The sequence below is a fragment of the Pecten maximus genome, chromosome 19 (assembly GCF_902652985.1).
Source record: "Pecten maximus chromosome 19, xPecMax1.1, whole genome shotgun sequence".
In the NCBI taxonomy this organism is placed as follows: Eukaryota; Metazoa; Mollusca; class Bivalvia; order Pectinida; family Pectinidae; genus Pecten; species Pecten maximus.
Window position 1 is genome coordinate 21,515,333 of NC_047033.1, and position 72,089 is coordinate 21,587,421.

The following is a 72,089-nucleotide window of genomic DNA, read 5'->3' on the forward strand; positions in this document are numbered from 1 at the left end:
ATATTTAAACATCCTTCCCACAGAATCATCAACAAACACATAGACAGACCATAACATTACCCTGAAATGTGGCATTTCTATAAGGCTATTTATCCTGTAATAAGGGGGGTGGTACACAAACTTTTACTATGGACCTGACAGTGAAATAAAATTTGTTACCATGTTTAGTAATATAATGTGTTCCTACAGTGTGGGGTACAATATGGTAGTAATATAATGTGTTCCTACAGTGTGGGGTACAATATGGTAGTAATATAATCTGTTCCTACAGTGTGGGGTACAATATGTTTAGCAATATAATCTGTTCCTACAGTGTGGGGTACAATATGTTTAGCAATATAATCTGTTCCTACAGTGTGGGGTACAATACGGTAGTAATATAATCTTTTCCTACAGTGTGGGGTACAATACGGTAGTAATATAATCTGTTCCTACAGTGAGGGGTACAATATGGTAGTAATATAATCTGTTCCGACAGTGTGGGGTACAATACGGTAGTAATATAATCTGTTCCTACAGTGTGGGGTACAATACGGTAGTAATATAATCTGTTCCTACAGTGAGGGGTACAATATGGTAGTAATACAGACCTGCCAACCTTTCAAATTCAAAAATAGTAATTTGGCCCATGTTTGAGCAAAAAAAGAGTAATTCTTAACAATTCTTGCCAAATCTATTGCATCAAAAAGAGTAATTTGCTACTATTTCAAGAGAAAAAAGAGTAACGACCACCACAAAATAGTAAAGATTACTATAAAATAGTAGTAGTTGGCAGGTCTGGTAATATAATCTGTTCCTACAGTGTGGGGTACAATATGTTTAGCAATATAATCTGTTCCTACAGTGTGGGGTACAATACGGTAGTAATATAATCTGTTCCGACAGTGTCGGGTACGTACAATACGGTAGTAATATAATCTGTTCCGACAGTGTGGGGTACAATATGGTAGTAATATAATCTGTTCCGACAGTGTGGGGTACAATACGGTAGTAATATAATCTGTTCCTACAGTGTGGGGTACAATACGGTAGTAATATAATCTGTTCCTACAGTGTGGGGTACAATATGTTTAGCAATATAATCTGTTCCTACAGTGTGGGGTACAATACGGTAGTAATATAATCTGTTCCTACAGTGTGGGGTACAATACGGTAGTAATATAATCTGTTCCTACAGTGTGGGGTACAATATGGTAGTAATATAATGTGTTCCTACAGTGTGGGGTACAATATGGTAGTAATATAATCTGTTCCTACAGTGTGGGGTACAATACGGTAGTAATATAATCTGTTCCTACAGTGAGGGGTACAATATGGTAGTAATATAATCTGTTCCAACAGTGTGGGGTACATTACGGTAGTAATATAATGTGTTCCTACAGTGTGGGGTACAATATGGTAGTAATATAATCTGTTCCTACAGTGTGGGGTACAATACGGTAGTAATATAATCTGTTCCTACAGTGAGGGGTACAATATGGTAGTAATATAATCTGTTCCAACAGTGTGGGGTACATTACGGTAGTAATATAATCTGTTCCTACAGTGTGGGGTACAATATGGTAGTAATATAATCTGTTCCTACAGTGTGGGGTACAATATGGTAGTAATATAATCTGTTCCTACAGTGTGGGGTACAATACGGTAGTAATATAATCTGTTCCGACAGTGAGGGGTACAATACGGTAGTAATATAATCTGTTCCGACAGTGAGGGGTACAATATGGTTGTAATATAATCTGTTCCTACAGTGAGGGGTACAATATGGTAGTAATATAATCTGTTCCTACAGTGTGGGGTACAATACGGTAGTAATATAATCTGTTCCTACAGTGTGGGGTACAATATGGTAGTAATATAATCTGTTCCTACAGTGTGGGGTACAATACGGTAGTAATATAATCTGTTCCTACAGTCTGGGGTACAATACTGTAGTAATATAATCTGTTCCTACAGTCTGGGGTACAATATGGTAGTAATATAATGTGATATTCCCAAACAAATGAAACTTAAGAACCAGTAATACAAGACTTCAATAAGTGTTACAGTATATCACTGTACAATGTACATCATACTACACACATACATCTGAATGAGGACCTATCACACTTACCTAAGTAGCAAGCCATGTGTTGGAATCGATTTCCCTTATGTCTTAAAAATAAATCAGAAAATCAGTCTGAACTTTAATTCTACAATGATGTTTTTTTCTGTAGCACACTACATGGCATTAGAAAGCATAGTTAGCATACTGTTATTAAGTACAGCTCAAATAATAATTTATAAAAAAAAATGTTAAAAGTTAAGATCCTCAAAGAATTCATGGTAGGAGCTAGGAAAATGATTTTACAGACATTTAAGTAGTATGTTGCTACCATCATAGAAAGAAAATTGCCAATAAAATCCTTAAACAATATTAACATGGAAATATCTTACTAAGCCACAACCTTACTTTGTCTCAGGTGACCTAATAAAAGATGCAAATTGTAGCTTAATTCTAAAGATTACATTACCCCGGTATATTGTGTACCATGTCAAGAAAACTCAAATGTGTGACCAATTGGGTACTCCAGTTGCCTCCCACACTAAGACCCCCTGCTCCCTACCATATCAGGGCCGAATGATTTATATCATCAGTTGACATTACTTGTGTAGCAAATGTTATAAAATAAAGTTTTTATATTCTTAACTCAAAGGACTGGACCAAAGAGGTTTATCTTTTATCTTTGTCTTAGTCATAAAAAACGACCGCAGATAGATAATCAGAAATATTTGGAATACAACTGTAAATAATGTGTGTAATGTAAGGGTTGTCTTTTATGAGTTCAATATTTTTTTGAAGTTTTTAGCAAAAAGTATGAGGCAAAAAAAAATAGATATTTGCACAGCAGTCCTGAACAATCATTTTAATTATATTGAATTAAATCTGTTTCACATTAAACTATGAATAACCTGGAACTTAACCTGGAATTTAATGACAATTAACCTGGAACTTAATGACAATTAACCTGGAATTTAATGACAATTAACCTGGAACTTAATGACAATTAACCTGGAACTTAATGACAAATTATCGGAATTTAATGACAATTAACCTGGAACTTAATGAGAGGAAGATGTGTCATCCGGATTCCATGTCTACATATTAAATAAAACCTCTGAATTAAGTTATGAATGTCGGTCTAATGGGAAGTAAAATGGTCCCTAATGTAAGAACAATCTCAGAACCAGTCACTAATTACTCAACATTCTTTTAAAATACATGTATATTATCTAATGTAGTTTTACAAATGCTGGAAAGTTCATATTTTAAGACAGATAATTTGTTTTCATCTCAAACACGAGCTTTATCAAGTTTTCATTTAAGTGGGCTGATTTTGTAAGAAGCAAAATTGAAAAAAAAAAACATAAATATTGCAGGAAATGGAAAAATGAGGTTGTTGTTGTTTTATCAAAATAATAAAATGTAGGCAAATATTTTTTTTATGAAATTCTGCGACAATTGTCAGCTTTTACCAATCTAATGCCCTCAATTTAACTTCACAACACAATGATCTCTCTCACATCTATTTCTGATAAATTCTAATTTCACAATAACTCATGAAAAAAGTGCCTTTTTTATATATTGGGATATGCCTCTTGCCCCTATACAAATTTCTTAATAGATTTTTTTAGCTTTTGGATTTGATTTTAAAAATTGCCACTAGATTATCAAATTAATATGTTTACTTATTTCAACTGGCAGGCAACTTTTTTTCATTTTTACTTGTATTTTTCTGAATTTACCAGAAGTATATGGGAAAAATTTCCCAAACATTTAATTTTTGCCCTTTTCTCTCATAAGGAAGTGGGCAAGAAGAACGATGTAGCAAAAGTTTCTCTATTCCAACTGTTAACATCTCAAATATTGCTGGGGACAAATTCTAATGTTTTTTCAGTGAATAAAAGTTTCCTGGTATAAGTATTTTAATGTGTGTACATCCAAGTAGTGTTAGAATAGATATTTTTGTCAGGCAGATTGAGGATTACATCTTCATTTTAACACAAATACAACATGTACACTAAGTACTTTAAAATGTTAACAGAAAATACCATATCCTGAATTCGATAATTTGTGACAAGCTCTGTAACAAGAGTAAAATAAACCAATCAAATTTGTTCATCGTTGTCAAGAGAATGTGATTTGTAAAAGTCCTTCAGGATCCGGAGCACTTCATCCAGTGCAGCACAGTAGTTTTCGAGGTCGGCCATTAGAGACTGGATGAAGAGCGACCCCTCACCTGTATGTCCTGGTGCACTGAGCTGTGTGATGAAGACTGACTTGTATGGTAGAGCCTTCACTGCCACCTTTAACAGTACAGAGAAAGTCGTTGTTATATTTTGAAAATTTTGATACAGACAATTTACTAGTCCCTCACTGCACTTCAGCTTTTCCATTCACTATCTCATACACTACTGGAACTTCATAATTTGGGCAAGTGTTGTGTGTCAAAAGCAGGTCACTCTGACCTACATTTTGACCTTTTACCTACATCCGATGGGGGACTGTAATTTCTTTATATAATATGAACAATAAATAGAATGGATTTTGCATGTTTTTAAATGCATAAAAAGTGATATATGTTTTCAAAATAGTCTTATGCAGATTTGTAGCTGTTGTGGTGATTTTATTTTAAGGAACATGTTTAAGCTACTACTTAAAACTTTTCTTTCAAACTAAGCGAGAGCCACTTAAAGTTTATCACTAGCATGCATGACCAAGATGGACAGTTTGCAACAAAACTTTCGGCAAGAAGAGAAAGTGTGAGTAGACTAAATCTGTTGTTGCAACTGTCGGCAAGAAGAGAAAGTGTGAGTAGACTAAATCTGATCTTTTCAAAATATTACAAACATTTGTAATCATTATGATTTGGATCATAATGAATACTAGGTTGAATGAATTTTCAGTCAAACATGGATATTAAATGAATTACCATTGGCTCACCTGTTATCTACTGATCCTATAAATAAGTAAAAGTGTACCAGAGACCAGATATAAAATCTCAGTGTCTCGCAGTTATTTGAAAAGGTGTTTTAAATATTTAGGCTATTTTTTTTTTAAATTAACTGTTTTAAACATAAATCATGGTCAAGGTCATTCCTTTGAACAAACTTTCTATCCTTCACCCAATTAGAGCCTAATATGAAATGTTAGGCAGGTTTACACAGCAGATATGGGGCCTGCCTGTCATCCCAGCACAGTCAATTTAACACACTGCTGGGCTTCACTTGGAAGCTTTTGGAGATTTATGTTCCTCCTTGCTGACCAGGACAGGTCATGCAAAGGCTTAATAAACATTATCACAGGACATCTCATGTCTGCTTGTCAACTACACACTTGTGCAAATATATACTCAAAGCACCTGCCAGTTTTTATGTTCCCTGTCTCTCAGCTAAACAAATCTTATCAAAGCAACTTCCCAGTCTGACTGTAAAGGGCACAGATAAGACTTGCATGTAGATGTTATCTTGGGGAAACCTAATTACCTTTATCACCCAGTCTTGACCAGTCCAGCATCAGCTATGACCTCCATGACCTGACAGCTATCTATGAAGGGAGTTTTCACTCCAGCACCTATAGCTAATTTACATATTCTAATTAAATAGCCCCTAATTACTAACAAGGTAAGGATGTCAAGTGATTCAATCAGAGGACCATGCTAAATCACATGGCTAACAACAATTTCTCCTCAGAAATTCTATCCAAATTGTCATTGTTGTTATAACTGCCAGAACAAACAGTCATACCATCCACCTCCCCACCGCCACCTTTATCTAATTGGTTACCTGTGACTTTATCAGTTCCACCACTTGGGCCTATGGCAGTAAACTGACACCATGTAATAACATAAAAACATGGACTTTTAATGATGCCAGACTACTGCTAATCTATACACCACAATTCGGTCAATAAATTCTATCTGGCCCAGAATAAGACACAAAGTCAAACTCCAGGCCTAAGTGATGTAACTCCCAATTCTTGCCGAATCCTGGACATTTGAGCGACCAGGCTATGGTACCCAAGAGCTTCAGGTCAGCCATACCTCCAAGTCATGTTCTCAACAGGTTGTTGGCCATAGCTTTTCAACACCATACTCTTCACCACTACAGGGTATGTTTTGGATCCGACTATAATTAGCCTTTGTACGATAACTTGTAAATCCTGCAATTGAGCTTGAAATTTTCGTCGTCATCTTAAATTCGCCTTATCATCAAAGGGCGAAAAAGGCGAAAATTAAACCGGGGCGAAAATTACCAGGTATACAATAACATAATAACATGGACTATTAATGATGCCAGACTACGTACTGATATACACCCCAAATTGGTCAATCCAACCCCAAAACCTAGGGAAAGCTTGACTGCATACATCAATTCTATCTGGCCCAGAATAAGACACTAATTAAGTCAAATTCCAGGCCTAAGTGATGTAACTCCCAATTCTTGCCGACTCCTAGACATTTGAGCGACCAGGCTATGGTACCCATGAGCTTCAGGTCAGCCATACCTCCAAATCATGTTCTCAACAGGTTTTTGGCCATAGCTTTTCAGCACCATGCTTTTCAGCACTACAGGTTTCAAATAGCCCACGGCTATACCCAATCTGGTCCAAGGGAGGTAACTGCTAATTAGGTGACAGGCACCTCTTATTTGCAAACTTTTTAATAAATACTGTAAAACTATTTTACATTGTTTGTTATCTGTTGTGTAAAGCATGCTATAAGCCAAATATCAGGTTTTCAGGAATTTTGGTTATTGAAAATAAGCCACAGAAATATTCAACTCCATTTGACCAGTGTGATCTTGAATGAAGGTCAAGATCATTCATTTGAACAAACTTGGTAGCCCTTCACCAAAGCATGCTACAGACCCAATATCAGGTCCCTGGGTCTCTTGGTCATTGAGAAGAAGCTGTTAAAAGATTTTAGCCAATTTGACCCATGTGACCTTGAATGTGGGTAAAGGTCATTCATTTGAACAAACTCAAATCCCTGGGTCTCTTGGTTATTGAGAAGAAATTGTTAAAGATTTTAGTCTAATTAACCCCTGTGACCTTGAATGAAGGTCAACTCCATTCATTTGAACAAACTTGGTAACCCTTCATCCCAGCATGCTACATGCCTAATATTAGGTCTCAAGGCCCCTTTATTATTGAAAAGAAGTTGTTTAAATGGAAAAGTTGACGCTGGATGAACAACAGGATGACGGATGCCACACCACTGCATAAGAAGTATATTTTCTACTAAAACATATACTTTATATAAAAGTATATTTTCATGTCACTCCATCCGGGATGTTTTGCCTATCGATAGAGAGTGTATACACGCTGCATCAGATATGTGAAATTAAACGATAGAAATAGTTTATACTTACAGCAAAAACGCCCCGCACTACCCATCCATGGAATGGTTTGAGTGTCCGGCTGTAGGCATTGTTGACTGCTAGACAAAGGTCTGGCTGTCCATCAACCATCTCCCGAAATATCTCCCTGATGAACTCCAGGCCCCTGAAAGTAGTATGACCATACACTTTTGTCATGGCAACGATGAGGATGCAGATTTGTCAATATATGAAAACCTATCAGCTTCCAAAAATTAAACCAAATATTCAATAATAGACAACAATCATTTAACATTATATAATATGTCTATACCTGTGTCCTCTGTCCATCTACATCCATTATATAGTACATCATAGTTTAAACTGAACTCACACAAAAATACCTGTGGCCATGGAAGATTTTTGAAAAATTTCATTAAAACTGGTTGATGGGTTTCTGAGAAAAAGTCGAGGATGTAATTTTTTCTAACTGAAAACCTAAAAAGGTTTGAAGACTAAAATTATACTGGACAGATGGACAGATGGACAAACACTGCACCATGGCATAAGGTCATTTGTCCTTTCTGAGTATGTCTTCATAATATAATATAAAGAATAGGGTAAGGGCAATAACATAATACAAAGAATAGGTAAGGTCAATAATATAATACACATAATTGGGTAAGGTCAATAATATAATACACATAATTGGGTAAGGTCAATAATATAATACACATAATTGGGTAAGGGCAATAATATAATACACATAATTGGGTAAGGTCAATAATATAATACACAGAATTGGGTAAGGTCAATAATATAATACACAGAATTGGGTAAGGGCAATAATATAATGCACATAATTGGGTAAGGGCAATAATATAATACACATAATTGGGTAAGGTCAATAATATAATACACAGAATTGGGTAAGGTCAATAATATAATACACAGAATTGGGTAAGGGCAATAATATAATGCACATAATAGGGTAAGGGCAATAACATAATACACAGAATTGGGTAAGGTCAATAATATAATACACAGAATTGGGTAAGGTCAATAATATAATACACAGAATTGGGTAAGGGCAATAATATAATACACATAATTGGGTAAGGTCAATAATATAATACACAGAATTGGGTAAGGTCAATAATATAATACACATAATTGGGTAAGGGCAATAATATAATACACATAATTGGGTAAGGTCAATAATATAATACACAGAATTGGGTAAGGTCAATAATATAATACACAGAATTGGGTAAGGGCAATAATATAATGCACATAATTGGGTAAGGGCAATAATATAATACACAGAATTGGGTAAGGTCAATAATATAATACACAGAATTGGGTAAGGGCAATAATATAATACACAGAATTGGGTAAGGTCAATAATATAATACACAGAATTGGGTAAGGTCAATAATATAATACACAGAATTGGGTAAGGGCAATAATATAATACACAGAATTGGGTAAGGTCAATAATATAATACACAGAATTGGGTAAGGTCAATAATATAATACACAGAATTGGGTAAGGGCAATAATATAATACACAGAATTGGGTAAGGGTAATAATATAATACACAGAATTGGGTAAGGTCAATAATATAATACACAGAATTGGGTAAGGGCAATAATATAATGCACATAATTGGGTAAGGGCAATAATATAATACACAGAATTGGGTAAGGTCAATAATATAATACACAGAATTGGGTAAGGTCAATAATATAATACACAGAATTGGGTAAGGGCAATAATATAATACACAGAATTGGGTAAGGTCAATAATATAATACACAGAATTGGGTAAGGTCAATAATATAATACACAGAATTGGGTAAGGGCAATAATATAATACACAGAATTGGGTAAGGGCAATAATATAATACACAGAATTGGGTAAGGTCAATAATATAATACACAGAATTGGGTAAGGGCAATAATATAATACACAGAATTGGGTAAGGTCAATAATATAATACACAGAATTGGGTAAGGGCAATAATATAATACAAAGAATAGGGTAAGGGCAATAATATAATACACAGAATTGGGTAAGGGCAATAATATAATACACAGAATTGGGTAAGGGCAATAATATAATACACAGAATTGGGTAAGGGCAATAATATAATACACAGAATTGGGTAAGGGCAATAATATAATACACATAATTGGGTAAGGGCAATAATATAATACAAAGAATTGGGTAAGGGCAATAATATAATACACAGAATTGGGTAAGGGCAATAATATAATGCACAGAATTGGGTAAGGGCAATAATATAATACACAGAATTGGGTAAGGGCAATAATATAATACACAGAATTGGGTAAGGGCAATAATATAATACACAGAATTGGGTAAGGGCAATAATATAATACACAGAATTGGGTAAAGGCAATAATGTAATACAAAGAATTGGGTAAGGGCAATAATGTTATACACAGAATTGGGTAAGGGCAATAATGTTATACACAGAATTGGGTAAGGGCAATAATGTAATACAAAGAATTGGGTAAGGGCAATAATGTTATACACAGAATTGGGTAAGGGCAATAATATAATACACAGAATTGGGTAAGGGCAATAATATAATACACAGAATTGGGTAAGGGCAATAATATAATACACAGAATTGGGTAAGGGCAATAATACAATACACAGAATTGGGTAAGGGCAATAATATAATACAAAGAATTGGGTAAGGGCAATAATATAATACCCTAAAGAATGACCTTCTTCTATCTAGTAGAACATCTTGAACATAATGTTGGTGAGAAAGTTAAAAACTTGCTATTATTCTAACAATTATCCTAATTGCAGCAGTTCCCACAATTCAGAAGGTGTCAAGTAAGCTATGTTTCAATTAATTACGACTCAATATTTAAGTCTCTGATAGGAGGTAGTCTGACATGTGTGTCACAAATGAAACATGTGTTGTTTTGGAGCCTTACCAAATGCCATAATTATCAGGAAATAAAGAAAGAATAATGATCACATTGAATCAAAAATACTAAAATCATTTTACCCATTTATAAAGGTGCCATTTTTCAGGCTATCGTTGTTGGCCTTACATCTGAAGCATAATATTGTATAATTCAAACAGGTTCATCACTATTTATTTAATTTTGTTAGAACTGACAAAAGGTTTTCTGTATTTAACCTCACATATACCAAATCAAGGATGGAATGTGAAGTGAATGAAAAGAGTGAGTAGCAGAGGTCGAGGCCTATCCTGTTTGTACCGATACAAAAACCCTGTGATTAGTGTCTTGTCAAGCTACCTTTTCATCCACAGCAGTGCTACAGTGGCTGAGCTGGACAGGTGGTGTTGTTGAGACTGTATCTCAAATAACACCATACGTTGTAGTGTACAGAACTCGCTTGGATTTGTAGAATACTTTTGTTGCATTTTCTGAAATGAGAATTTATTCAATATTAAGGCAAAGTACAAGTAAGTTTAATAATATAAGACTGTTTCCTTCGTGGGTATAAGAATATTTGGATACCTGAGGTTTGCCATTTTACCACATTTTGTAATCCTAAGGGCACAATATCCATACCATTCATATCCACATATGACAGGAGAATTTGTCTTCACCTTTGGCTTTTCCATTACTCCTATATCCTGAATTAAGATATTCCACCATTTTGAAAATTCTCAATTATTTTGGCTTAATTGTTTTTCCAGAAAACTGTGACTGCATGGAAATGAATTCTCCATACCCGATAAAGGCAACCAAGGTTTGTGGAAAAAGTTTGATAATTTTTCTCCTGTTTGAGTTCTTTTTATGTAAACCTGAGAATGACGTGTAAGTTTTGACGGGAAGAGATGACCATGACATATCACATCATTATTCTTCATTGTGACATCATAATCAATTGACAAGGCTTTATTATGTGGCTTGTCATAACATGAGTTTATTCCATGGGATAAACCAGTATAATTATACAACTATATAGGCACAGAGAAAAATAGTTTTCCTGTTATGAGGCTTTATATTGCAGCATTTGGCTGCATTTCACTAGAATGCAACAGATAGGGGTTATTACTGGATAATTACGGTACCTATGTGATGTAAATGGAGTAGCTTTAATGTTGTTTTCATTAATCATGACTACTAATATATCTAACATATCATTTGGAGTATTTCAGTAATAAATAATCCAACAGGAAAACTCCAGAAATATAGAAATTATATGCATGGTTTGTGCTGGAGGAAATGTATCTTACATTGTACTGATTGGATTGACTTCTATAGGTGATTCCTGCTTTACAAACCCTATAGTGTCCTCCTGTTGGGAAGATATCTTACTGTAACCGCCCTCAGAAACTCTTACTGTAACGGCCCTCAGAAACTCTTACTGTAACGGCCCTCAGAAACTCTTACTGTAACGGCCCTCAGAAACTATGTAATTATATACTCATCAAACATATAAGATGTAGATATAAGGAAATTACAGAAAGAAACTCATACACATGTCTAATTATAAGCAAATTTACCAGTTGATAATTGTTTTGACAATAAATTTCATACTTACACGTATATTTCCCTGAAAATCCATCTTCACCGGAGCAAATGTTGTAGCATTGAACTTGTCTGGAAAAAAACCCCAAAAAAAACACTTATTGAAAGCAGAATGTTTTTAAATTATTGGCAACTGAAAATTATTATGTTGTTAGATTTCTTATTAGGATTCTTATATAATTATAAGGCCAGCTATAGGACTGTGCAGACTTGTCCTTAATATATTAATAATATACACAGGCTGGATGCTGAGTAAGATTCATCACGTGAACATGTCATAATACAGACTTAGCAATAAGGACCAGAAAGAAAAGTTGAAATTCTATTATCAATTAAATAAACCTAAATACAGACTTATTGTCTGTTATTAATGAACTAAATGGCCACCGTTACATATGGTGTATAACTACCCCTGCAGTTGTAAATGAAGAAGTTGATATTGTAATAGTGTTTGTGGTGTTATATACTACACCTATATATACCAATTTTTATCAAAATCGATCAATGTAAATGGGAGACCATTACGGAAGTCGCCCAAATGCCCCTGTAGGTGTACCATTTGGCATCCCTCAAAACCCCTTTAAAGTATATAGTATTACCAATTTTTATTGAAATCAGGCAATATCTAAAAAGGGTCAGTTGCACAGCCCATCACCATGATGAACCCTTGTGTCAAGTTATATAAAATTCCTTCCAATAGTTTCCGAGAAATGTGTCGGAAACTTTAACAGCTGAAGAAGAAGAGGAATAATAAATAGGAAATGGAGCAAACACTTCATTTGGGAGACATAATTATATCTATCATAGACTTATTATCACAGTATTTATCTGCAATATGTTCATACCTACAAATAAGCCCCCTTCATCATTTTTGCAAAATGATGAATTTTAAAATAGTAGACAAGTATAAGCTAAAAGTAGTTCACTGTGAAGGCCTCCACAAACTTTTAAACTAGGGCATGGGGAGTTATTTGTGGATAAACACGGTAAAGCATAGTAGATGACATCCCCTCCCTGGTACAATGTAATAAACCTACCAAATATAGGCACAAGTGATCGACAGCTCCTCAGGAAGGGTTCAACAGGAATTCCTCCATCATCTTCAAACTTTATATCCATAAAGCTGTGAAATTGAAATTAAAAAAAAAGAAGAAAAATAAGATACCAGATATGACAAAATGACACTTATATAATTCATTTATGTAAGATTTCTAGAACAAAACCTGTCAGTCATGTCCAGTCCCTCAGTGAATGTCGGTCAAAGGTTAAAATGTAGGCCAGAGTGACCTACTTTTGATACAGTTTGATGAAGTTTCAGTGACCAATAGTGTATGAGATCGAGTCCCAAGACAGCCTTAAGGGAAGGACAGACAGTAATCCTATAGGTTCTCTGGAGGGGGTGTTGATAATTTAATGTATATAGTTGACCTTGAGCTATGTACATACTATCCGTTTTTACTCGGACTCCCTTAAATGGTATTGGGGAGTCAAGGTGTTTATTGCCCTGTGAGGGATATTATTCCACTCCTGAATAAGGGCCAGCGTGATTGGGGATATATCTGTATGGTGGCTAGTCAAGAACTGGAATGTTTTTTTGAGCTAGAAAGTCACAACAAACTCTAGCAACATGGGGCCTTGTGTTGTCCTGCTGCAACGAAAGGTTCATCCATGGATAAGAGGAAGACTGTGTTGTCTCCTGAGCCCGATATCTTACTGCTGTAAGATTACTATTGATACCCACGAGAGGTGTTTTCACGCCTTGAGATATTCCAGCCTATACCCTAACCCCCCGCCCCCGAATCTGTCACCACACCGTCGATGGACACATTGTCGTCCATCTGACCTGTAAAGTATAAAGCGTGACTCGTCAGTGAACTACACGGGTCTCCAATGGGCCAAATGAAACTGATTAAGTGTGTAAATGGCAGACCAACATAGGGACGTCGTGGCCTTAACTGAAACTCCAGTAACCAATTTCTAACCTTTATTGGACACAATAGCCGACCAAGAGTACAGACAACTTGTCATGCCGTTTCCAACTGAAATTGGTTATATATGGAGGTGCGAGAAACGTGCGGGCATTCGCTCCTGGCACAATCACCCGGTGACTCGGAGACGCCCAACTAATTGTCTCATGTACAATATACACCATATTACTGGGCTACATGACACTAGGATGCCCCTGCATTATCAGAGCAATGACCCTACCCATATCGATTTTACCCAAACGCAGCATTTTACATTGTATGTAGGACATGTAGCACAGGTTACCTATATAGCTATGTTCTATATTCTACATAACAAGCTAATTAAGGTGACCTCTAGTTTAAGAAATGTGCAATTTCCTGAATTTTGACAAGGAGAATTAAAGAGGTAGGTAATAATATGGTACATGAGTATCAAAATACCAATCATTGCAATATATCCTTTGTTATATATTATATTGTGATATGCTTTGAAGAAAGTGCACACGGAAACAAATCTTAATGGGTGATGACTATTAATCTTCAGGAATGCCAGTATATCATATTAATTAAAAGATTTATCTAAAACTTCTGAAGATTTTTCTCTTATTCAATAAAATTCTCTTAAAAATATGCAAAGTTGCAATATCAAAATTGAAAGTAATTTCACTATTTTCTAGGCTATAACTGCACATTTCGAGACTCTCGGTACTGATGTACATTTATTGTCCAATGTTATTCTCAAATGTGACATCAAACAATAGACTGTTTATTAAATTTTAAAAAACTAGAACATGAAAAATCTGGCTTTAGATATATATATACTATTTTTCAGACTCACCTTGGATTCATGATGGAAAAAAATGTAGGAATTTTTGCATCTATGGCATCTTTGAATTCTTCTTCACTGTTTATACTTGTAGAGGATATTGACTTCCCACTGGAGTTCTCCAGGGATGATACACCATTTTCCATTTTTTTAAAACCATAATCCAAGCTGGAATCCACATTAGTTTTTGACACTCTGGAATGCGGACTAACAGAAGTTAACAATTTACTGAGCGAATCAGTTTCCATTGTAACAGGAAGTCTCCCACTTAAATTTCTATCATTATCTATCTGGTCACGGTTTGCATCTATTGAGTGGTCGGACAAAGACTGGTCTGAGTAAGAGTTTTCTGAAGCTGTTCGTCTGCGATTCGAGTTTTTTTGAAAAGATGGCAAACTGTCCCTTGGAAGTGGTGAAGTTTTAACAAATCTTGATTCTGCTGATAACGGTCTGCAATTTAAAACATTTTACAAAATTATAACTTCTTCATTTGCTGCAAATCATTTTCATGTGAAATCAATTTCTTTCCTTAAGAAATTGGAAAGGAATATAAAATGAGAGAATTTTCCCATTTCTGCATCACTAACCAGTAAATCATTCACTGATAAATTATACTTAATGTAATAGAACAAGTTTGTTTTGTGGAATGTTGAACTGACATTCAGAATTCTGTTTTGATTATTAATTCGTTTTTTACATTATTCTTATCTGTTATTTACTTACCTTCCAGAAGTAGACAGCCTCTCCCCCTATAAATAAAATACAGAAAAGTGAGCTCAAAGACTCCAGTTTATGTTATTACATGTATAATATACAAAAAAGTGAGCTCCAGGACTCCAGTTTATGTTTACTTCTTACATGTATAATATATACAAAAACGTGAGCTCCAGTTTATGTTATTACATGTACCACACATAAAAGTGAGCTCCAGTTTATGTTATTACATGTACCACACACAAAAGTGAGCTCCAGACTCCAGTTTATGTTATTACATGTACCACACACAAAAGTGAGCTACAGTTTATGTTATTACATGTACCACACACAAAAGTGAGCTCCAGTTTATGTTATTACATGTACCACACACAAAAGTGAGCTCCAGTTTATGTTATTACATGTACCACACACAAAAGTGAGCTCCAGACTCCAGTTTATGTTATTACATGTACCACACACAAAAGTGAGCTCCAGTTTATGTTATTACATGTACCACATACAAAAGTGAGCTCCAAGACTCCAGTTTATGTTATTACATGTACCACATACAAAAGTGAGCTCCAAGACTCCAGTTTATGTTATTACATGTACCACATACAAAAGTGAGCTACAGTTTATGTTATTACATGTACCACAAAGAAAAGTGAGCTACAGTTTATGTTATTATATTTACCACACACAAAAGTGAGCTACAGTTTATGTTATTACATGTACCACACACAAAAGTGAGCTACAGTTTATGTTATTACATGTACCACATACAAAAGTGAGCTACAGTTTATGTTATTACATGTACCACAAAGAAAAGTGAGCTACAGTTTATGTTATTATATTTACCACACAGAAAAGTGAGCTACAGTTTATGTTATTATATTTACCACACAGAAAAGTGAGCTACAGTTTATGTTATTATATTTACCACACACAAAAGTGAGCTACAGTTTATGTTATTACATGTACCACATACAAAAGTGAGCTACAGTTTATGTTATTACATGTACCACAAAGAAAAGTGAGCTACAGTTTATGTTATTATATTTACCACACACAAAAGTGAGCTACAGTTTATGTTATTATATTTACCACACACAAAAGTGAGCTACAGTTTATGTTATTACATGTACCACACACAAAAGTGAGCTACAGTTTATGTTATTATATTTACCACACACAAAAGTGATCTCCAAGACTCCAGTTTTATGATAAACATCGACATTTAATTATAATCATAACACATTGATGTGTGTGTTTTTTTTCAATTTTCCATTTTAAATATCTTATACAGAGGGCACAAATATAGTCATCTCACAAAATCAGGAATATTTGAATTTTAGAGAGATCTATCTACAAATTACATTAACATCTGGTGTGACTACATAATATACATGATCAACAAGTTAGTCAATCAGAACATTCCCTCAAAAACTTGTTTTTAAACTCACCTTTTTAAGAGGTTTCTGAGGTAGCACAAGTTGGACATCTCGTACTGGTTTTGGCGAAGTTTCGTAAGCAATGCTGGCATTCGCAATTTTCATGCAATCATCCAAAGTTTGAATGAAAGTATCACAGGTAGCACCAAGGAGTGATGTGGCCTCGTCCAGCTGCTGTAAAGTCAGAGAGGTTCAGAATGGATCAAATTATCAAAACTACAAACAAATGATCATGATAACAGATTGAAAAATCAGAGAGGTCCAGATTGGATTTAACTATCAAAATGCCCCAGCTTGTATGCAGCAATGCGTACCATGCAGAAAGGTCAAAGATGACCTTGACTAATGACCACCAGAATGTGACCAGCTGTAGAACTTTACATATGGTACTGTCATATGAACCAAATCTGTTCAGGTGTTCTCAAGATACGGATATAAAACATTGATTTAGAATGGGAAAGAATGGCTATATGGGAACAGATCAGATGTATGATAGGACATGATGGAAAGGGACAGAATGGGACAGGACGGATGGAATGGGTCAAAATGATATCAGGATGGAATGGGACAGGACAGACGGGACAAACCTTGACATTAGGCTGACTTTCATGGACAGCAATCTTCACGGAGTGGACCTGCTGCATCAGCAGATCACAGTAAAGTCGTAATTCTGACTTCTTTGTCCGGACAATGTCTGGAGATATTTCACCTATAAAGGAAAAACAAAATGCCTTTAAGGTGTATCTACTTGACAATATCACCTTAAAGTGTACCCTGATTGATTTCTGTTATGATACTAATTCTTAGATAAAGTTGTAAAATGAAGTACTGTACAGAAATTATGTGAAAATATTGTATTGTTTTCTAGATAGTGGCCTATCTAGCTGTGAGGTCACAAGCTTAAGTGTGTATTGCAATTGTCCGCCATATTGTGTATAAACAGACATAGTAGGAGACCAAATATCAATGTGTAATACGGTGGGATATCACTGTACTGAAATATCTAATATTGATCCATATGTTATATTGAAGAGCTTGGTTGTTGGATGAATATCTTCATACAAAATAATGGATTGATGATTGAGAAATTACTCGACAATTTTGAGAATGTCAGGCTGTGTATTGTGACGACATTTGCGAGTAAGACAACATGTAGATTATGGATGAAATATCTTTTATATATACACTTCTCACAAATCTCATCATAAAAAACTATATGTCCCCATGATCTAGACTCTGAAGTTTCAGACCAAACATCACAAAGATAATCTAGATCTTCTCGAGAAATGTATGTATAACTTAGTAATAGACCTCAGTAACCTGACCAGTCCCCCAATGGCACTATACAGTGCGACAGTCCAACACAGTTTTCATTCTCAATTCTCATTACAAAAATCGATAGATTTCTTCCTTTCTGTTCCTGTTTTTTTTTTGGGGTGTATCAAGACTTTTTTAGTCCGACAAGCAAGGTGTAATAAAAATCTGAGCAGATGTAAGTCACATTGTTATCCAAAATCTTAGAATCTTTTAAATAATTGATATTTTGTAGCCATATTTCAAAAATAAAATAAAAATCACTTCCTATGTGTATCTGACATGATTTTTCAAAAATGTAATGACTCAAATGATAGAGTTTAGATATCATACTGTCATGTATCGTGATCATAAATCATTTCTCTGCACAATTGATCAGAAAAATGACTGGAGGAATAAAATCAGGGTTTTCACTGGGTATCTTATAAATAGAGTATTCTATAGATTAAACATGGGTAGCTCTGTTTAGTGTGAATGTGTACTTCCTAAAAATAAGCCTTTTCTTTAATACTGTGCTTCAAAAGGCAATGGAGACAGTTTTAAAACTGACAGGTATCAAATTAAAGGTGTACACACCCATTTCCTCAGATGGTCTGCCATTGGTCAAAGATGCCTTGCATGTTCCCATAGCGACCAGCCATCTTTGACGTTCATGTGGAGATGAGGCTTTGATGTAAAAATGCTGTTCGTGTGGAATGATCAGGTCCAGTCTAGTATGATCGGTACTGTGTACTGTAACCATGGAAACAAGAAACAGAATGGTTGGTGGAGAGGAAAAGTAAAAAGAATGATTAAAATATACCGTTGTTACTGCTGAAACAGGCAATAAGTGTACCACATAATTTTGAGAAGAAGATTACGATGATTCACATAATTTTACTGAAACAGGAGACAAGGTTAAAATGTGGAGAACAGATGAAGGGACACACCATAGAATCCAGGAATAAGGTTAGTGAGGAGAACAGGTAAAGATGTAGATTAGTGAGAACAGGAAAAGATGTTGATTATTGTGAAAGACAGGTAAAGATGTAGATTAGTGAGAAGAACAGGTAAAGATGTAGAAAAGGTAGAGATGTAGGTTAGTGTGGAGGACATGTAAAGATGTAGATTATTGTTGAGAACATGTAAAGATGTAGATTAGTGTGGAGGACAGGTAAAGATGTAGATTAGTGCTGAAGACAGGTAAAGATGTAGATTAGTGAGAAGGACAGGTTATAAGATCAGGATTCATATTTCATATAACCATGATCCGGATTGGAAACATTGTTAATAACGTTAACCTTAATGGAGAACATATTAAGTGGAATGATGATTCACATTTCATATAACCATGGATTGGAAACATTGTTAATAACTGTATCGATCCGAGAACAGGTAAAGTGGAATGATGATTCACATTTTATTGCAACCTTGGAAATAGAACATAAGGTATAAGTATAAAGAGGAATAATTCACATTTCACTGTTACTAAAATCGTTCTAAGGAAACAAGTTTAATGTTAAGAACATGCAGATAAAGCAAATGATTCGCATTTCAATGTAACTATGAAAATAAGATTGGTTCACCTATACTTTTAACTATGGTATCAGGAAAAAGACATGTTTGGAGAAAGACAAAATACTGGACTGTATATATATATATATAGCCACCTGGCAAAATCCTAAATGACATTATAATATGTACCTGATATATCACAGACGGCCATCTGTAAGGATCCCTTACACCCATTGATAACGTCCTCCTGGGACTTATAGTAAGACAGTACACCGTTGTCCAACACAAACCACCTTGGCTGCCAGCCTACAATTTAGAACATACATTGTAGACAAATATCATATTCATTATATTTATGATCACGGTTATCATTCTTTCTTGTTCCTATGAGATGAACAGAACACAAAAGGCTTCCAATTGACCCTTGAGAGAGTTTTTGACTCCTAAAAAAAGATTTGATTCTTGGGGCAGGAAGGACATACATATTTGATGTATATATAAATATACGTTTTGACCCTTCAGATTTCTGAGAAATAGATTTGAGTTCTGAATTTGCTGTAAATGTCAGGTCAACAGCCATCTCACTGTGTCAGCTAGTGTCTCAATTTTACATCAAAATGATCATACATGTATAGATATTTTGTATTACGGGTACTAATTAAATATAAATATCATGGAAAACAGGTATTTCATAGAACCAATCTGTATGGTATTGCTGTGTACTCTATCTGTGTTTGAAATTTAAGCTGATGGTGTAGACAAATGCATAGGTAATTTATAATATAACCAGAGATCTCTTCTGCATGATCTCATTATCAATTATGTCACACATACAGTTGTGATTGGTCCCTGATATGTAAAATGTTAAAACATCACACATAATGACCGTCCCACATGTACAAGTATATAATCATTGGTGTAAAGTATCATTAAACAGTTAAAACTTTTACTGAAGTGGCTGTTATATATATAGGCCTTAAAAAATAATACATGTGTTTCCACTAACATGCCAGAAAAAATAAAGTCGGTACTAAAAGGCACAAGGGTTGGACCTATGTCACGAAAACAAAACTGTCAGATAAAAGACTTAGCCTATCCAGAGTATGGCCTGTCCCACGACTTCATGTACTTGACAAGAGATTGAACTCACCGGAACATGGAAACCGACCTATTTTTTGCCAGAGTTTATTTTCTCCACTAAATACCATACTTAAACATGATACGCACTCTCTGATTGTTGGTCAATAACCTCTAAGTAGAATATGAAAAAATGGCGGCCAAGAAGGCCATCTCCTGTAAACTGTGACCTTAACCTCAGATTATTTGCATGATAATAACTGTGAACGTCCCACTTTAAGGTACAGGTTAATCGTTATTATATTTTTGACGGAGCTGTGAAGCCCTTTTTACTACTAGCCATGCGAATTAAACTGTACCCATTAGAGTGGTGGCAGATTATTGTACGAACCAGTAAATCTTTACCTAGCATTTGTCAGGTAAAGCTTTACATTCTAGGCATCCTAATACACAATTGTGGTCTTTCAACACTATGTATTTGGTATCGACGGATAGATAAATGTTTCATCTTTGAAACGAGCCATGCATTATTAAAATATGATGGTATTTAATGGAGAAAATGAACTCTGGCAGAAAATATTTTGGTTTCCACGTTGCAGTGAGTTCATTCTATTGTCAAGGATATATGTAGTTGTGGAACAGGTCATACTGTGGAGAGGCTAAAAGGAAGGGAAATCTTTTTTTGTTTTTACAATAGTTTCATTAAGGTTATTGACAAGGAACCTTGACTTTAATAGTCCTTCCATGAAAAATGGTAAAACAAACTTCATGATTGTCAAAAAAATACAGGTTCGTTAGGGTGAGCGGAAACACAGGTATCTTTTTAGGCCTTATGTTGTGGTTGTAAAACCCACATGTTAGGCTCTACTCTGTACTGTCACAATACCAGTGACGAGATCCTGTTGACACATACATTATTGACCAGGACGTACAGTACATGGACGACATGTTGACATAGATATTGATGTCATATCGATTAAAATTAATAAGTTGATTAATATTCTAAACACACAGATACATATGATCAATGACAGTTTTCTCACCACTCATGTAATTTGTCCACTTCCAAAGCAGACCCTCCATTATGGCCACGCGATTGTGTCTCCTTGCGGGCACGTGAATTCACAAATTTTGTCGGGTGGCGTGATGCTGTGACAGTTCAAACGACCAGATTACGAGATGGTTGTCCGCCCCTTCATGTCAGCACATAAACATGACTCCCTGTCGTCCATTTTGGACAGTCGTCTTGTCTAAGTTTGTCGGGTACAACTTATTCCACTTGATCACACCTCATATTGATCTTTGCATATATATAAAGTAAACAGCTGGTTTCTCATCCACATCGCCAACTCACACATTTCCAAGTAAACCTTCACCTTGGCGTCAACTTCCTTGTAAACACGACCTTCCGGACTGTCATAGTCATTGAAATGCTTGACATATACACCCTTTTACTTAAGCGTAATTCCAACACAGATTGATTGCATTGCGGGACTGTCTCGGAATGATTTATCTTGTCCACCCTCGGGGTTTGTTTGCTAGCCTAATTATGCCGACGCTTCACAACGTTATGTGATTATATCGAAGCATAAATGTAATTTAAGTTCACGTTTGCTTAAAAACGCATGCATTGTCTAAAATCCATGACTTAAAAGTTTAACGTAATAATAACTAAAGGGAGAAAACTCGTTATTATTTCTTTGACCAAAATGTAAAATACTTGCACCTCTCAATTCGATTATCTGTTCAACATGACTATTACAGACGAAGAAGAAATGATATGTTTTCTCAAATTAACAGTGACAGTAGGCCTAATCAATCAGATGAGATCGGAAAATGTGATTATTTCTACAATTATTTCTTAATTTGCATCCAATAAATGGATTCTAGGCCTATTAGGCTAGACTTTCTATTTCCAACAGAGTAATAATAAGGTACTTTTGTTATATTAGAGATAGACTTTTTAAATACTGAGTATGAGTTATTTTGCCTAGTCTCTAAATCTAGTTTGTTCTGTTAATAGGACGTTAAACAAAAACAAACCAAATCTAATTTGTTCCAAAGTCAAATTCACATGTAGTCTAGTAGAAGCGAAAAACGAAATGTTGGTCAAATGAATTCGGAAATTGGTAAAGAGTAGTTATTGTCGTTACGGGGGTTGTAATGAGAGTTTTCATTTACCGTAAAGGAGGCAGTGGGATGGATTACTAACTAGGTGTTAGTTGATTTCTGATTTTATAGAAAAGTTGCAGTTTCTTCTAGAACGACGCGATTAGCAAGTGGTTCTCACCAGAGACTTGTATATCAGATATACAAGTCTCTGTTCTAACTTAAAGAAGATAACGAAAGTTTGCTAGCAAAAGATGGTAACCCAGTAATTATTCTTGCTATTTCTAAGTTAAGTTTTTGTATTTTGTCTGCATCACCGACACATGCAGCCCCTTTCCCAAACCTCATTCAAGTATTCAAATAATGGCAGAATATAATACTTGTAATTTTAATTAAAGTCTGGCTGTTAGAGATATATTTGAGTTTACGGAGGATACTTGCCTGTTTTGATACCTTTTTACAAATGTTGTCAATATGAGTGGACCATCAGCAATTTGCATCTAAAGTAACTATGGCAAGCCGTTTGGGTTTTTACCTATTGAAATGGAGATATCTCTATTTAATTAAAGATATCTCTATTTAATTAGAGATATCTGTAATTTAAATAAAGATATCTCTATTTAAATAAAGATATGTCTAATTTAAATACAGATATCTCTATTTCTACTGAAAATAGAGATATCTTCTTTTAAATTACAGATATCTCTATTTCAAATTCAGATATCTCTATTTGAATTACATATATCTTTAATTCAAATACAGATATCTCTAATTCAATTAAAGATGTCTCTATTTAAATTAAAGATATCTCTATTTGAATTAAGGATATCTTTAATTTTTATAATAATAATGATATCTTTATTTTGAATACAGATATATCTGTATTTAATGGGTAAAAACCCAAACGGCTTGTCATAAAGTAACTCCTAGGTATTTATGGTTATCAACAAATTCTATGTCTACATTATTAAATCTTATATCTACAACATGTTGGTGTTCATTATTTAAAATTATGAAGACTTCCGTTTTCAGAGGGTTGAATTTCACCAGCCGTTTGTTTCTGTCCAATTTTGAAAGTTAACTAAGTCGTTATTTATCATAGTTTTAATTTCCAAAGGCGATCGACCAGAATATAATAAGGAGGTATCATCAGCAAATTAAGGAAAGACTTTCAAGGTTATCTGATATGTCATTAATATAGAGGATAGAATGTAGAGGACCAACTATACTGATCCTTGCGGAACGCCAGCATCAGTATTTCTGACGGAAGATAAACTAATTCCTACAAAAACTTGTTGTTTCCGGTTACTGAGTATTTTTTAAAACCATTTTAAAAGTTTTACATTTATTCCATAATTTGCTTAAATTCAGTCCCTTCTGCCACACACGATCGAACGCTTTGGACTTATCACTAGACACGCCAGTTGCTTTATATATATATATATATATATATATATATTAATTTTCACATAAATTGTGATAAATTTATACATAAAGTATGATACATTTCTATCATCTAATGAACGGTTAAGTGACCAGGTTGGAAACCAGGCTGATATTTATATATAAGTGAGTTTTCAAGTGAATAATTATTTAAAAAACGCTCAAAAACTTTACCAGTAGTACTGCGTAATGACATGAAGAAACATGCTTATCCCCCTTTTTAATTGATGGTCAGGAAAGACACTGGTATCCAACGAGTATCTAAATATTAATGACAAAGGATAAGCTACAGAGACTAGTATTTCTTGTCATACTGTGACTAATTCCATCATGACCTACAGATTTGTATGTAGATAAAGATGTAAGTACACATGTCGATTACGTTGAGTTGATATTGTATAAACTCCTGGCTCGTCGATGTTTGTATCGTCAATGGTAGAAATGGAAACAAAGTAATCGTTAAGTATATTGGCTTTATCCACGTCTGTCATTACAACATCTCGTATTTACAAGGGGTGGTACAGTGTTTACAAGGGGTGGTACAGTGTTTACAAGGGGTGGTACAGTATTTACAAGGGGTGGTACAGTATTTACAAGGGGTGGTCCAGTATTTACAAGGGGTGGTACAGTATTTACAAGGGATTGTACAGTATTTACATTGGATGGTACAGTATTTACAAGGGGTGGTACAGTGTTTACATTGGATGGTACAGTATTTACATTGGATGGTACAGTATTTACAAGGGGTGGTACAGTGTTTACAAGGGGTGGTACAGTATTCACAAGGGGTGGTACAGTATTTACAAGGGGAGGTACAGTGTTTACAAGGGGTGGCACAGTGTTTACAAGGGGTGGTACAGTATTTACAAGGGGTGGTACAGTGTTTACAAGGGGTGGTACAGTATTTACAAGGGGTGGTACAGTATTTACAAGGGGTGGTACACTATTTACAAGGGGTGGTACAGTGTTTACAAGGGGTGGTACAGTATTTACAAGGGGTGGTACAGTATTTACAAGGGGTGGTCCAGTATTTACAAGGGGTGGTACAGTATTTACAAGGGATTGTACAGTATTTACATTGGATGGTACAGTATTTACAAGGGATGGTACAGTGTTTACATTGGATGGTACAGTATTTACATTGGATGGTACAGTATTTACAAGGGGTGGTTCAGTGTTTACAAGGGGTGGTACAGTATTCACAAGGGGTGGTACAGTATTTACAAGGGGTGGTACAGTGTTTACAAGGGGTGGTACAGTGTTTACAAGGGGTTGTACAGTATTTACAAGGGGTGGTACATTATTTACAAGGGGTGGTACAGTGTTTACAAGGGGTGGTACAGTATTTACAAGTGATGGTACAGTGTTTACAAGGGGTGGTACAGTATTTACAAGGGGTGGTACAGTGTTTACAAGTGGTGGTACAGTATTTACAAGGGGTGTTACAGTATTTACATTGGGTGGTACAGTATTTAAAAGGGGTGGTACAGTGTTTACAAGGGGTGGTACAGTATTTACAAGGGGTGGTACAGTATTTACATTGGGTGGTACAGTATTTACAAGGGGTGGTACAGTATTTACAAGGGGTGGTACACTGTTTACAAGGGGTGGTACAGTGTTTACAAGGGGTGGTACAGTATTTACAAGGGGTGGTACAGTATTTACATTGGGTGGTACAGTAGTTACAAGGGGTGGTACAGTATTTACATTGGGTGGTACAGTAGTTACAACGGGTGGTACAGTGTTCACAAGGGGTGGTACAGTGTTTACAAGGGGTGGTACAGTATTTACATTGGGTGGTACAGTATTTAAAAGGGGTGGTCCAGTATTTACAAGGGGTGGTACAGTGTTTACAAGGGGTGGTACAGTGTTTACAAGGGATGGTACAGTGTTTACAAGGGATGGTAAGTATTTACAAAGGGTGGTACAGCATTTACAAGGGGTGGTACAGTATTTACATTGGGTGGTACAGTATTTACAAGGGGTGGTACAGTGTTTACAAGTGGTGGTGCAGTGTTTACAAGGGGTGGTACAGTATTTACAAGGGGTGGTACAGTATTTACAAGGGGTGGTAAAGTATTTACAAGGGGTGGTACAGTATTTACAAGGGGTGGTACAGTGTTTACAAGGGGTGGTACAGTATTTACAAGGAGTGGCACAGTATTTACAAGGGGTGGTACAGTATTTACAAGGGGTGGCACAGTATTTACAAGGGGTGGTACAGTATTTACAAGGGGTGGTACAGTATTTACAAGGGGTGGTACAGTGTTTACAAGGTTGGTACAGTGTTTACAAGGGGTGGTACAGTGTTTACAATGGGTGGTACAGTGTTTACAATGGGTGGTACAGTATTTACAAGGGGTGGTACAGTATTAACATTGGGTGGTACAGTGTTTACAAGGGGTGGTACAGTATTCACAAGGGGTGGTACAGTATTTACATTGGGTGGTACAGTGTTTACAAGGGGTGGTACAGTATTTACAAGGGGTGGTACAGTATTTAGAAGGGGTGGTACAGTATTTACAAGGGGTGGTACAGTGTTTACAAGGGGTGGTACAGTATTTACAAGGGATGGTACAGTATTTACAAGGGGTGGTACAGTATTTACAAGGGATGGTATAGGGTTTACAAGGGGTGGTACAGTATTTACAAGGGGTGGTACAGTATTTACAAGGGGTGATACAGTGTTTACAAGGTTGGTACAGTGTTTACAAGGGGTGGTACAGTGTTTACAATGGGTGGTACAGTATTTACAAGGGGTGGTACAGTATTAACATTGGGTGGTACAGTGTTTACAAGGGGTGGTACAGTATTTACAAGGGGTGGTACAGTATTTACATTGGGTGGTACAGTGTTTACAAGGGGTGGTACAGTATTTACAAGGGGTGGTACAGTATTTACAAGGGGTGGTACAGTATTTACAAGGGGTGGTACAGTGTTTACAAGGGGTGGTACACTGTTTACAAGGGATGGTACAGTATTTACAAGGGGTGGTACAGTATTTACAAGGGGTGGTACAGTATTTACAAGGGGTGGTACAGTGTTTACAAGGGGTGGTACAGTATTTACAAGGGGTGGTACAGTATTTACAAGGGGTGGAACAGTATTTACAAGGGGTGGTACAGTATTTACAAGGGATGGTACAGTGTTTACAAGGGGTGGTACAGTATTTACAAGGGGTGGTACAGTGCTTACAAGGGGTGGTACAGTATTTACATTGGGTGGTACAGTATTTACAAGGGGTGGTACAGTGTTTACATTGGGTGGTACAGTATTTACAAGGGGTGGTACAGTGTTTACAAGGGGTGGTACAGTGTTTACAAGGGGTGGTACAGTGTTTACAAGGGGTGGTACAGTGTTTACAAGGGGTGGTACAGTATTTACAAGGGGTGGTACAGTGTTTACAAGGGGTGGTACAGTGTTTACAAGGGGTGGTACATTATTTACAAGGGGTGGTACAGAATTTACAAGGGGTGGTACAGTGTTTACAAGGGGTGGTACAGTATTTACAAGGGGTGGTACAGTATTTACAAGGGGTGGTACAGTATTTACAAGGGGTGGTACAGTGTTTACATTGGGTGGTACAGTATTTACAAGGGGTGGTACAGTATTTACAAGGGGTGGTACAGTATTTACAAGGGGTGGTACAGTGTTTACAAGGGGTTGTACAGTGTTTACATTGGGTGGTACAGTATTTACAAGGGGTGGTACAGTATTTACAAGGGGTGGTACAGTGTTTACAAGGGGTGGTACAGTATTTACAAGGGGTGGTACAGTGTTTACAAGGTTGGTACAGTATTTACAAGGGGTGGTACAGTATTTACAAGGGGTGGTACAGTGTTTACAAGGTTGGTACAGTGTTTACAAGGGGTGGTACAGTGTTTACAATGGGTGGTACAGTGTTTACAATGGGTGGTACAGTATTTACAAGGGGTGGTACAGTATTAACATTGGGTGGTACAGTGTTTACAAGGGGTGGTACAGTATTCACAAGGGGTGGTACAGTATTTACATTGGGTGGTACAGTGTTTACAAGGGGTGGTACAGTATTTACAAGGGGTGGTACAGTATTTAGAAGGGGTGGTACAGTATTTACAAGGGGTGGTACAGTGTTTACAAGGGGTGGTACAGTATTTACAAGGGGTGGTACAGTATTTACAAGGGGTGGTACAGTATTTACAAGGGATGGTATAGGGTTTACAAGGGGTGGTACAGTGTTTACAAGGGGTGGTACAGTATTTACAAGGGGTGGTACAGTGTTTACAAGGTTGGTACAGTGTTTACAAGGGGTGGTACAGTGTTTACAATGGGTGGTACAGTATTTACAAGGGGTGGTACAGTATTAACATTGGGTGGTACAGTGTTTACAAGGGGTGGTACAGTATTTACAAGGGGTGGTACAGTATTTACATTGGGTGGTACAGTGTTTACAAGGGGTGGTACAGTATTTACAAGGGGTGGTACAGTATTTACAAGGGGTGGTACAGTATTTACAAGGGGTGGTACAGTGTTTACAAGGGGTTGTACAGTGTTTACATTGGGTGGTACAGTATTTACAAGGGGTGGTACAGTATTTACAAGGGGTGGTACAGTGTTTACAAGGGGTGGTACAGTATTTACAAGGGGTGGTACAGTGTTTACAAGGTTGGTACAGTATTTACAAGGGGTGGTACAGTGTTTACATTGGGTGGTACAGTATTTACAAGGGGTGGTACAGTATTTACAAGGGGTGGTACAGTGTTTACAAGGGGTGGTACAGTGTTTACAAGGGGTGGTACCTTATTTACAAGGGGTGGTACACTGTTTACAAGGGGTGGTACAGTATTTACAAGGGGTGGTACAGTATTTGCAGTTTCCTGTAGATTTTATTAATCTGCGGACAAGTTTCTGGGATTCGGATCAGAAAAACGGTCTAAAATACAATTGATGTCAGCAGAGAAATTTTGATGTACTTTTTTTTTAGATTATTGACATGAACTTACGTTGTCTTCGAAAACTCGTCAAGTTTCTTATAGAGCGATTAGATTTTAAAAACATTTAAAAGTCTGTCTCTTTTCCTAATTTCACGTCGAAGGTCAGAATTAAACCAGGGCTTGTCATTAGGTCGTATTGTAAAAGTTGTAATAGGTATATACTCATCAGCTATGTCCAAATATTTTTCTGCAAACTTAACACACATGTCGTCTGGGGAGTGCGCGGTAGAGAATAAATCTACCCAGCCTGTATCGTCTAACTCACTATTATAAAGTTCGTAATTATTTTCATTATAACATCTTATGGTTCGTTTAAACGTCCTGGTAATTACGGTCCCCACAGTCAGTTCTACAGTCGTCGCTTTATGGTCAGATCCTCTTCGTCAATGTCAATTACATAAAAAATAGTTAGAAGTGCACGTGTCGGAGAATAAAATAGGGTCAAGTAGGGTAAATCTCGCGCGTCCTATGCGTGTCGGTTTGTCGATTACCTTAGTTAGGTAAAAAGTGTGGATAATATCATATACAACGTACGTGTTTTCTACAGTTAAAAGATCAACATTTATATCACCAACTAATACGATATGTGGAGTTTCCCAAATAGCAATGTCTCATGATAGAATTCCGTAGATGATTCCGAAAGGATTGTGCGATGTTAGGAGGCCTATACAGAGTACACAGAAGATATTTTTTATATGGAAAATCAATCTCCGTCCAAATAACCTCACCCACCTGAAATTCTAATCAGCTCTACGACGGGTGCACAAGAGACTGGATGTATACCCCGGTCCTGGCGGTTTAACTCATGGCCACCCAGGAGTAATAAAAGGATCAAGGTGAGTCTCGGTGACGCAAACAATATCATAATCAGAACCTAAATTTTCTAAATGTGATAACTTATGTCTTAGACTACGAATATTCTAGTGGAAAATAAATATACAGACATTACAGGATAGGAGGAGAAGGAGCCGTAGTATCGTGAGAAATTAGAGTTATTTGTTATTTTGCATAGAAAAAACACGTATGACTAAAAGTAGTTTTGGTAAGGGGCATCTAAACAGCAAATCCAGCCAAAACAGTTGATATTTTACAAGGCTATACATCCCTACTAGGATGCAATTTAATAGAAGTAACTTGATACAATTTTGATATGTATCATGTCAAACTTTGGGCCTTGCTGTTGATATTCAATTTGTTCAGTAGTTCGTAAATTTCAACAAAACATGGGGAAAATGCATGTTTCAGGGGGACATAATTAACTCATTCGTATCTCATTTATTGTGCAAAACAGTAATGTCGTTTTGCTCACAAGGGTCTAAAGCACAAACTAGGAGCATTGGTTCACAGGTGCCCGACTCGTTTTATAAAATAACAACATATAAGAGTACATATAAATGAGTTCTCATTTATATGTACTCTTATATGTTGTTATTTTATAAAACGAGTCAGGCACCTGTGATTGGTTTGACTAGATTGGACTTTATATGTATTAACACTGATTTTATTTAGACCTTGAAATGCAAATGGCGGTTGTGAATAAGATCAGACAATTATGGCATATAAGGTATTTCAAACGCCAAAAATGCTCATATTATATACTATAGAGAACTCTAGACATGGCAGGAAGACTGTTTTTAGGAAAAAATGTTCATCCGTTGAGTTTAGGGTAAAAGACATATATTTCTGAAAAAGGCCCAAAACTCACAAGTTTGACAATTTGTCTTAAAATGGTCATTCTTACTATAATCAGATGTCTTTAATGTATGATATAGGAGCATTTTTAATGGCTGAAATGCCTCCCTTTATGCCATATTTGTGTAATATCATCCACAGCCGCCATTTGCATTTCAAGGTCAAAACTAAATATGTGTTTATACCTATATAAAGTCAAATCCGGTCAAACAAATGCTCCTACCCTGTGCTATAGACCTGTGACACTGGACTATTTTTCAGGTTTGGTTATTTTTGTGGCTTAGAATTATTCCATGCTACAACTTACCACAAAGTAACTCTATAGAAGAAATTGTTAGCATCTACATCAAATTAGTTGTAATTTTAAGACACTAAATGTCCAAACAAACATTTTGGTATATTACATGACTATTTTTGTGCAAATTGTAAGCTATTTATTCGTGTTTGAAATTCAATATTATTCTGCTATATAGATGACCCTTAACATAAAAATCACCCTAAATCTGCAGCCACCGAGAACATGGGACATTTTGATATAGAAAAAAAACTTTTGTGACATCAATGAACCACGTGTACCCTGATAGCCGCCCGATACTGAACTAAATCATTTATGGGCAATAATACATGGCCTAATGCATGATATACAAGCTCATAGCACAGCACAGGTAATACAGGTAACACAGGTGGGGTGTTCTCCATTTTCCTACATTTTAAACTTCATAGAAAAGTGTTGATATAGAAGAACAAGGGGAAACCTATTATAGTCTGGACCATATTAATTCTACCTGTGTTTTACCTGTAGTCATTTACCTGTGCTACATTTAGAAAGTTGGTAAACAATTAATCATTATTCATGAAACCTACATCACCTGGGATATCATCTAAACTGTAGTGAGGGTTACCTGGGATATCATGTAAACTAGCGAGGGTCACCTGGGATATCATGTAAACTGTAGCTAGGGTCACCTGGGATATCATGTGAAGTAGCGAGGGTCACCTTGGATATCATGTAAACTGTAGCTAGGGTCACCTGGGATATCATGTAAACTAGCGAGGGTTACCTGGGATATCATGTAAACTGTAGCGAGGGTCACCTTGGATATCATGTAAACTGTAGCGAGGGTCACCTGGGATATCATGTATACTGTAGCGAGGGTCACCTGGGATATCATGTAAACTAGCGAGGGTCACCTGGGATATCATGTAAACTAGCTAGGGTCACCTGGGATATCATGTAAATTAGCGAGGGTCACCTGGGATATCATGTAAACTAGTTAGGGTCACCTTGGATATCATATAAACTGTAGCGAGGGTCACCTGGGATATCATGTAAACTAGCTAGGGTCACCTGGGATATCATGTAAACTGTAGTAAGGGTCACCTGGGATATCATGTAAACTGTAGCGAGGGTCACCTGGGATATCATGTAAACTGTAGCGAGGGTCACCTGGGATATCATATAAACTGTAGTAAGGGTCACCTGGGATATCATGTAAACTGTAGCGAGGGTCACCTGGGATATCATGTAAAGTAGCGAGGGTCACCTTGGATATCATGTAAACTGTAGCTAGGGTCACCTGGGATATCATGTAAACTAGCGAGGGTTACCTGGGATATCATGTAAACTGTAGCTAGGGTCACCTGGGATATCATGTAAACTGTAGCGAGGGTCACCTTGGATATCATGTAAACTGTAGCGAGGGTCACCTGGGATATCATGTATACTGTAGCGAGGGTCACCTGGGATATCATGTAAACTAGCGAGGGTCACCTGGGATATCATGTAAACTAGCTAGGGTCACCTGGGATATCATGTAAATTAGCGAGGGTCACCTGGGATATCATGTAAACTAGTTAGGGTCACCTTGGATATCATATAAACTGTAGCGAGGGTCACCTGGGATATCATGTAAACTAGCTAGGGTCACCTGGGATATCATGTAAACTGTAGTAAGGGTCACCTGGGATATCATGTAAACTGTAGCGAGGGTCACCTGGGATATCATGTAAACTGTAGCGAGGGTCACCTGGGATATCATGTAAACTAGCGAAGGTCACCTGGGATATCATGTAAACTGTAGCGAGGGTCACCTGGGATATCATGTAAACTAGCGAGGGTCACCTGGGATATCATGTAAACTGTAGCTAGGGTCACCTGGGATATCATGTAAACTGTAGGGAGGGTCACCTGGGATATCATGTAAACTAGATAGGGTCACATGGGATATCATGTAAACTGTAGCGAGGGTCACCTGGGATATCATGTAAACTGTAGCGAGGGTCACCTGGGATATCATGTAAACTAGCTAGGGTCACCTGGGATATCATGTAAACTGTAGTGAGGGTCACCTGGGATATCATGTAAACTGTAGCGAGGGTCACCTGGGATATCATGTAAACTAGCGAGGGTCACCTGGGATATCATGTAAACTAACTAGGGTCACCTGGGATATCATGTAAACTAGCGAGGGTCACCTGGGATATCATATAAACTGTAGCGAGGGTCACCTGGGATATCATGTAAACTGTAGCTAGGGTCACCTGGGATATCATGTAAACTAGCGAGGGTCACCTGGGATATCATGTAAACTGTAGCTAGGGTCACCTGGGATATCATGTAAACTGTAGCTAGGGTCACCTGGGATATCATGTAAACTGTAGCTAGGGTAACCTGGGATATCATGTAAACTAGCGAGGGTCACCTGGGATATCATGTAAACTGTAGCTAGGGCCACCTGGGATATCATGTAAACTAGCTAGGGTCACCTGGGATATTATGTAAACCAGCGAGGGTCACATGGGATATCATGTAAACTGTAGCTAGGGTCACCTTGGATATCATGTAAACTGTAGCGAGGGTCACCTGGGATATCATGTAAACTAGCTAGGGTCACCTGGGATATCATGTAAACTAGCTAGGGTCACCTGGGATATCATGTAAACTAGTGAGGGTTACCTGGGATATCATGTTAACTAGTGAGGGTCACCTGGGATATCATGTAAACTAGCGAGGGTCACCTCTGATATCATGTAAACTGTAGCTAGGTTTGATCGGCGCTTTGTATTTTAAGCATCTCCATTCAATTTTGTATTAATTTTTCTGGTTTTGAAAAGTGTGAATATATTGCTCTTATAAAGAATTTCTGTGACAGAAGCCATTATAAGTCTTAGTTCAAATATGGATTAGGGAATATTATACGGCTATGCCGAAAAATACAACAAAGATAACACAGTAGATGTATGGATGATAGTTTAATGTGATCAATATAATATCAATAGTGTTCAACCATGTTGTATTACATTACACAGACCAAAAACTCGCGCGTGCCTAAACTTACATACACAATGCACATATATCACCGCGAAGCGTTTGTGTATTAACATCGTTTGATTTATAAAAAAAGCATTGTCTAATTTGAAATTATTTAATCATAAGTAACGCACTCCGATTACAAACGAGAAATAATAGCAGTAAATTTGTATTCATCTTTTAATACAAAACCTTTACATAAGGGAGGATAGAATACACACTGTAGAAAAGGAATGATTTCTCAGATGTCTTGTCCTAAGGCATTCTGATCTATCATAGTTACATCCCTCCATTTACCCTATTAGCTGCTGAAGTCACAGTTTGCCAGTCGAGAGGGCCGATAATGGTGTAAAGAGATATTGGAGAGTCATTACCTGATGAATGAATAAAAAGGGTCTCCTACTGAATAGGAGTTTTGTTTGTCCGTGTCTCAAATTTAGGAGATATTTAAAAGATCAATGCAGCCAATTGCCACACTTATCTTTATTTCTATATTTCGTTTATCTGTTTGTTTTTTCTTCCGGTGATTTGATTTCCTCTTCTGGCGTGATTTGAGCGTTCAATTGATCATTGTTTTTGTGAGTACGTTAAGCCCCAGGGAAAAAGTTATTTTAACTGAAAAAAACCTCTTAATCCACAAATAATGTTTTTACATGATGCATGAAAGTGAACTTAAGTTATGATACTGATATCGTACATTAAATTGTACCAAATATGGAACAATGTTGAAGAAATAAATACACTGTCGATAAGCTGTTCAGTGTGTATGTACGAACACGAATATATATACAATCAAGTTTGCACACAGATGTAAACATTCCACCATAAAGTTCGATATTCTCTAGATCAAAATATTTGAGATTGGAAAAGTCAACTAATCGAATATTTGAAAGGAAAAAATCGCTATTGAAGAATTTAAAATTCTATTAGATCTTTACCTTGCAACATATTGCAGTAAAAATACCGATACCGTTTTAATGATTAAACTCTTAAAAACAGGATATACTGGTATGATTAAACTTTTTAGATTTATTAAACTGTTGGAGTTATATGGTATCTCAAGCATCAGAACAACACATATACAGAAACACTATGGACACTATTTATTATAGTGAGCAGAATATTATGGGAAAGACCCTGGGAGCACTTCACCACAACGACCATTTTACTACACTACAAATGGCAGTGAGGAACGTCATCGAGAATGGAATATTTTTACTTCACAATGATAATATACAACATGTTATGTCTTTTTAAGTTTCAATCTATGATGTTGATAACCAACTTGTAATATCGTAGTGTTTATCACAAACATGCAGTCGCTGTAACATCTAAATTGAAGGCGTAGTTATCATGGACGCCGCCATGTTCCAAGTCTAATCTCGCACGTAACGAGAATAGAATAGTCTTTGGCAAATGGGAGGCACTCTCTTTGAGGAGTGTTGTTTCTATTCTAAATATATCACCGATATGTATCACGTGATAAAATAAATATGTGAATTAGGCTGACAACTGTAATTCAGAATGCGTTTTCGTTGACGATTTCCAGATATCAGGAAACTTATTATACAATATTCTCTTTACAATTTATTTACATACAAAATCAACTTAGATGTAGTTAAATTAAACACTTAATATTATATTGTGAAAAGTATTGATACAATACACGTTTTATGCGTTATGATACAAAATTACAATGAAAATCAATATGATAATGTATTATATTATAGTGTCGTTGCACCCTGTTTAACATGATAATTTATGACATAAAATGATCACAAAACATTGGTATTGTCACATTGTAATTGAACACAGAACAATGTCAACAGCTCCGACCACTTCCTAAATACTCATCACTTTGGTGAATAACGAAATATTTCATGAAATATATTTCGGTTAGTTCCCTTTATGTAGTAGAGATGATACGATACCAGCTAAAACAGTGTATATAAAAACCAATGTACACTTTATATATCATACGGTTATTGTATGTGGTCATACCTTGTCAGATCAATTTACATGCACATTAGTGTTTTAGGCAGGATTGTAGCTATACTTGTTTGACACATGGTGCTAAGAAGAGTAATGTATTCACAGTACCAGAGGATATCGGAGGATATCAAATATTTACATTAACACTTCGTAATGGCTACGCAGGTCTTTTAATATGTACAAATGTTGATATAGAACATTTTCTCATAGAATGATAGATATTCAAACGTGTATTCTATTTATAGTTGTTATAAATGGTGACACACACACACAAACACATATATACAGTATCAACTTAATTACTATGTGATAGAATTTCTACAAACGTGAATGTATCAACAGGTGACATATATCTATTGACGGATGTGTAATCGACCTACACACAGGTAATATAATGTTAATATATGTTAATTACATGTTAAATTATACAGACATATTTATGTCGTAACAGTTTACGTAAATGTCATCCATACACAGGGACTGACATGAGTTTACATAAACTTCACACATACACAGATACGGACATGAGTTTACATAAACTTCACACATACAGATATTGACATGAGTTTACATAAACTTCACACATACAGATATTGACATGAGTTTACATAAACTTCACACATACAGATATTGACATGAGTTTACATAAACTTCACACATACAGATATTGACATGAGTTTACATAAACTTCACACATACACATATATTGACATGAGTTTACATAAACTTCACACATACACAGATACGGACATGAGTTTACATAAACTTCACATACACAGATACGGACACGAGTTAACATAAACTTCACACATATATATATAGATTGACATGGATTAACATAAACTTCACATACACAGATATTGGCATGAGTTTACATAAACTTCACACATACAGATATTGACATGAGTTTACATAAACTTCACACATATACAGATATCGACATGAGTTTACATAAACTTCACACATACACATATATTGACATGAGTTTACATAAACTTCACACATACACAGATACGGACATGAGTTTACATAAACTTCACACATACACAGATACGGACATGAGTTTACATAAACTTCACACATATATATATAGATTGACATGAGTTTACATAAACTTCACATATACAGATATTGACATGAGTTTACATAAACTTCACACATATACAGATATTGACATGAGTTTACATAAACTTCACACATACACATATATTGACATGAGTTTACATAAACTTCACACATACACAGATATTGACATGAGTTTACATAAACTTCACACATATACAGATATTGACATGAGTTTACATAAACTTCACACATATACAGATATTGACATGAGTTTACATAAACTTCACACATATACAGATATTGACATGAGTTTACATAAACTTCACATACACAGATATTGACATGAGTTTACATAAACTTCACACATACACAGATACGGACATGAGTTTACATAAACTTCACACATACACAGATACGGACATGAGTTTACATAAACTTCACACATATACAGATATTGACATGAGTTTACATAAACTTCACACATATACAGATATTGACATGAGTTTACATAAACTTCACACATATACAGATATTGACATGAGTTTACATAAACTTCACACATACACAGATACGGACATGAGTTTACATAAACTTCACACATATACAGATATTGACATGAGTTTACATAAACTTCACACATACACAGATATTGACATGAGTTTACATAAACTTCACACATACAGATATTGACATGAGTTTACATAAACTTCACACATATACAGATATCGACATGAGTTTACATAAACTTCACACATACAGATATTGGCATGAGTTTTCATAAACTTCACACATATACAGATATCGACATGAGTTTACATAAACTTCACACATATACATATATTGACATGAGTTTACATAAACTTCACACATATACAGATATTGACATGAGTTTACATAAACTTCACATATACAGATATTGACATGAGTTTACATAAACTTCACATATACAGATATTGACATGAGTTTACATAAACTTCACACATATACAGATATTGACATGAGTTTACATAAACTTCACATATACAGATATTGACATGAGTTTACATAAACTTCACATATACAGATATTGACATGAGTTTACATAAACTTCACACATACACAGATACGGACATGCGTTTACATCAACTTCACACATACATATATTGACATGCGTTTACATAAACTTCACACATACAGATATTGACATGAGTTTACATAAACTTCACACATACATATATTGACATGAGTTTACATAAACTTCACACATATACAGATATCGACATGAGTTTACATAAACTTCACACATATACATATATTGACATGAGTTTACATAAACTTCACACATATACAGATATTGACATGAGTTTACATAAACTTCACATATACAGATATTGACATGCGTTTACATAAACTTCACACATACAGATATTGACATGAGTTTACATAAACTTCACACATATACAGATATTGACATAACTTCACACATACACATAGATTAACGTAATACCCCAGAGGAAGGCACACCACAGCACGTATATACAATTTTGCATAGAATCATGCACATAATAAGGCACGTCATTATCGTTTTGACTGCTATGATTGTATGACAAAATGTTATAATCTCGGGGAATTCCGACAAATTCCAGCCAGCAACGAATTGTTCCCAATGAACAGTTCCTTTATTAGGGTAAAGTTTGTATGTATAGAATCTTTCATATGTATATATATTTTTTTTGGTGATTATACTAATTTTGTTTCCATATAACTGTTTTTGACTTAATTGTTGTATGCTTGCTCTTATGATGGGGTGGTTTTCTTTACTTTTCATTACATTGAATGAAGTCATCCATTTCTATTACATCAGATTTGTTACCAGATAACAGTGAAATGTACAATTTAGTCAAGAGAAGCGGCATTCATTTCTCGATAAGTTTTAACATTTGAAATTCATTAAAGATGAAATTCCATAACTATTCAATATTTCGTCTGGGTGAGATACACCACACTAAAATCAGATATTGATAGAAATGCTTCTTATGTTAAAATTGGTTGAATTAATCTATTTTAGATTTGTAACTATTGATTGTTAATGTGTTATTACTCATAGAGCTTTAATTAGCCTAGCTTTGTTACACGGTATGCACCTAACGATATCTGCTCGATAAATTTCTGACAAATCGAACTACATTAACATATTTAAACAAAATTCTTATATAATTATGATAACCTATAAAACCACTAAGAGTCAACTCTATCTCTAAAAATAATATATACACATCATACATTATTAACAATTCATATGATTTTTATTTAAAAGTTGATTGTCTGGTTAGTGAAATATACTAGCTATAAAAAAAATTCAAATGCAGTTACTTTTGAGCATTTTTCAGGATTCCAAGCAAACGAACAACAATTCTTTCATCAAAATTGATGAAACGCTAACTCTTCCAGAACCCCTGGTCTTATTGTTCTTACATGGTTAATGAGTAAATCTTACTGTGTCATTATATATATTATTATATAGACTAGAATTACGGCTGTATTTGTACCTCAGGATTATCTTATCTCTATTCATATTCATGTATTGATAAGATTTAAAGTAGAATTAGCGTTATGTCACAGCTTTAAAGAGAGAAAGCCGGACTAGCATTATTATAGAGAATAAAAATCGATAAATCTTCTGCAAATGGTATATGAAAAAGTCTGCAAATCATTCAATCATATTTATAAGTTATTCTCGCCTATCTCCGATATCTTGGGTTTCTACTCCACGATAGCATCTTAGCACCATAGACACATTTTTTTGTTCAGGGAAAGAATAGACATGTTGTGTTTTTTGTTTTTGTTTTGTAAGAAGGCATTTAATGTTCTTTCAGTTGGAAATAATCTATAGTTCAGGGCACATTAACGTTTTTTGTCAACTACCCTTCCGAATATATCCATGTGACTTTAGGGATGTTAACTCTCGAAAATAAACAAAAGTATTAACGGTCATTTACTTGGACACGTTTGAAAATATTTTACCCTGGTTAGAGGGATATATAAAACCAACACAACAATGACACTCTCTGTTTGAGACTATGTATAAATATGTGAAGAACCTGGTATATGATATCGGACTGAAAAATCACATAAAGCCAGAATACAATACCTAATGTGTATCGGATTATCACCTCACAAAATGGTTTAGATAAAATGTTCATTAATTGAAAACAACTTGAACCATATAACACATTGTTCAAACAGACCTTACTATTAAAAATCACATCCATTTGTTTGAGGTTCGCATATAAGATTTTAATACTTGTTATCAGCTAAAATGACTATGATTCAATAGTATTTTTTATAAAGGAAATGTCCAGTTTTTACGTGTCTATATACTAAATACTACTAAAATATTCGTTTACCTATTTGTAAGGATGGTAAAATATATTCAAATATTTGGCAAAATTCAAACTCTATTAATGTTAAAAAAACCTATTTTACAAATCTTGTTGTTTCTATCATATGACCGAACGTTATCGATTAAATTATCCATATTCTGATATCGTAGACACATATCCATACAAAACACAAAGTGCATGTGCTATAGCTTTTTGTCAAATGTCTACTTGTCCCGACACTAAATCTTCGATATATCTTCTACTATGGACGCTTTCATTTGACATCAGTATATGAATCATATTTCGAATAAAACATAAAATAAAATGTATGTTTTCATTATTGTTGATAGTAATTATACAGTGATACGTCATCAGCGCCAGAGGAGCCGACGTACGAATACCTCAAATGTCTTACTGCGGTCCCAAGAGTAAAGATTCTCTACACACATGTTACAGCCTGGTTTTAGGGACAATACGAATGAGGTATTTACAGTGATCATGTGGCTTTAAAATGCTTGGTTTGATTGATCTTCAATGGTTTGGTGATCTTCAATGGTTAGGTTGATCTTCCATGGTTTGGTTGATCTTCAATGGTTAGGTTGATCTTCAATGGTTTAGTTGATCTTCAATTGTTTGGTTGATCTTCAATGGTTTGGTTGATCTTCAATGGTTTGGTTGATCTTCAATGGTCTGGTTGATCTTCAATGGTTAGGTTGATTTTCAATGGTTTAGTTGATCTTCAATGGTTTGGTTGATATTCAATGATCTGGTTGATCTTCAATGGTTTAGTTGATCTTCAATGGTTTAGTTGATCTTCAATGGTTTATTTGATCTTCAATGGTTTGGTTGATCTTCAATGGTCTGATTGATCTTCAATGGTTTGGTTGCAAAAACGTTAATACAATTTGTTGTGTAAAAGAATACATCAGTTGTAAAAATTATAGCTGATAACGCATTATGAAAAATATGATGGGGACCTATGTGTGAATAAAATATACTAGACAGATGCTGTTTCCGATTCGTTGTTTTAGTATGCTGTATTCCAGTGCTACAAATCGTTAAAAAGTGATCGTGTTCAGTTCGATGTCTTTGTGAAAACAGTAATGGATAATCAGCCATGTTGATGACACTTCCTCACGGAGACAACTGATGAACGACGTCACCGTTTGGCTTAAAATGCACAAATATACGCATATGAAACGCTGCTCGTCGTTAGTCCATTTGTTGTAAAACCTGAACTCGATAGTAGACAGTTTGGGGACTGTCATCGACCTCAGAATATCTCTCTCGATGAGTAACAAATTTCATCAGTGATGATATATCTTCAATACCGACCTTGGACAGTCGTTAGCTAGAGTTGCCGATATCAACTCTCCACAGGAAGTTTATAGTCGCCAATGGTCAACCATAGTACCAGTGTCATTACCAATACAACAGTAAACACAATCCCAACAAGACTGACAATGACTGAGATAAAAGCCCGCATCTCGCCCTCCTTCCGGCGCCCGTCTCGATACGCACTTGCGGCGGAGATGGATAAATATGCCGCGACTGCGCCAAATATGGGATGGAAACAAAGAGTTACCAAACACGCTAGTAACAGATTAGTGTCCGGAACATTACAGGACTTTTTATTTTGTCCACTTTTCGATTTAGATCCATCTTCCTTTTTACTCCCTTCTGCGATCTTGACAGAGCTATTTTTCTTTCTGTCATCTGCTAGTTTCATGGCGTCTGTTGAATACGTGTATACATAAGGGGATTTCGGCTTTACTTGTGCTGAAGCCATTTTACTTTTTCTCCAAATGGGTCTAGTGGTATTGTGGTCTGTCTAGTTGATAACCATGTTCCTCCTGGGTTTCTGAAAAACATAACATACAGCCAGTAAAAATAATGTGTCAGTTAGTCCAGAAGTTTGGTTTCTGAACAAAAATTGTATTCTTCGTAATATCACATCAATCATATAAATTCTCTCCCTTTTACAGTTATACTTCCTGATACACTTCTACAAATGTCCTTTTCCAGTGATTGATCAGTCAAACATGTGTTAGTTGAACAATAATCAATTTCGAAATATTTCTATGAATAACTATTATTTGTATAAAGCCTATTTCACGACGTTTTGGTTACTACACATCTAAACAACACAGTTTATCTCTCTAGTAATGCCGAGGTATATCTCAAGTGACAAGTCTCGATGGTGTGAAATTTCCAGATTATTTTTACAATCTTATTCTTATGTTGCTAAACGGCACCTCGACAACAACACAAAGACGTGTACAAAAAGAAATGAACGAGCGCTGAAGCTAAATTATCAATGGTAAATAAAAAAAATGACTCAAAACAAGCCACTCCGCTTGCAAAGAATATATTTGAAATTAAGGGTATCTTGCCTAATTGTTGTCACTATTTCTTCAGTAGTATCAGGGGATATTTTATGAATAGTGATGGGTATATTCTCCTTGGTCCCATGTTGTGCATATGTTCAACAGGCATCTATCTTTGATGTATTTTCTTGACAATAGCCCCCCCCCCCCCCCCCCCCCCCCCCCCCCGCCTGACCCTGACACACACACACACACACGAAAATTACCTTCATAAGGAATTGTTTTCATTGGTCCTATTTTTATTTTGACATCATAACTATGGATTCGTTATTACAGGTATTATACATTGTATTTTCTATCATTATTTCAGATATATAAAATAAATCGTTCCAAAGAACTTATTCCACAATATTTCCTGACTATGGCCGAAACTAAATTCTTGCAAAGTTGAAGCAAGGTTGTTTTAGATTTTTTTAAACAATAATCCTGGTATTTGTTCAGGTGAAAGAAACATGGAATGATTTTATTATTGTTTTAAATGTTTCATATAAAAGAAAAACAACAACTTTACATTGAGGTATAGAAGAAATAGTAATAATAAAAAAAACCCAACAAAACATCACATAGACTAAAGCACGAAATTACCTAACTATATTTCTGAGAATCATTAACCGATTTCCGGTCTTAACTAAGATCTGGTTGATGTAGTTCAAATGTTACACAATGTACAATCGTCAAATATATCTGGAATATCATTTAAGACGCTACTCGCTTTTGTTTATAAACATTCCCGGTAGGTCTACAAATCACTGCTCCATGCAGTGGCGCGGTTGTTTCCTTTGAATGCAGCTATTTCTATGGGATATACGATTTACGTGTATGGAAGGTAAAATATTTCTGAGAAATAAAATCATGTGACATTTTCATTTCAAAATTTCATTTTATATTTCTAAAAGTGATATCAATGCGTTGGTAAGTTCCTATATTCAAATTGTCAGTAGCTTACATTTTGAGATGTGTGTATCATGCTTTTATTCAACATTTAAGTTGTAAAAATAATAGTTTCGTTAAAAATTATATTATAATCACTTTTCAACATTTTAACCTGCATCACGTAGCAATATATGAACTATCCCAGTATGTTATTATAAATATATGTCATATTTGTATAATCTACTTTTATCCAGAAGTTGAAATGTAACCCCTTGGCAGAACATGCAATGTGTCAGTAACCTTAGTAAATAGCCCGTATCAAGTTCGGTAGTTATCGTTGATCAGACAACTTATTGGAACCAGAACAGGCCGACGATACAAATCATGTACTGGGTTACTCTAACGATTCATACATAACGTCAGAGCAAAAAATTGCTCATTATCGAATATGTTTTGAAACTAGGATGTAAAGAAAAGCTGACATGAAGGAATTCCCATGTAAAGGGCTAATGATTTCAAAATGTTTTCAGAATGAAAAGAACTGGATATGTTTAACGTATTTAGCTACGAAAACCGACCGCGTTATCGCACAGCTAGCTATTTTATGAAAGGAAAATACATTGCTCGCTGAATGTAGGAAATTGTGTATATATTTAATGTTGCATGCAGTTTGTCGAAATTAGTCAGAAAATGAAGCCAAATTCAAGAGAAAGAACAGGCATCAGTATCTCGCATGTTATAGTATACTAAAAAACCAAGTTCTTCATGGGAATGTCAATGTTGTTACTCAATAGGTCATTAGAGCCGTATTTATTGAGCATTACTGTTAATGGGGAAGACTTTGTTAACGACAGCTATTATGAATACTATAGTGTAGTATTGGCTACATAAACCCACTATAGATCCCCGTCATTAAACACGTGATACATTCTATATTCTTATAAGTATTCCCAATTTCAGGTCGGTTCCAATTTTATTTTTTCTACTTATTTTCTATTTGCTAAATATTCCAATTTTACGTAGTTCCGATACTAAGTACAGTAAAAAAAGTAATTGATATCTGAATCAACTAATATCCTTGGTTGTTGGTGAAGACCATGGCTGTGTTTTAATGTCGCCATCGTGGTGTCATTGGGAAAGATTATATTTTCCTGGACAACATGAAATCAGAAGTATGCTATGTGTATTAGTTCAGTGGCCACCGCGGCCACCACTATTGTCATATTGATGTGTGTAGTAGTTAAGGGGCCACCACTATTGTCATGTTGATATGTGTAGTAGTTCCACGGCCACCACTATTGTCATATTGATGTGTGTAGTAGTTCCACGGCCACCACTATTGTCATGTTGATATGTGTAGTAGTTAAGTGGCCACCACTATTGTCATCTTGATATGTGTAGTAGTTCCACGGCCACCACTATTGTCATGTTGATATGTGTAGTAGTTCCACGGCCACCACTATTGTCATGTTGATGTGTGTAGTAGTCCACGGCCACCACTATTGTCATATTGATGTGTGTAGTAGTTAAGTGGCCACCACTATTGTCATGTTGATATGTGTAGTAGTTCAGTGGCCACCCCTATTGTCATGTTGATATGTGTAGTAGTTAAGTGGCCACCCCTATTGTCTTGTTGATATGTGTAGTAGTTCCACGGCCACCACTATTGTCATGTTGATGTGTGTAGTAGTTCAGTGGCCACCCCTATTGTCATGTTGATATGTGTAGTAGTTAAGTGGCCACCCCTATTGTCATGTTGATATGTGTAGTAGTTCCACGGCCACCACTTTTGTCATATTGATGTGTGTAGTAGTTAAGTGGCCACCCCTATTGTCATGTTGATATGTGTAGTAGTTAAGTGGCCACCCCTATTGTCATGTTGATATGTGTAGTAGTTCAGTGGCCACCCCTATTGTCATGTTGATATGTGTAGTAGTTAAGTGGCCACCCCTATTGTCATGTTGATATGTGTAGTAGTTAAGTGGCCACCCCTATTGTCATGTTGATATGTGTAGTAGTTCCACGGCCACCACTATTGTCATATTGATGTGTGTAGTAGTTAAGTGGCCACCACTATTGTCATGTTGATGTGTGTAGTAGTTCCACGGCCACCACTATTGTCATATTGATGTGTGTAGTAGTTAAGTGGCCACCACTATTGTCATGTTGATATGTGTAGTAGTTCCACGGCCACCACTATTGTCATATTGATGTGTGTAGTAGTTAAGTGACCACCACTATTGTCATGTTGATATGTGTAGTAGTTCCACGGCCACCACTATTGTCATATTGATGTGTGTAGTAGTTAAGTGGCCACCACTATTGTCATGTTGATGTGTGTAGTAGTTCCACGGCTACCACTATTGTCATGTTGATGTGTGTAGTAGTTCCACGGCCACCACTATTGTCATATTGATGTGTGTAGTAGTCCACGGCCACCACTATTGTCATATTGATGTGTGTAGTAGTTAAGTGGCCACCCCTATTGTCATGTTGATGTGTGTAGTAGTTCCACGGCCACCACTATTGTCATGTTGATGTGTGTAGTAGTTCCACGGCCACCACTATTGTCATGTTGATGTGTGTAGTAGTTAAGTGGCCACCACTATTGTCATGTTGATATGTGTAGTAGTTCCACGGCCACCACTATTGTCATGTTGATATGTGTAGTAGTTCCACGGCCACCACTATTGTCATATTGATGTGTGTAGTAGTTAAGTGGCCACCCCTATTGTCATGTTGATATGTGTAGTAGTTCCACGGCCACCACTATTGTCATATTGATGTGTGTAGTAGTTAAGTGGCCACCACTATTGTCATGTTGATGTGTGTAGTAGTTCCACGGCCACCACTATTGTCATGTTGATGTGTGTAGTAGTCCACGGCCACCACTATTGTCATGTTGATGTGTGTAGTAGTTCCACGGCCACCACTATTGTCATATTGATGTGTGTAGTAGTCCACGGCCACCACTATTGTCATGTTGATGTGTGTAGTAGTTAAGTGGCCACCCCTATTGTCATGTTGATGTGTGTAGTAGTCCACGGCCACCACTATTGTCATATTGATGTGTGTAGTAGTTAAGTGGCCACCACTATTGTCATGTTGATATGTGTAGTAGTTCAGTGGCCACCACTATTGTCATGTTGAGAATGTGACTCGCATTTGACCTAGATAAATAAATACGCTTACTCCCCGGAACACCTGGTCTATTTTGTTTGCATTGTGTTTGTATTTTGTTTGTATTTTGTTTGTATTATGCCCTTGTATTATGCATACATACATGTAATTAGAATTTCTATCTTCTCTATATTCTGTCCTTGTTACAGACGAAGGTGTAAAAACACAACTTGTAGCATTACTAACTTAGACTATTGCAGAATGTCCTCTAACATCCCGCCGCACTTGTGTGCTACCCAAGGTAGTTTCCTTATCAAAGCTTTACCTCAACAGGGGCACATGGCAGATTTTAAAAATGTCACGAAGTTTGCTTTGATAGGCCATTCGGCATATGCAGAATATCATTATATTATATCTTATAAAGAAATACAAGAATGTATTATTCTTTTGAATTCCTTTATCATCACTGTTAAATCCTTACTACATTGAATATACTTTTTATTCACATGACAAAATATACCGACATTTTTCACTCGTCAAATGCCAATTATTAATACGTAAACTATTTTTGAGATCCATTTCCAAACGTAAATTTATCGTTTGTTTTACAATGAACATTAACTTTGGAAGGAAGAAAAATAATGTAAATATGATTGACAGTTAAAGTGTGCTGCTGTGAATCTCCATCACCTAGCAGAACACATATCACTAAAGATGTCGTACAGGTATGATTATATCACCACGGGTGGCAAAACGAGCACCTCGCTGAAATTAATCGATAAATGATTCGACTGACGCTGTAATATATCATTGATACAAACATGACGATAAACATGTCTGAACTAGCCAGACATATCCACTTGAAGTAACTTAAGTGAGTCATTAAGATATCATTTAGAAATTCGCAGTATTTCACAAAAATCATATCACCAGTTTTGTTTGATGCGGGATAGTTCTACAGTAATAACAGCTTTTATTTCAATCAAAAGTATATAATGTGTTTTTTCGTTTCCCGATGTTTACAGTACCATCTCGGAGTGAAAAGGGAATCTACGAAAATAGTCAATTATCTCAGATTTATTTTTATTCCAATATAAACGTATATGATCAACTTATATCTATTCCCCTTGTTGACCAGATTGAAGTTCTAGAGGGTCTTACTGTGGGAGGAAACTGGAGTACCCAGGGGAATCTCACGTGGTTGGACAGGTGATCATATTCAGGTCTGAATCGAGTCCCAGCCGCTGAGACAATAGAGAAAGGCGATGGTGCTACAGTTGTGCCGCCTGATAGTTATAACTTATTCAAGCTACTAATTGCATGATTGTGTAGAAAATTGTTGTTTGTGATTTCCAGATAGGAAAGCCACATTTAATTATTAAGAAAGGAGGATGGTACACTCACAGCGACTGTTCCGAAAATGTAAATGATGCCGAAAATATCATTTGTTTTTGTTTTATAAAGTACATACAAATTACGTCGGTCTAGTAGAACATTTGTTAAATAAGAAAGTTTAATTCTATTACAATTTTAGTTACTGGGGAATTGGTGTTGATCTAATTATTCTTGGCTGTGTTTCTCTGTAGTCTTCCGAGACCCATATACACCCAGAGTAAAATCCCTGGGATTGATTTCCCTACAAAATGTACTAAGAAAGGTCAGGTTTTCCTGTACTTATCCACATTCCAACCTTCATAACATGCATGGTTATAATGTGAATAAACTTTACAACAGACTAAAAATGGGATCCAAAGATTTTAACTATATGTTTGCGACAAATAAAAATTGTTAATGTGCGTTGGATGTTCTGGATAATATTTTTGTTTCCTGAAAACTTAGGCAGGGCATTAGATATACGTATTTCAATCAACTGCATGTTAACAAGGCGAGCCTTATATGCAAAATTATTCTGCGATGTAACATCGTGGTGACTCTAATGTTATTGAACCATGAGCTATATAAAACATTAATGTATGATATAACAAATGTCATGATTACAGGTAGAAGCAATCAACAGAATGATACGGCATGCAAGCAAGACCATTGTTGCTAAATTGTACTGACAACATAAACAACCTTAAGTACTCAATGAACAAGGATAAGCTATCTCGTGTACAAAGTATCACCTCTAAACAAACATTATATAATGTCAGGATGATATCGCCCCTAACAGTTAGTAATGGTTATGGAACTGATAAACATCAGATAATGTCATGGTGATACCGCCCCTAACAGTTAGTAATGGTTATGTAACTGGTAAACATCATATAATGTCACGGCGATACCGCCCGTAACAGTTAGTAATGGTTATGGAACTGATAAACATCATATGATGTCATGGTGATACCGCCCCTAACAGTAAGTAATGGTTATGGAACTGATAAACATCATATGATGTCATGGTGATACCGCCTCTAACAGTTAGTAATGGTTATGGAACTGATAAACATCATATGATGTTATGGCGATACCGCCCCTAACAGTTAGTAATGGTTATGGAACTGATAAACATCATATGATGTCATGGTGATACCGCCTCTAACAGTTAGTAATGGTTATGGAACTGATAAACATCATATGATGTCAGGTTGATACCGCCCCTAACAGTTAGTAATGGTTATGGAACTGATAAACATCATATGATGTCATGGTGATACCGCCTCTAACAGTTAGTAATGGTTATGTAACTGATAAACATCATATAATGTCACGGCGATACCGCCCCTAACAGTTAGTAATTGTTATGGAACTGATAAACATCATATGATGTCATGGCGATACCGCCCCTAACAGTTAGTAATGGTTATGGAACTGATAAACATCATATGATGTCATGGTGATACCGCCCCTAACAGTTAGTAATGGTTATGTAACTGATACACCGTCAGTTATGCATAGTGGCCAGTTATTTTGAAATCCAGATGAAACTAACGGGGAAATTGAAATTGGTCTGATAAGATGTGAACAGATAGGAGTGCGTGAACCCATAGATGTGTTCATAAATTGGGGAAACTATTTACATATACACAAATTCTAGATATCGATTTGTCCAGAATTATTTGACGGGATATATAAAAATACATCATAAAAGATAGTTGAGATTAGTTATGGATTTAAGAATGGTTTCCTGTCTAAACGCCGGCCATATGATCTTGTTTATAACAATGTTTACCGAATTGAGCACACTCGATACATCAACACTATTAATTAAATTGAATGCTTCCTGCTGATAATACTCTTGTTCCAATGATAAAAAAACATGGCTGTAGTCCGTTTGTGCTGCAGAATCCCTAGAAAAAGGCGAATTCATGAGTCTTTATCATTAGTTAAGAGTCCATATAGTGGTACACGCAAACGGATGGTACATGTATGAGGATGTTCATAATTATATAGTTCGGGTAACAGAGACAGATGAAGTCGGGAAGCAAACAACCAAATATTGCGATGTATTTTTTAATTATAACATATCGTTAATCGCTGGTAGATGGTCCAATGGGTTTAACAATTAATTCACAATATAAAGTAACAGGATTAGTATATATCTATTATGTTGCTTCCTCCTTACGTAATAACGTTTCATGTTGTTTCAAGCAGAATAATGAAAGTGCAGACTTGGGGATACACATTGTATTTACGTTAGACATAACCTGTATCCTTCCCTTATCGTAGCCCATCAGTTATACCCGGTACACTGTGTTCCCAAGGGAAATGTGAAGACAGACAAGGATCAATGAAACACCGAATTTTGTGATCATGGCATGGAACCCACTTCTGAGACATAATGGTGCGAAAATGAATGAATAAAATGTATAATATAGTATTCACGTTCTTAAAACAATGTCACTGATTTCTCCTCCTGTTCCTTTATGATACACAAATACTCCCCGAATGTCATGTCACAGTCTTCTCCTTTCTTTATGATACACAAATAATCCTCGATCATCATGTCTCTTTAGGAACTGATCGACAGTCATGCCAGACCAATCGCTGTGACATAGATTTAGAATCGGTAATTCAATCACCTATCAGAAGGTATCTTGGTGCACACTGTGCCTTTTCCAGAGTATTTTACCATGAATCAGCGAGGTAAATTACGTTTGCTAAAACCATCTCTTGATGATTCTTCACCAACAAACAATCCCGACATACCATTGCAACTGCAAAAACACTATCTGTACACCGCCTCTATAAGTTCTACAGTATGTTTTACATGGGTTTTCTAATTTTAAGGTGGTTTGACACAAAGTTTTTCTATTGTTTAACTTTTTTTTTAAATTGTGACTACTCAAATAATTGTTTACATGCTCTTCACAAGCGAAATTTGAAGGCTAGATAAATTAATCAGAAAATAATTTATTTGAATTTCATATCTGTCTGTGATTTAGTTTTGTTGTTTTATCTGCGTAGTGATGGAAAGTGCATGGCTCAGAGCAATTTCTACGAGTTTAATTCAATCGAAAATAGATTGTCAGTAGAAGGAAAGTGACGGAAATTAGGCATTACTTAGTGGAATATCTGATGGGGTTAAACAAATATTTAGGAAACCGTCTATGCTTAATGCTGTATATGTATATGGACAGGGACATTGGATTCGTTTACAGTGTATATATTATCATTGAATATTACAGTGATATCGATGTGCCTTGACATGCATTACCAATGACGTGACCACATTTGACCTTGATTTGCATGGCAAGTGTCGTCAATAGTCAATAAGGACACATGGGCCTGTATTCATAAAACTGTACTCATACCCAAACTACACGTTCTGGCTTAAATATTTTGGTAATAATCTGATATCTGAATTTATATTTCTGCAATGATTTGAAGGATTTTTGGAAAGACTTATCTTCAATGTAAATGTGTTTCTATTTCAACTTATATTTCATGATTTAAGCAAATTTAAAATAAGTTGGATCAAGGAGAGATCTCATTGTAATCGTTTCATTAATATGGGCCCCTGCCCTCGTAACACGTTTTCAAGAGCTGTGCCTATAATTTGTTCCTAATTCATAACTGTTTACTGATTCTAAGTCAGAAGTATGATTTAGTTTACATGACTATATGCACTGTTTGTTGTGTTCATATGATGATAATCAATACACAATCACATACAAAGTCAAACACTTGAAACACTAAATACTAAAGTGGCGTACGATGAAAAGGTGTAGCAAGTAATGTCGACAGTATGGTCCAATATAGGTACTGGATCCTAACAAACAGATGTTCGCTGGATGCGTATTACTAAAAATAGATAATTGTCAAGTAGAAGTAGCGACAGTACCGACAATTGTCAAATGTTCGAGGCAAATTTTACCCCTTTATCACTAGTAGATAACAAACGACCAAACATAAAACGGGAACAGAAATTTAGTAGATAAACTGCGAACAATATCGTTTAGTTTGTGTTAAAACGTTTAAAGAAATTTAATTCCCATCTGTTTTCAGTTCAGATTAACGCGTTCACATGGATATATAGACATTTCTGTCGTCTCAGTCACTATCATTACCAATTTCTTGTCGACAGAAGATGTCATAAAAACTGCATGTCCCCAAGAGGCCATGTTAACACATTCTCGACCCTGGAATTAACGACGCTCCACCTAGCATTGGAATGTAGGCCAGTTGACATTTAATCGATAACCTACTATAATTCAGACTTGATGCCTTCTAACGGATGTAGTCTAGTGTACTGCTGAAAGGTGCCGTTCCTTTTGAGGGAAGGTTCCGTCTTCCTAGTTCACAGCCCTGATTTCATACGTTCCTTAACTTAAAATTTATCAAGAATTACTGGATTTAATGGGAAATATTGTTAAGAAAACTTCCTTTAATTATGTAATGCGTTTCAATGGAATTGGTTTTGTTAAGGACATTTCTTACATAAAGGAACATTGAGGAATACGGGGCCTGTTCAGCTGCAAAGAAAACAAAAATGGGAATCTGAAAGGATATATAATATCATAGATAGATATTATTCCCGTGTAATTAAAATAATCACACTGACTTGCCGTACTAATATTCATGTAGTATACAGTAGTGATCTGTTGACCTGGCTATGTAACAGATGGTTGTATCGCTATTATACAGTGGTGATCTGATGACCTGGCTATGTAACAGATGATTGTATCCTTATTATACAGTGGTGATCTGTTGACCTGGCTATGTAACAGATGGTTGTATTCTTATTATACAGTAGTGATCTGTTGATCTGACTATGTAACAGATGATTTTATCGCTATTATACAGTGACGATATGTTGACCTGACTATGTAACAAATTGTTGTATCTTTATTATACAGTAGTGATCTGTTGACCTGACTATGTAACAGATGGTTGTATCCCTATTATACAGTGGTGATCTGTTGACTTGACTATGTAACAGCTGATTGTATCCTTATTATACAGTGGTGATTTGTTGACCTGACTATGTAACAGATGGTTGTATCCTTATTATACAGTAGTGATCTGTTGACCTGACTATGTAACAGATGGTTGTATCCTTATTATACAGTAGTGATTTGTTGACCTGGCTATGTAACAGATGGTTGTATCCCTATTATACAGCGTTGATCTGTTGACCTGACTATGTAACACATGATTTTATACCTATTATACAGCGGTGATCTGTTGACCTGACTATGTAACAGATGATTGTATCGCTATTATACAGCGGTGATCTGTTGACCTGACTATGTAACAGATGGTTGTATCCTTATTATACAGTAGTGATCTGTTGACCTGACTATGTAACAGATGGTTGTATCGCTATTATACAGTAGTGATCTGTTGACCTGACTATGTAACATATGATTTTATCCTTATTATACAGTGGTGATCTGTTGACCTGACTCTGTAACAGATGGTTGTATCCCTATTATACAGCGGTGATCTGTTGACCTGACTATGTAACGGATGATTTTATCCTTATTATACAGTGGTGATCTGTTGATCTGTTGTATTGGAAATGTCATTAATTGTCATCAATGTTACGTAATGATGTATGTTTTTCCTTGATAAAATTGATTCAATACTCAATTTTCAATATTCAATTGATACTGTAGTCACATTTTACTGAGAATACGATGTTTTATAATAAAACCAACTATTTCGTCCTGATAGAGAACTTATTTACGATTTTAGAGGCCAAATCAGCTGAGCAGTCAGTAAAATTATGATTCGCTTAAACATATGAAGTGTATGCACCCATTTGACTTAGTTCAGTATGTGAATAGCCGATCATTCAAAATAACTCATCTAGGCTAAATAGTAAGGATGAGATTAAATCTGACATTAAACAAAGTCCAGATGTAACTGTTGTACGAGGTATATATATCAGACATCGATTGTTTGTATGTATGGGGTTCACCGTCCTCACACCAGCCACAGTTATAGTAGTATGGGCGTCAAGAGACACCGATAGAAGAAAACTAAATCCATAAATGAAAATCGAACAAGACAGAAAGGGCAAAGAGTTGTATTGGGGCAAAATATAAATCTCGTACCCCACAGGCAGACACTTATCCATGCAAATAACTTTATGAAAAGCAACATTATTGCCGTTTTATAACATCATTTGATCTAATAATATGATGTATAGTATTAATATGTTACATCAATATACAAACAAAATATAGAATAAATCCCGGTAGATTTCAATCATCATTAAATAGGAAAACATGTGTTTACACTAATATTTAAACGATTTCATTTGAGCTTAGTCTATAAATGATAGTATACGACCCAAACATACTCAAAGGAAAGCGCTAAAAACAGCCAACGAATAACTGAACATTATTTTCTATTAAGGTTTTTTTCTACAGTCACAAATAGATGTTGCTGATTCAAATCATTTAAGTTCGGGGGAAGTAGGCCTTTCTTATCCGAAGGCATAAACAAATGAGGAGGAATCCTGTTAAATCGAGGAGTTGTGTCGTCGAAGACCTCATCGTTAACGTTGTTGCACTCCTTCTTTTAATCGTGTGATATTTGTTCAATGACTTCCACGTTAATATATGATTATTCAATACCTGGCCTGGTATCTTAACGTTCTTATTACTGACTAACCCGAAAATTAATTACCTGTTTGCACTGGGGTCTATCAGTGATAGAAACTGTTAAATGACCCTCGTAATCAATGCCTGGTGTAATGGTTAATAAAGATTACATTCGAGAAGAAGCTGTGTAATCAGATAATTATTACAAGTAACAGATGAAAACACAACCAACAATCAAATCATACATGTATTGCAATACAGCGACCTGTGCAACCGTTTTTCGTATCGGACAAAGAACAAACAGATGCATTATAAAAGAGATATATACGTCAGAGTGCTGTAATGTAAGACACAAAAGTGCACGTTTTCCTGTGGAATATGTCTGAACTTTGTTGTTTGGCATGCCAGCAATGCAATTTTGATCCATAGTGCAAGTTCATTGTGTACGAATGGCAACATCTCAGAAATCGTTTAAGAATGCTTGTGGATATTCATTATAAAATGTACACAGAATTTATAAGTTTATATGTAGTTATTATCTAAAAGTGATATTAAATTAATTATCTTGTTATATGCAGACGTTAAGATAACTGTTTAATTTTGTAAAGGTAATGTCTATAACCATCAGTGTTCTGTGTAAAGCTTGCATGCACACCCGGGGATATATGGTGGTACATGCATTACATTCACAAAACATATTGAGCAATTTCTGCAATCACTGAAACATTACGTATACTTGACACCATACACATATAATATATTGCAAATTACGTATAATCTGACCAGATTTATTTGACAAATATAAGATAACCGTAGGACTATATAATTATCTTTAAACGTCAAGGGTAGATTCTAGGTATCCCAGATATATGACTGTTAAATTATGACCAATGGTATATAATAGATTAGCTGTGACAGCATCCTTGTGGTTTGTGTGAGTAGTCATACATAACTGTGCTTTTTGATTGACAGTTTTTTTAAACTGCAATCGAACGAAACGCACTGTAAATTTGAATTTTAGACTCACAAAAAGGGTTTATATTAGCCTATCGTTGAGATATGTACATTTAAGGTATATTAATATAGAAATATGACATTAACATGTCTTTATTACATTTTTACCAGTGAAATATCAAAAATATTCATTCTATAAAAGTGATATTTTTCACTAGTGAAAAATATCACTTTTGCTGATTCAACCAATCAAATTAATGCTTAGAAAATACCAAAATAATTGACCAATCAGAAAGCCTGACATATATGTCAGCACCTGGACAGGGGGAACTCCTTTTTTTGTATGCAAACTTTCGTGGTTAGGCCTAGTTAGCATGCGGGGTAGGTTTTTCGTTGATAAAAAATGTAATAAACAGAATATCTAACAGTGTTTCCAGTAATACCAAATATATTTCACTCGTGCGGCTAATATTTTGACATTTTTCACTCGTGCTGCGCACTCGTGAAAAATATCAAAATATTAGCCCCACTCATGAAATATATTTGGTATTACTGAAGACACTGTTAGATATCCTCTATATCTTTTGTGGTCTGTGAATTGTATATCAGTTCATACGTCAACACACAATACAACAAGAGAACAATCAAACAATGTCGTGATTTAGTATTTTATAATACATTATGTTAGCTTGCTTTAAACAAAGAATGACCAATACTTGAGAAACACACATCCGCGTGTTTTAATTCTATAAATAAAAGTGCCTGATTCACTTTGTGGACTTTCTATTATCAACATTGTGGGCATACTACAAATGCAACTGTACAACATGATGAGAAATCATTGTGAATAAATGGCAAGATTCTGCTACGAAACGATATGGAGGGTAAATGTAGAAAGAAAGTAGACAGAAAATATTCCATTGCAAAAGGTGTATGTTGTTAGGTTTATTTTTAGTGTGTTAATGTTTTGCTTATATCATATGTTCTTGACAGAATTAATACATGAACATCTAACAGACCTTTACCGTGAGAAAGGATGTACTTTTTGCAGTTCGTCTTCCAAAAATACCTGAAACAATTTAACCTTTACAGATCGTCTCCCATGAACTACTGAAATAAATCTACTTTAACAAATCGTCTTCCAAGAATACCTGAATTACTCAAACAATTCTACATTTTCAGTTCATCTTCCATGAAATGCTAAAGCATTTTAACATTTAGAGTTCGTCTTTCAATAATACCTGAAACAATTTAACCTTTACAGTTTGTCTTCCAAGAATTACTGAAATAATTCTACTTTTACAGTTCGTTTACCATGAAATACCGAAACAAGTTAACCTTTACAGTTCGTTTACCATGAATTACTGAAACAAGTTAACCTTTACAGTTAGTTTACCATGAATTACTGAAACAAGTTAACCTTTACAGTTCGTCTTCCTTGAAATACTGAAACAATTTAACATTTTCAGTTCGGCGTCCATGAATCCCTCGTGAATCATGGCGTTGTTTTAACCTTACAGACTCGTATGAAAATAGAAGACCTGCTCAGTTGTAAGCGCTGCTGATCGAGTTTTTGTCCCCGAGGTTTACTAATAACTTATATGTCACGTCTAATTTCCTCTAAACACTGACACGGACGTTTTTAATATACAAACGTACTTGATGCTCTTGAAGAATTAAAAAAAATAAAGTAAGGGGCGACTGCACCTCATCCTCATACATTGTTAAAATCCATCTACTAGCTTCATGATGTAAAACATTGTCTCACACACATCAACCTGATATTGATTCTTTTGAATGGTGTCTTGTTTTGTGAGTGGTTGTAAAATGGTTTTGGCAAAATAAATAAAACATACTGTGATGGCACGGACAAATCTAACCATGAGATTAATAAAGGGCTATTTAGCTCAACCGAAATTATTTCGTTTGAGGATCAATATTAAAATGTTATCAATAGATGCTGCAGACCGATTGTCGTGTAGATATTGTAGTGCGTTTATACTTTTCGCGCTTGAAGCATTGCATAAAATTATGATTGCTCTAATTATACTTTTTTTTTTATATATATACTTGATTTGTTAGTGACCTAATTCATCATTACGATAATCTAATTAAACTTCGGTAATTTGTTAAAATCAAAATGCTGACAGTTTACGCCGAAAAAAGTAACTAAACATTACACCAAGGAATTTCTATTTTAAATGTCAAAACATAACAATGAAAGATGATACAGAAAATGAATAGTAGGCTGTCATTGGACATGAAAATATGCACACCTCAATCCTGTAAAAACAACAGCTGACTGCTATTTCGGAAAAGACTGAGAAATATGTCTGCTAGGGGAGAGGGTTTTTGTTACCATCACGGAAGTAGCGGCGAAAAAAAAAAAAAAAAAAACTATGGATATGACGACAGAAGACATACCTCATACTAGAGGCTTAGCTAGTTCTCATTCCCATAGGGACGATAACGTTACTGATAGAGATCTCTAGGGTAAACATGGCGCCAAAATCATGATTGGAATTAGAAGATGAATATATGAACATGTCTGGTGTGTTCATACCGCCACACCTCTATAAAACGATTTCAACACTGGGCATGTCTGGGAAGTTTGTGACAAGCCAAATGGACACCCATGTAGATATACCACAGATGAACCACATAAATCCGGATATTAGTTTGTAACCAGTATATCAAGAAAAAAAATTGAGATTTTTTCAAATTATGGAACTATAAACGTGTTGTATTTCATTCAATAGGACCGATCATTGGACAGTTGGTATTTTGTATGAGTCGATAGATACAACACATATTCAGATATAAACAAGTCTTTATTGCAATAGTCTGACTAATTCAGATATAAACAAGTCTTAAGTGTAATAGTCTGACTATTGCGTATGACATTCACCTTCTGAAACAGTTTTATAAATCTAATAAGACAAACTATAGTATGATTAAATTGTAATGATACCAAATCATCTGTGTTGTCATTTCTGGAAATGAAACAACTTTGTGATATGCCATTGTCTGTTGTGTAACTCCGATGGGTTTTGTTACGCATTCAATGACGGCGGAAGGACGACTTATTAAATAAACATAAGTACTTGTTATTTACCATGAAGACCACCCATTGCTCCGTAGCCAGACCGAGTATACTATTATAATACTGTCGAACGATACATCTATTGTTGTACAGTTATCTGGCTCCGTATCTCTAAACAATATGGCGACGTCGGCGAGGCAGCAACATGCAATCATGGTTGTTATAAAGTAGTCATTTACCTGTTATCTTAGGGACTCGATTGACCTCAGTAAGGTTGGAGATTAGCTCCATGAAAAGTCCAGGGGTCTACATAACATTTAGACATATACGTAAAATGGTTGCTTGTAAATTCTTCTAAAAGTCATATGTAAAATGAGGTACTAGTAACAACAATTGAAAGTCAACAGTGAACATAAAATGTCTTATGTAAGATTTCACACTGAAATATAATTATTTACCGTAGATGTTGCTGATATCTAAATGATGTACATTCACATTCGTGGTATTTGGTGATTTTAAATCGACCGGGTTATCAAAACAGCAGCACACTAGAATGTTAAACAGACTACAATGTAAGTATATGGAGTGTGATACATACCTTGTGTGTTGTGTAGTAATATTAAATCCCATAAATAACAATCCCAAAAAATCACATTCTGTACACCGAACGTACCATTAGCAAACCACAGGACAGTGAAAACAAGGTATACGCTATCCAATAAATTTGATGTATTATTCTCTTGCACCAACTGTGCGTGTTTCCTTTGGTCTAGCTCTTGTGAACTCTGAAGATGCACGGCCTCTGTATGTGTTGTAAGGTATACATTTAACAATCGTTGCACGTGTATTTCACAACTCGTTTTTTCCGTATCTTCAGCTTAGACGCATGACGTCACAAACGTAATGCATATGCTACAGTGCTTGTGTATATAATGATTGCGCGTGTTATGAGTACCATACAGATGTACGTACCAGCCTAAAGAACAGACTCACTCGAGCATCGTGACATGGAGGTGTGTGTGTGTTTGTCATTATAGACGAGGATTTCTCCTGCTACAGGCCTCTCTGAATTACAATGCGTTCGCCTGCCAGACTTTCCTACGATAATTCGTTAACATAACAACTTCTTTGCCATAAAAAACCATCCTTATAACAAAGCGCTCATGTCAAAAAGTCATTGCATACACGTGCGCTCGCGAGTAGTTATCGATATAGGACAAATCATCAAGTAACTACTCTTAGTACCGCATTATTGTACTTTGGTGTTTAGAATTTGTTTACAGGACGAGGTAAACAACATGCATTGTACATACATGTGAAAACTATTGCTAATTAGAGATTTAAAACATACTAAGATAGAACAAAATAATAATGAAATATAATCTAAATTTATCAAATGTGATATATGAAAGGACATGTAAATCCGTATTTGGCCCAATATTAAGTTGTATAGTCAAAAATACTTTTTCAAAGTTTCAAACAAAATGACAATAGATCGGTGCCTGTTGATTCGACACTGAGAACATCCTCTCCGGTGTGAATAGCTGAAAAAAGTTTTGAACTGAAGTAAATTTTAATACAGAATATTGCAGTCGTATACTTTGTCAGTGCAGGAAGGTCATACAAGATGTATATCGAACAAGTTACAAAAAGAAAGGAATATAGCTAAAGTTAGCTATAACGGCGGTAAGTTTGGAGTTAAAACCAGATATGTAATTAGGCATAGTATATATTTACCTTAGAGTTTTTTTATTGATCGGTAGCTGTGGGGTATTTCTAGGTTGGGTCGAACTTTATAATTTCTACACTGTAGCTATTCCTTATGAATGTGTCTATTGAAAAGAAGCGATATTCTAAACATAATGTCATGTTTATATAATTACACACGTTTGACGTGCAGACACTAGTTACCAACAGAGCCTGATTAGAGGTAGTGGAGAGGATTTTCTAGTGTCCCGAGTACCCTGCCCTCTTGTTCAACAGTTCGTGTTTCTACGCTCTGTACACTCATTTGAACCACATGTTGATCATTCCATAGGAGTAACAGTGTTAGCCTTGTCAGTCATAATGACTTGATTGATAGCTTCGTCAGTTGTTTCTATTACAGATACACGCGAAGTTCTGTATTGGTCGCTGTTAATTTCTGATTGACCTTAACGTCCTTTATCATATGATTGGTCAAAATACATCATATATGTCTAAGTACATTGCGATGTTACACCGAAACCTTCGGAATCGGTACACGTGAGGTGAATATATCAATCTGTTTTGGCGTCTCATAGGTGAATATTTACATATCTCCCTTTCAGCTTAGTAAACTCCGAGTGCGTATAAATTAGCGTATACTCAGTGAAAAAAGGCTCAGCGGGTTGATATGCACGGAAATCGGTAATATAATTGTGACGTCGTCTATTTGTGACGTTACCGAAACGTCAACCAGACGGTGCCATGTTGAGAGGACTGATCAACACAATTTTAGCGTTTTCTCCTGTTGCTCGATGATCTCTGCACAAGAAGGTAACGCCAAGTGAGTATTTTGTTAAAAAACTAAACTGAATATTAAGGAAATGAGTGCATATTCAACTTCTCCACGAGGTAAGCTAACAACAAATGGCTGAAGCGTACAGTTCCTAGAGAACATTTGACCACGTCACTACTAAATCTGTGTCAATACACGTATGTTAACCATAGTTAATCTGAGACATTGTCATACACATGGAGCGCTAACGCGCTGACCATAGGTATTGCTCGTTGCCAACTACGGGTATACTACCGTATACGCAGTCAAAACAGGGAACAATCCTTAAATATTTACAATCCAGAAGCCTGTGCTGATATTTTTGACCCATCAGAAGCGCATATTGCCTTTACTTCACTGGAGTGAAAATGACAGACGACTTTAAATAAAACCGGCCCGTTAAGATTTGCAAACGGTTTCCGATGACCAATTAAAACTATCCTGGTGCAAAACGATGATTGAAACACTGTGAAAGCTGACAGGTCCGTGTGTATATTCCGTAATTATATAAAAAAAAAAAAAAAAAATAAATAAATACCATCGACATAGACCTTGTTAACATACGAACTCTGCAATACTTTTCGGAAATTTTATGCGGAAAGTGTACACATGGTGATACTGTATTTTTACTTCGGAAAAGTTTACATTACAATTTGTACGTACACATATATTTCATTAAATCAAATAAATACTGAATTTGTTTGGCTGAGTTTTCTACCGTATATTCACATTTTGCCTGTCGTAAAACATACCATATTTGCGTTTTTATACTTGTGTGCGAATTTCAATGGAGGTGCCATATTCATAGCGAAATATACGAAGATGCTACGCATGGATATGTGTATAAAAATGTCATATAATAAATCAGTTATTGACTTGCATTCGGGTTGAGGCGATGTTTAATTAACCCTAAAAAAATGATATACCAGCTTCTCGGGTTAACAAACCCTTGTATTAACCTGAAAATATTGCCACATTTGGCGCTTTAAAGGGAAAATTCAAACTCTTGACAAAAGTCTTCTAGAAGATAGTATGTCATTTCCCTTGAATAGACACAGTTGACTTTTTACTCTTAACAATTTTGCATGGGGTTACATATAATATGCTCCCAAAATCCCCGGGGAGACGACCCATCAAAACCTCTATCGTCTAAGGTCTGGGTGCATTTCAGGGTTCCACTGAAATATCTTATATATGTAAATGCTTGGTTTGATTCCTGACGGATTAGCTCAAAGGTCTTAGAAAGATAACGGACCTAATTACAATTAACTGTACCATGTAAACACGGTTTGATGGCCCGCCTACCTGGTTGACATTTCAGGAGGTATATTTCGTATGTTGTAGATATTTTTAAACATATCTAAGTAACTAAGTAAGTAACAAAGTAATATATTGTAAAGTCGAGTTAAGTACAGAAACTGAACTCAAAGTCAATGCCGAAAAAAAATCAAACAACAGAAGAATACTCTAAACTGGTGTTCAATAGTCTTTTTGTCTATAAAGGCACTGCAGCTATGTCAAGTTCTGTCCAGATTAGAATGGTTCTTATTGAATTACTTTAAATGTAGAAGTGTGTGAGTGACTTATGTTAATCAGTATTCTTCAGTAAACTCTTCGTCGGAAACCATTGAAACGACAGAGCTGAGTCTCGTTGGTTCCCGACGATGTAGTAAAATATGGTTAGGTTATTACTCGTATGATCCCACTTATGACACCAGATGTTACGTTTCTATATTGCTGCATACTCTTTCCTTCTAATATATATACAGATGGTAGAAATATTTACTCAGATCTAAAGATAGAGATCCCCGCTCTTAAAGAGAAACTAAGTATAGACTCCTGTTTAATATTCTACAGTGCAACTTTCGAAACTGATACTTCTCAAACCGTATCACCTCATGATACTGGTCGAAGTGGTTTCAAGGTTTCAAAACCTCTGATCCCTTTCAACACCCGAGGCGATTGTTGTCGTAACGTTTGTATTGTGTATACTTGTGTGAGAGGTAAATTGGTTCATAGGGAGATGGCTTTAAATAAGAGCATACTCTTGTTGCCAAATCCCTAACTTCCAATTATTGTATATATTGACTCATGTATTGTATATACCATTGATAATAAAATACTGTTTAAACCAAATTGGTACCAAAACCTACGACTCAGGAGGCTGCGTCTGATTTGGCGTACTGCTAATTAGAGACCTGCAAGTGAATACATAGATTAAATCGAACAGTCCCATCAGACTGATGTAATATACTTTGTAACTAGTTTCTAAACGAATGTAGCCTTTCCTATCATAACATCCAGTGATTGAAATGGCCCAGCGGAAGATTCAAAATTTCTCTGGGGGGAATTTCAAATCCCCACCGCTAAAGCCGAGTCACTGAGACATTGCTAAGTGCAATTTCACTGAGGATTTGTTAAAAACCTTGTTAATGGAAAATAAAAGGAATGGATAAGGAATTTCAATCTCCCCACGAAGCAAGTATTAATATGATTAGATACTGGTTATTCTATACCTATGAGTTGATTGGTTTAAGAATCCTTATAAATACGTTTACGGTTGTACTTACTGTAGTGAAAACAAAGTAAAGGACTAACTTCAATGTATACTGGTAATCTAAGCTTATACTATTATACGTTAGCCTAGCTAGTCTACGTAAAGGTAATGAATTATGGGTAATTTTGGACATGTGGAGTACATGTATATCGGAAAGAAATACAATCGTTCCATCGCTCCTTCGCCATCGTGTTTTCGCTACTTCGCCATCGTGTTTTCGCTCATTCGCTCCTTTGCGTTTAGGCCGAATGAGCGAAGCAGCGATTTTTGAAATTTGGCCCTAACAGAACACGATATAATATCGTCGATAGTTGTTGGTTAATGTTTAAAATTATTGTCCTTATTCTTATTTGTAAAATCTTTCTAGTTTACAATGAGATATATACCACACATCGTGTCTTATTAGCACAGAGGTGTAGTGTCAGGGCGGATGCAGCTCGGTGCCGATGTCAGCGTTGTGAAATCATCAATGGCAAACGTTTGAAATCAGCATGGGAAACAATTTAATTAGCTTAATTTTATTGATCTGGTATGCTATGCCTTCATTAACTTCTTTAATATCAACACTGCTTCAAAAAGAACAAAAACAAAAGACAAAAAAAAAAAAAAAAAAAAAATAATAATAATAAAAAAAAAAAAAAAACGAAAACAAATCAAAACAACAAAAAACGCCACCGGATCCTGACCGGTCAAAAACATTACTTCTCCAAACCGAACCCTCTCTAAACCGTCCAAATGAGCATATACTGTTAAAATTTAGATAATCAAAGCAGACCTCCTCGTGAACTCTATGTGACCATGCATTATGATAAACTTAATTATAGACTCATGATAACAATATTTTGTCTATAGATAGAACTTTCCACCTAAGTATAGATTCATCCTAAAATTGCATTAATAAAACAAGATAGACTGATCACCTAATAATAGACTCCAGACCGAGTAAAAGGAGAGACAGGGCAGCCTCACCCTTTCCCTCTGTTCTTTCCCATTCTCCATTCTCATCTGCCCTAAATACAACCCTAGACTGACCAGCAGTTCTAAATATAGAACAATGGTGCCTCTCTATCTATACACATGGGTGTTGGCCACACCTAACGACACTCTAACTCCCTGCTGGTTAGTACAGTAACATAACTACATAATAAGTGTCAATACTAATCATTACACTTCCTCAACAATTTATTGTTCTACCTGCTATCTATTTCAGTTACCAGGAGAATCAACCTACCAACACTCCACCAAAAACTAGTAATTAAACACAATCAAACATTACAAAACAAAGGAAAGTAATAAACGAATGGATATGTATGGTGTTCCGTTAGGGCCATATTTCCAAAATCGCTCCTTCGCTCCTTCGACCTAAACGCGACGGAGCGAAGGAGCGAAAACACGATGGCGAAGGAGCGAAAACACGATGGCGAAGGAACGAAGGAGCGAAAATACGATTGCGAAGGAGCGAAAACACGATGGCGAAGGAGCGATGGAACTTCGCTCCTTCGCCATCGTGTTTTCGCTCCTTCGCCATCGTATTTTCGCTCCTTCGCTCCTTCGCGTTCGGAAGTTCGATGGGGAGTAATTTATTTATTTATTTTATGTGATGTATGAATACGTATTCCAAATGATTTTGCAGCTACCGTACCTTGAAGAGACGTTTAAAGAATATTGGTCTCAAGAAACGGGGAAATTGGAGTTTACGTGAAATTGTCACCGCTATTAAGGTTAATATACAATCTCTCCAATAGTATGTTCCACGTCTTATAGTATTTCGACTGATCCTATTGTATGTATATGTATCTTATCCAAGTTGAAAAGTGGCCCAATGAACCGAACTATTTATGAAAACTTCTCTCCGCCCACACTTCATTTAACTTTCAGATTAATATACTTAGTAGTTATCTTATTACTGTCTTCCATTTGGGAAAATACATGTACCACTGAAATTTTTGAAAAACACCCTTTTTTGTCTAAGGGAAACTGTACTGAAAGTCGACGAAAAAATAGGGCTAAAACTCACTGAATTGAAAGTGTTGATTAACCAGTTGTGAAAATTGTAGAATCTATATGATAACACAACAATATTTAACTCAAATTTAGTGTTTGCGTAATTATTTTTTTTATGTAAAACTCTAACAATTTGGTTGTCTGGTAAGGTATTTAAGGCTTCATTTATAAACACTATTTAATCTTCATATCAGAAGGAGAAATCGAAGGGAGTGGACAGGTTTTTGGATACAGGAGCATGGCATAGCTGCTGGAAGGTACCTTACACTACACTCAATAATTCCTTATATGTAGCTGCAGAGGATATATACTTATATAGGTGGTTTTATTCTGAAATGATTGTTTTCTAACTTTCTGGTGGCGTCACGTGACTAAGTCAGTGTTTCCAAATATAATATATGGTCGTTATTACTATACATGCAAGTAGATTAATATCTTTAATTAAGGATCAAATCATAGATAGAATAGTAATATTTCTGAATGTTTGAAAGTTATATGTATTTCATTGTGATGAACGATTACATTTTGTTCCTGTTCTTTGCAATATTATTCTCATTCAGAATCAAAGAGTCGAGCACAAAATTAATTTTGAAACTTAAACTTGTGTACATTCAAATATACATGTATGTACAAGAATTGGTAGTCTTTGTAGGTCAATTTTGTGCAAATTATGTAATTAAAATAATGTCGTATATCAATATATAGTGTACTAGTGACATTTTTCTAATTTCTGAAACCACTGAACATAAATCAGGGAATGGAAAGAATTTAACGGACAATTTTCGAAACGAGGTATCCCTCCATCGAACTTCCGAACGCGAAGGAGCGAAGGAGCGAAAATACGATAGCGTAGGAGCGAAAACACGATGGCGAAGGAGCGAAAACACGATGGCGAAGGAGCGAAGTTCCATCGCTCCTTCGCCATCGTGTTTTCGCTCCTTCGCTCCTTCGCCATCGTGTTTTCGCTCCTTCGCTCCTTCGCGTTTGGTCGAAGGAGCGAAGGAGCGATATTGAAAATTAGGATTAGTCTGTGTGATGTAAGGATACGTCTGTGTGATGTAAGGATACGTCTGTGTGATGTAAGGATTAGTCAGTGTGATGTAAGGATTAGTGTGTGTGATGTAAGGATTAGTCAGTGTGATGTAAGGATACGTCTGTGTGATGTAAGGATTAGTGTGTGTGATGTAAGGATTAGTGTGTGTGATGTAAGGATACGTTTGTGTGATGTAAGGATACGTCTGTGTGATGTAAGGATTAGTGTGTGTGATGTAAGGATTAGTGTGTGTGATGTAAGGATTAGTCAGTGTGATGTAAGGATTAGTGTGTGTGATGTAAGGATACGTCTGTGTGATGTAAGGATACGTCTGTGTGATGTAAGGATACGTCTGTGTGATGTAAGGATACGTCTGTGTGATGTAAGGATACGTCTGTGTGATGTAAGGATACGTCTGTGTGATGTAAGGATACGTCTGTGTGATGTAAGGATACGTCTGTGTGATGTAAGGATACGTCTGTGTGATGTAAGGGCTAGTCTGTGTGATGTAAGGATTAGTCTGTGTGATGTAAGGATTAGTCTGTGTGATGTAAGGATTACTCTGTGTGATGTAAGGATACGTCTGTGTGATGTAAGGATACGTCTGTGTGATGTAAGGATTAGTGTGTGTGATGTAAGGATTAGTCTGTGTGATGTAAGGATTAGTGTGTGTGTATGTAAGGATACGTTTGTGTGATGTAAGGATACGTCTGTGTGATGTAAGGATTAGTCTGTGTGATGTAAGGATACGTCTGTGTGATGTAAGGATTAGTCTGTGTGATGTAAGGATACGTCTGTGTGATGTAAGGATTAGTTTGTGTGATGTAAGGATTAGTCTGTGTGATGTAAGGATACGTCTGTGTGATGTAAGGATACGTCTGTGTGATGTAAGGATACGTCTGTGTGATGTAAGGATACGTCTGTGTGATGTAAGGATTAGTGTGTGTGATGTAAGGATACGTCTGTGTGATGTAAGGATACGTCTGTGTGATGTAAGGATACGTCTGTGTGATGTAAGGATACGTCTGTGTGATGTAAGGATACGTCTGTGTGATGTAAGGATACGTCTGTGTGATGTAAGGATTAGTTTGTGTGATGTAAGGATACGTCTGTGTGATGTAAGGATACGTCTGTGTGATGTAAGGATACGTCTGTGTGATGTAAGGATACGTCTGTGTGATGTAAGGATACGTCTGTGTGATGTAAGGGTTACTCTCTGTGATGTAAGGATTAGTCTGTGTGATGTAAGGATACGTCTGTGTGATGTAAGGATACGTTTGTGTGATGTAAGGATTAGTCTGTGTGATGTAAGGATACGTCTGTGTGATGTAAGGATTAGTGTGTGTGATGTAAGGATACGTCTGTGTGATGTAAGGATACGTCTGTGTGATGTAAGGATTAGTCTGTGTGATGTAAGGATACGTCTGTGTGATGTAAGGATTAGTCTGTGTGATGTAAGGATACGTCGGTGTGATGTAAGGATACGTCTGTGTGATGTAAGGATTAGTCTGTGTGATGTAAGGATACGTCTGTGTGATATAAGGATTAGTCTGTGTGATATAAGGATACGTGTCTGTGTGATGTAAGGATTAGTGTGTGTGATGTAAGGATTAGTCTGTGTGATGTAAGGATTAGTCTGTGTGATGTAAGGATACGTCTGTGTGATGTAAGGATTAGTCTGTGTGATATAAGGATTAGTCTGTGTGATGTAAGGATACGTCTGTGTGATGTAAGGATTAGTCTGTGTGATGTAAGGATTAGTCTGTGTGATGTAAGGATTAGTCTGTATGATGTAAGGATACGTCTGTGTGATGTAAGGATACGTCTGTGTGATGTAAGGATACGTCTGTGTGATGTAAGGATACGTCTGTGTGATGTAAGGATACGTCTGTGTGATGTAAGGATACGTCTGTGTGATGTAAGGATACGTCTGTGTGATGTAAGGATACGTCTGTGTGATGTAAGGATACGTCTGTGTGATGTAAGGATACGTCTGTGTGATATAAGGGTTACTCTCTGTGATGTAAGGATTAGTCTGTGTGATGTAAGGATACGTCTGTGTGATGTAAGGATACGTTTGTGTGATGTAAGGATTAGTCTGTGTGATGTAAGGATACGTCTGTGTGATGTAAGGATTAGTGTGTGTGATGTAAGGATACGTCTGTGTGATGTAAGGATACGTCTGTGTGATGTAAGGATACGTCTGTGTGATGTAAGGATACGTCTGTGTGATGTAAGGATTAGTCTGTGTGATGTAAGGATACGTCGGTGTGATGTAAGGATACGTCTGTGTGATGTAAGGATTAGTCTGTGTGATGTAAGGATTAGTCTGTGTGATATAAGGATTAGTCTGTGTGATATAAGGATACGTGTCTGTGTGATGTAAGGATTAGTGTGTGTGATGTAAGGATTAGTCTGTGTGATGTAAGGATTAGTCTGTGTGATGTAAGGATACGTCTGTGTGATGTAAGGATTAGTCTGTGTGATATAAGGATTAGTCTGTGTGATGTAAGGATACGTCTGTGTGATGTAAGGATTAGTCTGTGTGATGTAAGGATTAGTCTGTGTGATGTAAGGATTAGTCTGTATGATGTAAGGATACGTCTGTGTGATGTAAGGATTAGTCTGTGTGATGTAAGGATACGTCTGTGTGATGTAAGGATACGTCTGTGTGATGTAAGGATTACTCTGTGTGATGTAAGGATACGTCTGTGTGATGTAAGGATATACGTCTGTGTGATGTAAGGATACGTCTGTGTGATGTAAGGATACGTCTGTGTGATGTAAGGATACGTCTGTGTGATGTAAGGGTTACTCTCTGTGATGTAAGGATTAGTTTGTGTGATGTAAGGATACGTCTGTGTGATGTAAGGATTAGTGTGTGTGATGTAAGGATACGTCTGTGTGATGTAAGGATTACTCTCTGTGATGTAAGGATGCGTCTGTGTGATGTAAGGATTAGTGTGTGTGATGTAAGGATTAGTCTGTGTGATGTAAGGATTAGTCAGTGTGATGTAAGGATTAGTGTGTGTGATGTAAGGATACGTCTGTGTGATGTAAGGATTAGTCTGTGAGATGTAAGGGTTAGTCTGTGTGATGTAAGGATTAGTCTGTGTGATGTAAGGATACGTCGGTGTGATGTAAGGATTAGTCAGTGTGATGTAAGGATACGTCTGTGTGATGTAAGGATACGTCTGTGTGATGTAAGGATTAGTGTGTGTGATGTAAGGATTAGTCTGTGTGATATAAGGATACGTCTGTGTGATGTAAGGATTAGTCAGTGTGATGTAAGGATTAGTCAGTGTGATGTAAGGATACGTCGGTGTGATGTAAGGATTAGTCTGCGTGATGTAAGGATACGTCTGTGTGATGTAAGGATACGTCTGTGTGATGTAAGGATTAGTCAGTGTGATGTAAGGATACGTCTGTGTGATGTAAGGATTAGTCTGTGTGATGTAAGGATACGTCTGTGTGATGTAAGGATACGTCTGTGTGATGTAAGGATTAGTCAGTGTGATGTAAGGATACGTCTGTGTGATGTAAGGATTAGTCTGTGTGATGTAAGGATACGTCTGTGTGATGTAAGGATACGTCTGTGTGATGTAAGGATACGTCTGTGTGATGTAAGGATACGTCTGTGTGATGTAAGGATACGTCTGTGTGATGTAAGGATTACGTCTGTGTGATGTAAGGATTAGTCTGTGTGATGTAAGGATACGTCTGTGTGATGTAAGGATTAGTCTGTGTGATGTAAGGATACGTCTGTGTGATGTAAGGATTAGTCTGTGTGATGTAAGGATACGTCTGTGTGATGTAAGGATTACGTCTGTGTGATGTAAGGATACGTCTGTGTGATGTAAGGATACGTCTGTGTGATGTAAGGATACGTCTGTGTGATGTAAGGATACGTCTGTGTGATGTAAGGATACGTCTGTGTGATGTAAGGATACGTCTGTGTGATGTAAGGATTAGTCTGTGTGATGTAAGGATACGTCGGTGTGATGTAAGGATACGTCTGTGTGATGTAAGGATTAGTCTGTGTGATGTAAGGATTAGTCTGTGTGATGTAAGGATTAGTCTGTGTGATATAAGGATACGTGTCTGTGTGATGTAAGGATTAGTGTGTGTGATGTAAGGATTAGTCTGTGTGATGTAAGGATTAGTCTGTGTGATGTAAGGATACGTCTGTGTGATGTAAGGATTAGTCTGTGTGATATAAGGATTAGTCTGTGTGATGTAAGGATACGTCTGCGTGATGTAAGGATTAGTCTGTGTGATGTAAGGATTAGTCTGTGTGATGTAAGGATTAGTCTGTATGATGTAAGGATACGTCTGTGTGATGTAAGGATTAGTCTGTGTGATGTAAGGATACGTCTGTGTGATGTAAGGATACGTCTGTGTGATGTAAGGATTAGTGTGTGTGATGTAAGGATACGTCTGTGTGATGTAAGGATACGTCGGTGTGATGTAAGGATTACTCTGTGTGATGTAAGGATACGTCTGTGTGATGTAAGGATATACGTCTGTGTGATGTAAGGATACGTCTGTGTGATGTAAGGATTACTCTGTGTGATGTAAGGATACGTCTGTGTGATGTAAGGATATACGTCTGTGTGATGTAAGGATACGTCTGTGTGATGTAAGGATACGTCTGTGTGATGTAAGGATACGTCTGTGTGATGTAAGGATACGTCTGTGTGATGTAAGGGTTACTCTCTGTGATGTAAGGATTAGTCTGTGTGATGTAAGGATACGTCTGTGTGATGTAAGGATACGTCGGTGTGATGTAAGGATTACTCTGTGTGATGTAAGGATACGTCTGTGTGATGTAAGGATATACGTCTGTGTGATGTAAGGATACGTCTGTGTGATGTAAGGATTACTCTGTGTGATGTAAGGATACGTCTGTGTGATGTAAGGA

General features: G+C 36.0%; 1 protein-coding gene across 2 annotated transcripts; it reads right to left on the minus strand.

The window, feature by feature from the left end:
• Positions 1-635: 635 nt before the first annotated feature.
• LOC117317658 (pleckstrin homology domain-containing family A member 8-like) lies at positions 636-22,119 on the minus strand. Of its 2 annotated transcripts, XR_004530219.1 has the most exons (13): positions 21,783-22,119; positions 19,852-19,968; positions 18,745-18,900; positions 17,442-17,563; positions 16,867-17,028; positions 15,431-15,456; positions 14,720-15,157; positions 12,952-13,037; positions 11,928-11,986; positions 10,670-10,800; positions 7,414-7,546; positions 3,009-4,347; positions 636-2,964 (listed from the first exon to the last, which is right to left on the minus strand). XR_004530219.1 is itself a non-coding variant. In XM_033872524.1 (12 exons), exons 1-12 carry the CDS (start codon positions 21,820-21,822, stop codon positions 4,150-4,152), a joined length of 1,668 nt encoding a protein of 555 aa, XP_033728415.1. In that variant the 5' UTR covers positions 21,823-22,119; the 3' UTR covers positions 636-4,149. The 2 variants fall into 2 exon arrangements, 1 of the variants encoding a protein (XP_033728415.1); XM_033872524.1 differs by having other exon boundaries at positions 636-4,347.
• Positions 22,120-72,089: the final 49,970 nt, after the last annotated feature.

Bases quoted from the DNA above. Each gene is read 5' to 3' on its own strand.
- LOC117317658 (XM_033872524.1), bottom strand. From the start codon at position 21,822: ATGGAGGGTCTGCTTTGGAAGTGGACAAATTACATGAGTG. The intron at 18,901-19,851 runs GTACATATTATA...CCATGGTTACAG, and splicing joins GGCCGTCTGTGATATATCAG to TACACAGTACCGATCATACT. The intron at 10,801-11,927 runs GTAAGTATGAAA...TTCTCATTTCAG, and splicing joins ATTTTCAGGGAAATATACGT to AAAATGCAACAAAAGTATTC.